Consider the following 72,089-nt stretch of genomic DNA (forward strand, 5'->3'; position numbering starts at 1 on the left):
AGCCTATTTATTTTGTTGCTTGATTTGGGTTCTAAAATCTACCTGAAAAAAAATCACTACATCAATCAGTGGGAGAAAAATATTGGCCTCAGGGCTTATGTGCCACTCCTGACTCCTGTGTGTGCCATCTCTCACTCAGTGGGCCATAGAAAGCCTATTTATTTTTTTGCTTGATTTGGGTTCTAAAATCTACCTGAAAAAAAATCACTACATCAATCAGTGGGAGAAAAATATTGGCCTCAGGGCTTGTGTGCCACTCCTTACTCCTGTGTGTGCCATCTCTCACTCAGTGGGCCATAGAAAGCCTTTTTTTATTATTTGGCTTCTAAAGTCTCCCTGAAAAAGAAAAAAAAAGAAAACAATGGGAGATTAATATTGCCCTTTTTGCTTGTGTGCCAGTCTTGACTCCTGGGTGTGCCATCTCTCTCTCTCAAATTGTGGGCCATAGAAAGCCTATTTATTTTGTTGCTTGATTTGGGTTCTAAAATCTACCTGAAAAAAAATCACTACATCAATCAGTGGGAGAAAAATATTGGCCTCAGGGCTTGTGTGCCACTCCTGACTCCTGTGTGTGCCATCTCTCACTCAGTGGGCCATAGAAAGCCTATTTATTTTTTTGCTTGATTTGGGTTCTAAAATCTACATGAAAAAAATCACTACATCAACCAGTGGGAGAAAAATATTGGCCTCAGGGCTTGTGTGCCACTCCTGACTCCTGTGTGTGCCATCTCAAACTCAGTGGGCCATAGAAAGCCTATTTATTTTTTTGCTTGATTTGGGTTCTAAAATCTACCTGGAAAAAAATCACTACATCAATCAGTGGGAGAAAAATATTGGCCTCAGGGCTTGTGTGCCACTCCTGACTCCTGTGTGTGCCATCTCTCACTCAGTGGGCCATAGAAAGCCTTTTTTTATTATTATTATTTGGTTTCTAAATTGTCCCTGAAAAAAATCATGTTATCTTATTTGGTTTCTAAAGTCTCCCTGAGAAAAAAAAAATAATTAAAACAGTGGGAGATTAATATTGCCCTTTCTGCTTGTGTGCCAGTCTTGACTCCTGGGTGTGCCCTCTCTCTCTCTCAAATTGTGGGCCATAGAAAGCCTATTTTTTTTTTTGCTTGATTTGGGTTCTAAAATCTACCTGAAAAAAAATCACTACATCAATCAGTGGGAGAAAAATATTGGCCTCAGGGCTTGTGTGCCACTCCTGACTCCTGTGTGTGCCATCTCTCACTCAGTGGGCCATAGAAAGCCTATTTATTTTTTTGCTTGATTTGGGTTCTAAAATCTACCTGAAAAAAAATCACTACATCAAACAGTGGGAGAAAAATATTGGCCTCAGGGCTTGTGTGCCACTCCTGACTCCTGTGTGTGCCATCTCTCACTCAGTGGGCCATAGAAAGCCTATTTATTTTTTTGCTTGATTTGGGTTCTAAAATCTACCTGAAAAAAAATCACTACATCAATCAGTGGGAGAAAAATATTGGCCTCAGGGCTTGTGTGCCACTCCTGACTCCTGTGTGTGCCATCTCTCACTCAGTGGGCCATAGAAAGCCTTTTTTTTATTATTTGGTTTCTAAAGTATCCCTGAAAAAGAAAAAAAAAAGAAAACAGTTGGAGATTAATATTGCCCTTTCTGCTTGTGTGCCAGTCTTCACTCCTGGGTGTGCCATCTCTCTCTCAAATTGTGGGCCATAGAAAGCCTATTTATTTTGTTGCTTGATTTGGGTTCTAAAATCTACCTGAAAAAAAATCACTACATCAATCAGTGGGAGAAAAATATTGGCCTCAGGGCTTGTGTGCCACTCCTGACTCCTGTGTGTGCCATCTCTCACTCAGTGGGCCATAGAAAGCCTATTTATTTTTTTGCTTGATTTGGGTTCTAAAATCTACATGAAAAAAATTCACTACATCAACCAGTGGGAGAAAAATATTGGCCTCAGGGCTTGTGTGCCACTCCTGACTCCTGTGTGTGCCATCTCAAACTCAGTGGGCCATAGAAAGCCTATTTATTTTTTTGCTTGATTTGGGTTCTAAAATCTACCTGGAAAAAAATCACTACATCAATCAGTGGGAGAAAAATATTGGCCTCAGGGCTTGTGTGCCACTCCTGACTCCTGTGTGTGCCATCTCTCACTCAGTGGGCCATAGAAAGCCTATTTATTTTGTTGCTTGATTTGGGTTCTAAAATCTACCTGAAAAAAAATCACTACATCAATCAGTGGGAGAAAAATATTGGCCTCAGGGCTTATGTGCCACTCCTGACTCCTGTGTGTGCCATCTCTCACTCAGTGGGCCATAGAAAGCCTATTTATTTTTTTGCTTGATTTGGGTTCTAAAATCTACCTGAAAAAAAATCACTACATCAATCAGTGGGAGAAAAATATTGGCCTCAGGGCTTGTGTGCCACTCCTTACTCCTGTGTGTGCCATCTCTCACTCAGTGGGCCATAGAAAGCCTTTTTTTATTATTTGGCTTCTAAAGTCTCCCTGAAAAAGAAAAAAAAAAAAAAACAATGGGAGATTAATATTGCCCTTTTTGCTTGTGTGCCAGTCTTGACTCCTGGGTGTGCCATCTCTCTCTCTCAAATTGTGGGCCATAGAAAGCCTATTTATTTTGTTGCTTGATTTGGGTTCTAAAATCTACCTGAAAAAAAATCACTACATCAATCAGTGGGAGAAAAATATTGGCCTCAGGGCTTGTGTGCCACTCCTGACTCCTGTGTGTGCCATCTCTCACTCAGTGGGCCATAGAAAGCCTATTTATTTTTTTGCTTGATTTGGGTTCTAAAATCTACATGAAAAAAATTCACTACATCAACCAGTGGGAGAAAAATATTGGCCTCAGGGCTTGTGTGCCACTCCTGACTCCTGTGTGTGCCATCTCAAACTCAGTGGGCCATAGAAAGCCTATTTATTTTTTTGCTTGATTTGGGTTCTAAAATCTACCTGGAAAAAAATCACTACATCAATCAGTGGGAGAAAAATATTGGCCTCAGGGCTTGTGTGCCACTCCTGACTCCTGTGTGTGCCATCTCTCACTCAGTGGGCCATAGAAAGCCTTTTTTTATTATTATTATTTGGTTTCTAAATTGTCCCTGAAAAAAATCATGTTATCTTATTTGGTTTCTAAAGTCTCCCTGAGAAAAAAAAAATAATTAAAACAGTGGGAGATTAATATTGCCCTTTCTGCTTGTGTGCCAGTCTTGACTCCTGGGTGTGCCCTCTCTCTCTCTCAAATTGTGGGCCATAGAAAGCCTTTTTTTTTTTTTGCTTGATTTGGGTTCTAAAATCTACCTGAAAAAAAATCACTACATCAATCAGTGGGAGAAAAATATTGGCCTCAGGGCTTGTGTGCCACTCCTGACTCCTGTGTGTGCCATCTCTCACTCAGTGGGCCATAGAAAGCCTATTTATTTTTTTGCTTGATTTGGGTTCTAAAATCTACCTGAAAAAAAATCACTACATCAAACAGTGGGAGAAAAATATTGGCCTCAGGGCTTGTGTGCCACTCCTGACTCCTGTGTGTGCCATCTCTCACTCAGTGGGCCATAGAAAGCCTATTTATTTTTTTGCTTGATTTGGGTTCTAAAATCTACCTGAAAAAAAATCACTACATCAATCAGTGGGAGAAAAATATTGGCCTCAGGGCTTGTGTGCCACTCCTGACTCCTGTGTGTGCCATCTCTCACTCAGTGGGCCATAGAAAGCCTTTTTTTTATTATTTGGTTTCTAAAGTCTCCCTGAAAAAGAAAAAAAAAAGAAAACAGTTGGAGATTAATATTGCCCTTTCTGCTTGTGTGCCAGTCTTCACTCCTGGGTGTGCCATCTCTCTCTCAAATTGTGGGCCATAGAAAGCCTATTTATTTTGTTGCTTGATTTGGGTTCTAAAATCTACCTGAAAAAAAATCACTACATCAATCAGTGGGAGAAAAATATTGGCCTCAGGGCTTGTGTGCCACTCCTGACTCCTGTGTGTGCCATCTCTCACTCAGTGGGCCATAGAAAGCCTATTTATTTTTTTGCTTGATTTGGGTTCTAAAATCTACATGAAAAAAATTCACTACATCAACCAGTGGGAGAAAAATATTGGCCTCAGGGCTTGTGTGCCACTCCTGACTCCTGTGTGTGCCATCTCAAACTCAGTGGGCCATAGAAAGCCTATTTATTTTTTTGCTTGATTTGGGTTCTAAAATCTACCTGGAAAAAAATCACTACATCAATCAGTGGGAGAAAAATATTGGCCTCAGGGCTTGTGTGCCACTCCTGACTCCTGTGTGTGCCATCTCTCACTCAGTGGGCCATAGAAAGCCTATTTATTTTGTTGCTTGATTTGGGTTCTAAAATCTACCTGAAAAAAAATCACTACATCAATCAGTGGGAGAAAAATATTGGCCTCAGGGCTTATGTGCCACTCCTGACTCCTGTGTGTGCCATCTCTCACTCAGTGGGCCATAGAAAGCCTATTTATTTTTTTGCTTGATTTGGGTTCTAAAATCTACCTGAAAAAAAATCACTACATCAATCAGTGGGAGAAAAATATTGGCCTCAGGGCTTGTGTGCCACTCCTTACTCCTGTGTGTGCCATCTCTCACTCAGTGGGCCATAGAAAGCCTTTTTTTATTATTTGGCTTCTAAAGTCTCCCTGAAAAAGAAAAAAAAAGAAAACAATGGGAGATTAATATTGCCCTTTTTGCTTGTGTGCCAGTCTTGACTCCTGGGTGTGCCATCTCTCTCTCTCAAATTGTGGGCCATAGAAAGCCTATTTATTTTGTTGCTTGATTTGGGTTCTAAAATCTACCTGAAAAAAAATCACTACATCAATCAGTGGGAGAAAAATATTGGCCTCAGGGCTTGTGTGCCACTCCTGACTCCTGTGTGTGCCATCTCTCACTCAGTGGGCCATAGAAAGCCTATTTATTTTTTTGCTTGATTTGGGTTCTAAAATCTACCTGAAAAAAAATCACTACATCAATCAGTGGGAGAAAAATATTGGCCTCAGGGCTTGTGTGCCACTCCTGACTCCTGTGTGTGCCATCTCTCACTCAGTGGGCCATAGAAAGCCTTTTTTTTATTATTTGGTTTCTAAATTGTCCCTGAAAAAAATCATGTTATCTTATTTGGTTTCTAAAGTCTCCCTGAGAAAAAAAAAAAATTAAAACACTGGGAGATTAATATTGCCCTTTCTGCTTGTGTGCCAGTCTTGACTCCTGGGTGTGCCCTCTCTCTCTCTCAAATTGTGGGCCATAGAAAGCCTATTTATTTTTTTGCTTGATTTGGGTTCTAAAATCTACCTGAAAAAAAATCACTACATCAATCAGTGGGAGAAAAATATTGGCCTCAGGGCTTGTGTGCCACTCCTGACTCCTGTGTGTGCCATCTCTCACTCAGTGGGCCATAGAAAGCCTATTTATTTTTTTGCTTGATTTGGGTTCTAAAATCTACCTGAAAAAAAATCACTACATCAATCAGTGGGAGAAAAATATTGGCCTCAGGGCTTGTGTGCCACTCCTGACTCCTGTGTGTGCCATCTCTCACTCAGTGGGCCATAGAAAGCCTATTTATTTTTTTGCTTGATTTGGGTTCTAAAATCTACCTGAAAAAAAATCACTACATCAATCAGTGGGAGAAAAATATTGGCCTCAGGGCTTGTGTGCCACTCCTTACTCCTGTGTGTGCCATCTCTCACTCAGTGGGCCATAGAAAGCCTTTTTTTATTATTTGGCTTCTAAAGTCTCCCTGAAAAAGAAAAAAAAAGAAAACAATGGGAGATTAATATTGCCCTTTTTGCTTGTGTGCCAGTCTTGACTCCTGGGTGTGCCATCTCTCTCTCTCAAATTGTGGGCCATAGAAAGCCTATTTATTTTGTTGCTTGATTTGGGTTCTAAAATCTACCTGAAAAAAAATCACTACATCAATCAGTGGGAGAAAAATATTGGCCTCAGGGCTTGTGTGCCACTCCTGACTCCTGTGTGTGCCATCTCTCACTCAGTGGGCCATAGAAAGCCTATTTATTTTTTTGCTTGATTTGGGTTCTAAAATCTACATGAAAAAAAATCACTACATCAACCAGTGGGAGAAAAATATTGGCCTCAGGGCTTGTGTGCCACTCCTGACTCCTGTGTGTGCCATCTCAAACTCAGTGGGCCATAGAAAGCCTATTTATTTTTTTGCTTGATTTGGGTTCTAAAATCTACCTGGAAAAAAATCACTACATCAATCAGTGGGAGAAAAATATTGGCCTCAGGGCTTGTGTGCCACTCCTGACTCCTGTGTGTGCCATCTCTCACTCAGTGGGCCATAGAAAGCCTTTTTTTATTATTATTATTTGGTTTCTAAATTGTCCCTGAAAAAAATCATGTTATCTTATTTGGTTTCTAAAGTCTCCCTGAGAAAAAAAAAATAATTAAAACAGTGGGAGATTAATATTGCCCTTTCTGCTTGTGTGCCAGTCTTGACTCCTGGGTGTGCCCTCTCTCTCTCTCAAATTGTGGGCCATAGAAAGCCTATTTTTTTTTTGCTTGATTTGGGTTCTAAAATCTACCTGAAAAAAAATCACTACATCAATCAGTGGGAGAAAAATATTGGCCTCAGGGCTTGTGTGCCACTCCTGACTCCTGTGTGTGCCATCTCTCACTCAGTGGGCCATAGAAAGCCTATTTATTTTTTTGCTTGATTTGGGTTCTAAAATCTACCTGAAAAAAAATCACTACATCAAACAGTGGGAGAAAAATATTGGCCTCAGGGCTTGTGTGCCACTCCTGACTCCTGTGTGTGCCATCTCTCACTCAGTGGGCCATAGAAAGCCTATTTATTTTTTTGCTTGATTTGGGTTCTAAAATCTACCTGAAAAAAAATCACTACATCAATCAGTGGGAGAAAAATATTGGCCTCAGGGCTTGTGTGCCACTCCTGACTCCTGTGTGTGCCATCTCTCACTCAGTGGGCCATAGAAAGCCTTTTTTTTATTATTTGGTTTCTAAAGTATCCCTGAAAAAGAAAAAAAAAAGAAAACAGTTGGAGATTAATATTGCCCTTTCTGCTTGTGTGCCAGTCTTCACTCCTGGGTGTGCCATCTCTCTCTCAAATTGTGGGCCATAGAAAGCCTATTTATTTTGTTGCTTGATTTGGGTTCTAAAATCTACCTGAAAAAAAATCACTACATCAATCAGTGGGAGAAAAATATTGGCCTCAGGGCTTGTGTGCCACTCCTGACTCCTGTGTGTGCCATCTCTCACTCAGTGGGCCATAGAAAGCCTATTTATTTTTTTGCTTGATTTGGGTTCTAAAATCTACATGAAAAAAATTCACTACATCAACCAGTGGGAGAAAAATATTGGCCTCAGGGCTTGTGTGCCACTCCTGACTCCTGTGTGTGCCATCTCAAACTCAGTGGGCCATAGAAAGCCTATTTATTTTTTTGCTTGATTTGGGTTCTAAAATCTACCTGGAAAAAAATCACTACATCAATCAGTGGGAGAAAAATATTGGCCTCAGGGCTTGTGTGCCACTCCTGACTCCTGTGTGTGCCATCTCTCACTCAGTGGGCCATAGAAAGCCTATTTATTTTGTTGCTTGATTTGGGTTCTAAAATCTACCTGAAAAAAAATCACTACATCAATCAGTGGGAGAAAAATATTGGCCTCAGGGCTTATGTGCCACTCCTGACTCCTGTGTGTGCCATCTCTCACTCAGTGGGCCATAGAAAGCCTATTTATTTTTTTGCTTGATTTGGGTTCTAAAATCTACCTGAAAAAAAATCACTACATCAATCAGTGGGAGAAAAATATTGGCCTCAGGGCTTGTGTGCCACTCCTTACTCCTGTGTGTGCCATCTCTCACTCAGTGGGCCATAGAAAGCCTTTTTTTATTATTTGGCTTCTAAAGTCTCCCTGAAAAAGAAAAAAAAAAAAAAACAATGGGAGATTAATATTGCCCTTTTTGCTTGTGTGCCAGTCTTGACTCCTGGGTGTGCCATCTCTCTCTCTCAAATTGTGGGCCATAGAAAGCCTATTTATTTTGTTGCTTGATTTGGGTTCTAAAATCTACCTGAAAAAAAATCACTACATCAATCAGTGGGAGAAAAATATTGGCCTCAGGGCTTGTGTGCCACTCCTGACTCCTGTGTGTGCCATCTCTCACTCAGTGGGCCATAGAAAGCCTATTTATTTTTTTGCTTGATTTGGGTTCTAAAATCTACATGAAAAAAATTCACTACATCAACCAGTGGGAGAAAAATATTGGCCTCAGGGCTTGTGTGCCACTCCTGACTCCTGTGTGTGCCATCTCAAACTCAGTGGGCCATAGAAAGCCTATTTATTTTTTTGCTTGATTTGGGTTCTAAAATCTACCTGGAAAAAAATCACTACATCAATCAGTGGGAGAAAAATATTGGCCTCAGGGCTTGTGTGCCACTCCTGACTCCTGTGTGTGCCATCTCTCACTCAGTGGGCCATAGAAAGCCTTTTTTTATTATTATTATTTGGTTTCTAAATTGTCCCTGAAAAAAATCATGTTATCTTATTTGGTTTCTAAAGTCTCCCTGAGAAAAAAAAAATAATTAAAACAGTGGGAGATTAATATTGCCCTTTCTGCTTGTGTGCCAGTCTTGACTCCTGGGTGTGCCCTCTCTCTCTCTCAAATTGTGGGCCATAGAAAGCCTTTTTTTTTTTTTGCTTGATTTGGGTTCTAAAATCTACCTGAAAAAAAATCACTACATCAATCAGTGGGAGAAAAATATTGGCCTCAGGGCTTGTGTGCCACTCCTGACTCCTGTGTGTGCCATCTCTCACTCAGTGGGCCATAGAAAGCCTATTTATTTTTTTGCTTGATTTGGGTTCTAAAATCTACCTGAAAAAAAATCACTACATCAAACAGTGGGAGAAAAATATTGGCCTCAGGGCTTGTGTGCCACTCCTGACTCCTGTGTGTGCCATCTCTCACTCAGTGGGCCATAGAAAGCCTATTTATTTTTTTGCTTGATTTGGGTTCTAAAATCTACCTGAAAAAAAATCACTACATCAATCAGTGGGAGAAAAATATTGGCCTCAGGGCTTGTGTGCCACTCCTGACTCCTGTGTGTGCCATCTCTCACTCAGTGGGCCATAGAAAGCCTTTTTTTTATTATTTGGTTTCTAAAGTCTCCCTGAAAAAGAAAAAAAAAAGAAAACAGTTGGAGATTAATATTGCCCTTTCTGCTTGTGTGCCAGTCTTCACTCCTGGGTGTGCCATCTCTCTCTCAAATTGTGGGCCATAGAAAGCCTATTTATTTTGTTGCTTGATTTGGGTTCTAAAATCTACCTGAAAAAAAATCACTACATCAATCAGTGGGAGAAAAATATTGGCCTCAGGGCTTGTGTGCCACTCCTGACTCCTGTGTGTGCCATCTCTCACTCAGTGGGCCATAGAAAGCCTATTTATTTTTTTGCTTGATTTGGGTTCTAAAATCTACATGAAAAAAATTCACTACATCAACCAGTGGGAGAAAAATATTGGCCTCAGGGCTTGTGTGCCACTCCTGACTCCTGTGTGTGCCATCTCAAACTCAGTGGGCCATAGAAAGCCTATTTATTTTTTTGCTTGATTTGGGTTCTAAAATCTACCTGGAAAAAAATCACTACATCAATCAGTGGGAGAAAAATATTGGCCTCAGGGCTTGTGTGCCACTCCTGACTCCTGTGTGTGCCATCTCTCACTCAGTGGGCCATAGAAAGCCTATTTATTTTGTTGCTTGATTTGGGTTCTAAAATCTACCTGAAAAAAAATCACTACATCAATCAGTGGGAGAAAAATATTGGCCTCAGGGCTTATGTGCCACTCCTGACTCCTGTGTGTGCCATCTCTCACTCAGTGGGCCATAGAAAGCCTATTTATTTTTTTGCTTGATTTGGGTTCTAAAATCTACCTGAAAAAAAATCACTACATCAATCAGTGGGAGAAAAATATTGGCCTCAGGGCTTGTGTGCCACTCCTTACTCCTGTGTGTGCCATCTCTCACTCAGTGGGCCATAGAAAGCCTTTTTTTATTATTTGGCTTCTAAAGTCTCCCTGAAAAAGAAAAAAAAAGAAAACAATGGGAGATTAATATTGCCCTTTTTGCTTGTGTGCCAGTCTTGACTCCTGGGTGTGCCATCTCTCTCTCTCAAATTGTGGGCCATAGAAAGCCTATTTATTTTGTTGCTTGATTTGGGTTCTAAAATCTACCTGAAAAAAAATCACTACATCAATCAGTGGGAGAAAAATATTGGCCTCAGGGCTTGTGTGCCACTCCTGACTCCTGTGTGTGCCATCTCTCACTCAGTGGGCCATAGAAAGCCTATTTATTTTTTTGCTTGATTTGGGTTCTAAAATCTACCTGAAAAAAAATCACTACATCAATCAGTGGGAGAAAAATATTGGCCTCAGGGCTTGTGTGCCACTCCTGACTCCTGTGTGTGCCATCTCTCACTCAGTGGGCCATAGAAAGCCTTTTTTTTATTATTTGGTTTCTAAATTGTCCCTGAAAAAAATCATGTTATCTTATTTGGTTTCTAAAGTCTCCCTGAGAAAAAAAAAAAATTAAAACACTGGGAGATTAATATTGCCCTTTCTGCTTGTGTGCCAGTCTTGACTCCTGGGTGTGCCCTCTCTCTCTCTCAAATTGTGGGCCATAGAAAGCCTATTTATTTTTTTGCTTGATTTGGGTTCTAAAATCTACCTGAAAAAAAATCACTACATCAATCAGTGGGAGAAAAATATTGGCCTCAGGGCTTGTGTGCCACTCCTGACTCCTGTGTGTGCCATCTCTCACTCAGTGGGCCATAGAAAGCCTATTTATTTTTTTGCTTGATTTGGGTTCTAAAATCTACCTGAAAAAAAATCACTACATCAATCAGTGGGAGAAAAATATTGGCCTCAGGGCTTGTGTGCCACTCCTGACTCCTGTGTGTGCCATCTCTCACTCAGTGGGCCATAGAAAGCCTATTTATTTTTTTGCTTGATTTGGGTTCTAAAATCTACCTGAAAAAAAATCACTACATCAGTGGGAGAAAAATATTGGCCTCAGGGCTTGTGTGCCACTCCTGACTCCTGAGTGTGCCATCTCTCACTCAGTGGGCCATAGAAAGCCTTTTTTTTTATTATTTGGTTTCTAAAGTCTCCCTGAAAAAGAAAAAAAAAAGAAAACAGTGGGAGATTAATATTGCCCTTTTTGCTTGTGTGCCAGTCTTGACTCCTGGGTGTGCCATCTCTCTCTCTCAAATTGTGGGCCATAGAAAGCCTATTTATTTTGTTGCTTGATTTGGGTTCTAAAATCTACCTGAAAAAAAATCACTACATCAATCAGTGGGAGAAAAATATTGGCCTCAGGGCTTGTGTGCCACTCCTGACTCCTGTGTGTGCCATCTCTCACTCAGTGGGCCATAGAAAGCCTTTTTTTTTTTTATTAATTGGTTTCTAAATTGTCCCTGAAAAAATCATTTTATCTTATTCGGTTTCTAAAGTCTCCCTGAGAAAAAAAAAAAAAATTGGTGGGAGATTAATATTGACATTTGTGCTTGAGTGACAGTCCTGCGTGTGTGGCATCTCTGTGATTTGGTGCCACAGAAAACAGAGTGTGTAACATTGGGCCTGATTTTCCTTGTGGTCTCACCAACCTGTAAAGGGATATTGAAATCATACTGAAGTTATAGCTCACCGTGTAAGTTGTTTTACAGCAACAAATAAAGTTACTTTGGTTAAGTTTTTAAAACAATGAGGAAGTCTGGTGCAAGAGGTCGGAAAACCGCTTTTAAAGCCGGAGCAGCAACAGCAAGTTTTGGCTTACATTGCAGACTCAGCCTCTAGCTCTTTTGCCTCCTCTTCTGAAACTGGTAAATGTAAAAGCAGCGCGTCGCTTGTGGATGTTCACGGTCAGGGACAAGTCGCTTCCTTGTCCTCTTCAGCAAAAACTACAACAAGAGAGAAGGATGCAGCAGGCGACACAACGGGTTACTCCATGGAGCTCTTTACACATACCGTCCCTGGCTTAGAAAGTGAAACACTTAACAGGCCATGCCCATTACAAGTAGATTCTGACATGGAGTACACTGATGCACAGCCACAGCCAGAGTACTATGCTGCTCCTTTGACTCAGACCACAACATTGCCCTCTCAGGGTACTGATCCACAATCAGACCCTGATGAGACTATGTTGCCCCGCCACGAACGCTATACCACCGACCGACACGGTGACACAGACGAAGTTGCACACAAGCTCGAAGAGGAGGTAATAGATGACCCAGTTGTTGACCCCGATTGGCAGCCATTGGGGGAACAGGGTGCAGGCGGCAGTAGTTCAGAAGTGGAGGTGGAGGAGGGGCCGCAGCAGTCATCAACATCGCAACAGGTTCCATCTGCCGGGCCCGTATCTGGGCCAAAACGCGTGTCAAAGCCAAAACCTGTTGGAGGACAGCGTGGCCATCCGGTTAAAGCTCAGTCTGAAATCCCTGAAAAGGGATCCGATGCTAGGAAGAGTGCAGTCTGGCATTTTTTTAAACAACATCCAATTGATCAGCGCAAAGTCATCTGTCAAAAATGTTCAACTAGCTTAAGCAGAGGTCAGAATCTGAAAAGTCTCAATACTAGTTGCATGCATAGACACTTAACCACCATGCATTTTCAAGTCTGGACTAACTACCAAACGTCCCTTAAGGTTGTAGCACCCTCGGCCAATGAAGCTAGTCAGCAACGCAACATCCCTTCCGTCACTGTAAGGCCACCATTTTCTGCACCACCGGCAGTATCTGTGCAGGTTTCTTTGCCAGCCAAAAGCAGTCAGGGTCAGGGAATCACCAGTTTTGTAGGAGGAAATATTGCATCTAGGGCACCGGCGGAAACAATACCGTCTCCAACCGTCTCTCAGTCTGCCATGTCCACCGGCACACCCGAAAGTTCCACGATCTCCAGCTCTCCAGTCCAGCTCACCCTACATGAGACTCTGGTTAGAAAAAGGAAGTACTTATCCTCGCATCCGCGTACACAGCGTTTTAACGCCCACATAGCTAGACTAATCTCGTTAGAGATGATGCCCTACCGGTTAGTTGAAAGCGAAGCTTTCAAAGCCCTGATGGAGTACGCTGAACCACGATACGAGCTACCCAGTCGACACTTTTTTTCCAGAAAAGCCATCCCAGCCCTGCACCAGCATGTTAAACAGCGCATCGTCCATGCACTCAGGCAATCTGTGAGTACAAAGGTGCACCTGACTACAGATGCATGGACCAGTAGGCATGGCCAGGGACGTTATGTGTCCATCACGGCACACTGGGTGAATGTGGTGGATGCAGGGTCCACAGGGGACATCAATTTCAGGACAGTTGTGCCTAGCCCACGGTCTAGGAAACAGTTGGCTGTAGGCGTTCGCACCCCCTCCTCCTCGTCCTCCTGCAGAAGCTACAGCTCTTCCACAGACCGCAGTCGGCCAACCACTCCATCGGCAGATGACACTGTTGCACACCAGTTGTCCCATTATGGGACAGCTACTGGCAAGCGTCAGCAGGCTGTATTGGCTATGAAGTGTTTGGGCGACAACAGACACACCGCGGAAGTTCTGTCCGAGTTCTTGCAACAAGAAACGCAGTCGTGGCTGGGCACAGTAGATCTTGAGGCAGGCAAGGTAGTGAGTGATAACGGAAGGAATTTCATGGCTGCCATCTCCCTTTCCCAACTGAAACACATTCCTTGCCTGGCTCACACCTTAAACCTGGTGGTGCAGTGCTTATTGAAAACTTATCCTGGGTTCTCCGACCTGCTCCTCAAAGTGCGTGGACTTTGCTCACATATCCGACGTTCATCTGTACACTCCAGCCGTATGCAGACCTATCAGCGGTCTTTGAACCTTCCCCAGCATCGCCTAATCATAGACGTTGCAACAAGGTGGAACTCAACACTGCACATGCTTCAGAGACTGTGCCAACAGAGGCGGGCTGTTATGTTTTTGTGGGAGGATACACATACACGGGCAAGCAGTAGGATGGCAGACATGGAGTTGTCAGGTGTGCAGTGGTCGAAGATACAAGACATGTGTCAAGTCCGTCAGTGTTTTGAGGAATGCACACGGCTGGTTAGTGCAGACAACGCCATAATATGCATGAGCATCCCCCTAATGTGTCTGCTGATGCAAAGTTTGACGCACATAAAGGATCAGGCGTCTGCACCAGAGGAAGAGGAAAGCCTTGATGACAGTCAGCCATTGTCTGGTCAGGGCAGTGTACAGGACGAGGTAGCGGGCGAAGAGGAGGTGGAGGACGAGGAGGATGATGGGGATGAGTATATTTTTAATGCGGAAGCTTTCCCGGGGGCACTGGAAATTGGTTGCGTGGCAAGGCCGGGTTCTGGTTTTTTGAGGGACACAAGTGACGTAGATTTGCCTGAAACTGCCCCTCAAGCAATCACAACCGGAGATTTGACAACTGGAACTTTGGCCCACATGGCGGATTATGCCTTACTTATCCTAAAAAGGGACACACGCATTACAAAAATGATGAACGATGACGATTACTGGTTGGCCGGCCTCCTTGATCCACGCTATAAAGGCAAATTGCAAAATATTATGCCACATGAGAACTTGGAACTAATATTAGCAACCAAACAATCAACTCTTGTTGACCGTTTGCTTCAGGCATTCCCAGCACACAGCGCACGTGATCGTTCTCACACGAGCTCCAGGGGGCAGCAGACTAGGAGTGTTAGGGGTGCACACATCAGAAGTGGCGTTGGACAGAGGGGTTTTCTGACCAGGTTGTGGAGTGATTTTGCTATGACCGCAGACAGGACAGGTACTGCTGCATCAATTGAAAGTGACAGGAGACAACATTTGTCCAGTATGGTTACTAACTATTTTTCATCCCTTATCGATGTTCTCCCTCAACCGTCATTCCCATTTGATTACTGGGCATCAAAATTAGACACCTGGCCAGAATTGGCAGAATATGCATTGCAGGAGCTTGCTTGCCTGGCAGCTAGTGTCCTATCAGAAAGAGTATTCAGTGCTGCAGGTTCAATATTAACTGAAAAAAGGACTCGTCTGGCTACCCAAAATGTTGATGATCTAACATTCATTAAAATGAACCACAACTGGATTTCGAAATCTTTTTCCCCACCTTGCCCGGCCGACACCTAGCTTTCCTATGAAAAGCTCTTGCCTGTGGACTACTGTGAATTACTTTTCTAATGTCTAATTTGCTGCAGCTGATTGTCCAGCATACGACATGTTTACACCTCCCTAAATGGCCAAACTCCCACACGGGGCCGTGGTATCGCGACTTGGCGCAAGCACCCGTGAGACTGCTGTTTGTCTGAAGAGGTGGGTGTGCTCGCTTTTGGTCGACGGCATTGCTACTGGGTCCCTCATAGTACAATAAAGTGTCTCTGGCGGTGGTGGTGCGCACCCAACGTCAGACGCACTGTTGTAACATGAGGGGCCCTGGGCCTGTACCGCCGGCCACAAGAGAGTTCACCCACCCCCAGGTCAAACATTGCTCTACCACTTCCACAGTTATCTCTCACACTTCCACCAATGTTTAGTCTATGCGCTGACATCCTTCCATACCTGCCACTGACAATACCATTGTGTTGACATGTATGATGGTACTTAACATAGTCAGGGGCAGTGTCCTCTATTTACCACAGTAAATACTTTGCGCTAAATTAGTAGGTCTGAAACAACGCAGAGGATCCCACCCCTGAACCTAATGATTGCACCCTTTAGTGTTTTTGTTTTGTTTTAATGCGAGACATTCACATTTATTTGTTGTTTTGGACTACTAACTGGCAGACACTCATTACAATCGGCCTCCGTTGACCAGACCACTGCTGCCCGTGTACCCCTGGAACCTATTTTACAGTGCCTACAGCCAGCCCATTTTATTATGTTAGGCCTTCGAAGCCTGTCTGTGGTCCCTCCTTCCACTAGGACTCCACTGACCTGATCACTGCTGCCCGTGTACACCTGGAACCTATTTTACAGTGCCTACAGCCAGCCCATTTTATTATGTTAGGCCTTGGAAGCCTGTCTGCGGTCCCTCCTTCTACTAGGCCTCCACTGACCAGACCACTGCTGCCCGTGTACCCCTGGAACCTATTTTACAGTGCCTACAGCCAGCCCATTTTATTATGTTAGGCCTTCGAAGCCTGTCTGCGGTCCCTCGTTCCACTAGGCCTCCACTGACCAGACCACTGCTGCCCGTGTACCCCTGGAACCTATTTTACAGTGCCTACAGCCAGACCATTTTATTATGTTAGGCCTTCGAAACCTGCGGTCCCTCCTTCCACTAGGCCTCCACTGACCAGACCACTGCTGCCCGTGTACCCCTGGAACCTATTTTACAGTGCCTACAGCCAGCCCATTTTATTATGTTAGGCCTTGGAAGCCTGTCTGCGGTCCCTCCTTCCACTAGGCCTCCACTGAACAGACCACTGCTGCCCGTGTACCCCTGGAACCTATTTTACAGTGCCTACAGCCAGTCCATTTTATTATGTTAGGCCTTCGAAGACTGTCTGCGGTCCCTCCTTCCACTAGGCCTCCACTGACCAGACCACTGCTGCCTGTGTACCCCTGGAACCTATTTTACAGTGCCTACAGCCAGCCCATTTTATTATGTTAGGCCTTCGAAGCCTGTCTGCGGTCCCTCCTTCCACTAGGCCTCCACTGACCAGACCACTGCTGCCCGTGTACCCTTGGAACCTATTTTACAGTGCCTACAGCCAGACCATTTTATTATGTTAGGCCTTGGAAGCCTGTCTGCGGTCCCTCCTTCCACTAGGCCTCCACTGACCAGACCACTGCTGCCCGTGTACCCCTGGAACCTATTTTACAGTGCCTACAGCCAGTCCATTTTATTATGTTAGGCCTTCGAAGCCTGTCTGCGGTCCCTCCTTCCACTAGGCCTCCACTGACCAGACCACTGCTGCCCGTGTACCCCTGGAACCTATTTTACAGTGCCTACAGCCAGCCCATTTTATTATGTTAGGCCTTCGAAGCCTGTCTGCGGTCCCTCCTTCCACTAGGCCTCCACTGACCAGACCACTGCTGCCCGTGTACCCCTGGAACCTATTTTACAGTGCCTACAGCCAGCCCATTTTATTATGTTAGGCCTTGGAAGCCTGTCTGCGGTCCCTCCTTCCACTAGGCCTCCACTGACCAGACCACTGCTGCCCGTGTACCCCTGGAACCTATTTTACAGTGCCTACAGCCAGCCCATTTTATTATGTTAGGCCTTCGAAGCCTGTCTGCGGTCCCTCCTTCCACTAGGCCTCCACTGACCAGACCACTGCTGCCCGTGTACCCCTGGAACCTATTTTACAGTGCCTACAGCCAGCCCATTTTATTATGTTAGGCCTTCGAAGCATGTCTGCGGTCCCTCCTTCCACTAGGCCTCCACTGACCTGACCACTGCTGCCCGTGTACCCCTGGAACCTATTTTACAGTGCCTACAGCCAGCCCATTTTATTATGTTAGGCCTTGGAAGCCTGTCTGCGGTCCCTCCTTCCACTAGGCCTCCACTGACCAGACCACTGCTGCCCGTGTACCCCTGGAACCTATTTTACAGTGCCTACAGCCAGCCCATTTTATTATGTTAGGCCTTCGAAGCCTGTCTGCGGTCCCTCCTTCCACTAGGCCTCCAATGACCAGACCACTGCTGCCCGTGTACCCCTGGAACCTATTTTACAGTGCCTACAGCCAGCCCATTTTATTATGTTAGGCCTTCGAAGCCTGTCTGCGGTCCTTCCTTCCACTAGGCCTCCACTGACCTGACCACTGCTGCCCGTGTACCCCTGGAACCTATTTTACAGTGCATAGAGCCTATTTTTTTATTTTATTTAATATTAATAAAGCCATGATGGACTACGCTGTACCACGCTATGAGCTACCCAGTTGACAATTCTTTTGCGAGAAAAGCCATCCCACCCCTCCACCAGCATGTTAAAGACCACATTGTCCTTTCATTCTGTCAATCTGTGAGTCCAAAGGTACACCTGACAACAGACACATGGAGCGGTAGGCATGGCCACGGAAGGTTACGTGTCCTTTGTGGCGCAATGGGTTAATGTATTGGATGCATGGTCCACACAGCGGACAGCCTGGTAAGTCTCTCTGCAGTCCCTAATTCAAGTTGTCCTCAAATGAATAAATCTGAGCTTCCACCTTCTGGCTCTTATTAAGTGCTGTTTTTTAAAAGATTATTGGTTCCGGCCTACTAACGGTGTCTGCCCCTGCCTGGTGTTGTCCTCAACTGAATAAAGCTGAGCTTCTACCTTCTGGCTCTGATTAATTTTTTTTTTTTTTTTATTTAATTGCTGGATGGGGCCTAATACCTCTGTTTGCTGCTCCCTGGTGTTTGTCCTCAACTGAATAAAGCTGAGCTTCTACCTTCTGGCTCTCATTAAGTGCTGTTTTTTAAAAGATTGGTGGTTCCGGCCTACTAACGGTGTCTGCCCCTGCCTGGTGTTGTCCTCAACTGAATAAAGCTGAGCTTCTACCTTCTGGCTCTCATTAAGTGCTGTTTTTTAAAAGATTGGTGGTTCCGGCCTACTAACGGTGTCTGCCCCTGCCTGGTGTTGTCCTCAACTGAATAAAGCTGAGCTTCTACCTTCTGGCTCTCATTACATAGTTACATAGTTATTAAGGTTGAAGGAAGACTGTAAGTCCATCTAGTTCAACCCATAGCCTAACCTAACATGCCCTAACATGTTGATCCAGAGGAAGCCAAAAAAAACCCATGTGGCAAAGAGTAACTCCACCATGGGGAAAAAAATTCCTTCCCGACTCCACATACGGCAATCAGACTAGTTCCCTGGATCAACGCCTTATCAAGGAATCTAGTGTATATACCCTGTAACATTATACTTTTCCAGAAAGGTATCCAGTCCCCTCTTAAATTTAATTAATGAATCACTCATTACAACATCATACGGCAGAGAGTTCCATAGTCTCACTGCTCTTACAGTAAAGAATCCGCGTCTGTTATTATGCTTAAACCTTCTTTCCTCCAGACGTAGAGGATGCCCCCTTGTCCCTGTCTCAGGTCTATGATTAAAAAGATCATCAGAAAGGTCTTTGTACTGTCCCCTCATATATTTATACATTAAAATAAGATCACCCCTTAGTCTTCGTTTTTCCAAACTAAATAGCCCCAAGTGTAATAACCTATCTTGGTGTTGCAGACCCCCCAGTCCTCTAATAACCTTGGTCGCTCTTCTCTGCACCCGCTCCAGTTCAGCTATGTCTTTCTTATACACCGGAGACCAGAACTGTGCACAGTATTCTAAGTGTGGTCGAACTAGTGACTTGTATAGAGGTAAAATTATGTTTTCCTCATGAGCATCTATGCCTCTTTTAATACATCCCATTATTTTATTTGCCTTTGTAGCAGCTGCCTGACACTGGCCACTGAATATGAGTTTGTCATCCACCCATATACCCAGGTCTTTTTCATTGACGGTTTTGCCCAGAGTTTTAGAATTAAGCACATAGTTATACATCTTATTACTTCTACCCGAGTGCATGACCTTACATTTATCCCCATTAAAGCTCATTTGCCATTTATCAGCCCAAGCTTCTAGTTTACATAAATCATCCTGTAATATAAAATTGTCCTCCCCTGTATTGATTACCCTGCAGAGTTTAGTGTCATCTGCAAATATTGAAATTCTACTCTGAATGCCCCCTACAAGGTCATTAATAAATATGTTAAAAAGAAGAGGGCCCAATACTGACCCCTGTGGTACCCCACTGCTAACCGCAACCCAGTCCGAGTGTGCTCCATTAATAACCACCCTTTGTTTCCTATCCCTGAGCCAGCTCTCAACCCACTTACACATATTTTCCCCTATCCCCATTACTCTCATTTTATGTAACAACCTTTTGTGTGGCACCGTATCAAAAGCTTTGGAAAAGTCCATATACACTACGTCCACTGGGTTCCCTTGGTCCAGTCCGGAACTTACCTCTTCATAGAAGCTGATCAAATTAGTCTGACATGAACGGTCCCTAGTAAACCCGTGCTGATACTGGGTCATAAGGTTATTCCTCTTCAGATACTCCAGTATAGTATCCCTTAGAATGCCCTCCAGGATTTTACCCACAGTAGAGGTTAAGCTTACTGGCCTATAATTACCGAGTTCAGTTTTTGCCCCTTTTTTGAATATTGGCACCACATTTGCTATACGCCAGTCCTGTGGTACAGACCCTGTTATTATGGAGTCTTTAAAGATTAAAAATAATGGTCTATCAATGACTGTACTTAGTTCCTGCAGTACTCGGGGGTGTATCCCATCCGGGCCCGGAGATTTGTCAATTTTAGTTATTTTTAGACGCCGCTGTACTTCCTGCTGGGTTAAGCAGGTGACATTTAATGGGGAATTTTTATCACTAGTCATTTTGTCTGCCATGGGATTTTCTTTTTGTAAATACTGATGAAAAAAAGTCATTTAGCATATTGGCTTTTTCCTCATCCTCATCCACCATTTCCTCCAGATTATTTTTAAGGGGGCCAACACCGTAATTTTTTAGTTTCTTACTATTTATATAGTTAAAGAATATTTTGGGATTATTTTTACTCTCTCTGGCAATGAGTCTCTCTGTCTCAATCTTTGCTGCCTTGATTTGCTTTTTACAGAATTTATTTAATTTTCTGTATTTATTTAATGCCTCCTCACTACCTACTTCCTTTAATTCTCTAAATGCTTTCTTTTTGTCCCTTATTGCGCCCCTTACAGCTCTATTTAGCCATATTGGTTTCCTCCTATTTCTAGTATGTTTATTCCCATACGGTATATACTGTGCACAGGTCCTATCCAGGATGCTAATAAACGTCTCCCATTTTCTTTGTGTATTTTTGTGTCTCAGGATATCGTCCCAGTTAGTTGCACCAAGATCCTCTCTCATCCGTTGGAAATTTGCCCTCCTGAAGTTTAGTGTCCTTGTCACCCCCCTACTACCCATCTTATTAAAGGTTACATTAAAGGTTATTTTGTGATCACTATTCCCCAAGTGACCCCCAACCCTTATATTTGATATGCGGTCTGGCCTGTTGGTTAATATTAGGTCTAGCAGTGCCCCCCTCCTTGTTGGGTCCTGAACCAGTTGTGAAAGGTAATTGTCTCTCATAGTTGTCAAAAACTGATTACCTTTGCTGGAACTGCAGGTTTCTGTTCCCCAATCTATTTCAGGGTAGTTGAAGTCCCCCATAATAATGACTTCTCCTTGAGTCGCAGCTTCATCTATTTGCTTTACGAGGATATTCTCCATTGCTTCCATTATTTTTGGAGATTTATAACAAATCCCTATCAGTAATTTATTATTTTTTCCCCCTCCCCTTATCTCCACCCACAGGGACTCTACATTTTCATTAAATTCACCTATATTATCACGCAGGATGGGTTTTAAGGAAGATTTTACATATAGACACACCCCTCCCCCTCGCTTATCTGTACGGTCATTTCTGAACAGGCTATAGCCCTGCAAGTTAACAGCCCAGTCATGGCTCTCATCCAGCCACGTCTCAGATATCCCCACCATGTCATAATTATGCTCCAACAACATTAGTTCTAATTCATCCATTTTGTTGGCGAGGCTTCTGGCATTAGTATACATGCACTTGATGTTACTCTCTGTACCTCTATTCTTTCTTAAATTACTAACTGTTCTAACCCCACCCCCCATGCCACCGCCACCCCCAACTTCCTTATTTGTGCCCAGGTCTCTATCTGCACTATCTTCCCCTCCTATAAAATGAATACCCTCCCCCCCAATCGCTAGTTTAAGCACTCCTCCAACCTTCTAACCATTTTCTCCCCCAGCACAGCTGCCCCTTCCCCATTGAGGTGCAGCCCGTCCCTAGCGTAGAGCCTGTAGCCAACTGAGAAGTCGGCCCAGCTCAGTGGGCCATTAAGTGCTGTTTTTTAAAAGATTGGTGGTTCCGGCCTACTAACGGTGTCTGCCCCTGCCTGGTGTTGTCCTCAACTGAATAAAGCTGAGCTTCTACCTTCTGGCTCTCATTAAGTGCTGTTTTTTTAAAAATTGGTGGTTCCGGCCCACTAACGGTGTCTGCCCCTCCCTGGTGTTGTCCTCAACTGAACAAAGCTGAGCTTCCACCTTCTGGCTCTCTTTAAGTGCTGTGTTTTTAAAAATAGGTGGTTATGGGCATACTAACGGTGTCTGCCCCTGCCTGGTGTTGTCCTCAACTGAATAAAGCTGAGCTTCTACCTTCTGGCTCTGATTAAGCTTTTTTTTTTTTTTTTAATTGCTGAATGGGGCCTAATACCTCTGTTTGCTGCTCCCTGGTGTTTGTCCTCAACTGAATAAAGCTGAGCTTCTACCTTCTGGCTCTCATTAAGTGCTGTTTTTTAAAAGATTGGTGGTTCCGGCCTACTAACGGTGTCTGCCCCTGCCTGGTGTTGTCCTCAACTGAATAAAGCTGAGCTTCTACCTTCTGGCTCTCATTAAGTGCTGTTTTTTAAAAGATTGGTGGTTCCGGCCTACTAACGGTGTCTGCCCCTGCCTGGTGTTGTCCTCAACTGAATAAAGCTGAGCTTCTACCTTCTGGCTCTCATTAAGTGCTGTTTTTTAAAAGATTGGTGGTTCCGGCCTACTAACGGTGTCTGCCCCTGCCTGGTGTTGTCCTCAACTGAATAAAGCTGAGCTTCTACCTTCTGGCTCTCATTAAGTGCTGTTTTTTAAAAGATTGGTGGTTCCGGCCTACTAACGGTGTCTGCCCCTCCCTGGTGTTGTCCTCAACAGAATAAAGCTGAGCTTCTACCTTCTGGCTCTCATTAAGTGCTGTTTTTTAAAAGATTGGTGGTTCCGGCCTACTAACGGTGTCTGCCCCTGCCTGGTGTTGTCCTCAACTGAATAAAGCTGAGCTTCTACCTTCTGGCTCTGATTAATTTTTTTTTTTTTTTTTTTTAATTGCTGGATGGGGCCTAATACCTCTGTTTGCTGCTCCCTGGTGTTTGTCCTCAACTGAATAAAGCTGAGCTTCTACCTTCTGGCTCTCATTAAGTGCTGTTTTTTAAAAGATTGGTGGTTCCGGCCTACTAACGGTGTCTGCCCCTGCCTGGTGTTGTCCTCAACTGAATAAAGCTGAGCTTCTACCTTCTGGCTCTCATTAAGTGCTGTTTTTTAAAAGATTGGTGGTTCCGGCCTACTAACGGTGTCTGCCCCTGCCTGGTGTTGTCCTCAACTGAATAAAGCTGAGCTTCTACCTTCTGGCTCTCATTAAGTGCTGTTTTTTAAAAGATTGGTGGTTCCGGCCTACTAACGGTGTCTGCCCCTCCCTGGTGTTGTCCTCAACTGAACAAAGCTGAGCTTCCACCTTCTGGCTCTCTTTAAGTGCTGTGTTTTTAAAAATAGGTGGTTATGGGCCTACTAATGGTGTCTGCCCCTGCCTGGTGTTGTCCTCAACTGAATAAAGCTGAGCTTCTACCTTCTGGCTTTTGGCCTACAGTAGCAAATATTTAACTGCATTTGGCCTATTAGTGTGTTTGGGCACTTAAAACAGTGTCTGCTGCTCCTGGGTTTGCTACTCCACTCAACAAAGCAATGCCGCCTGTTTAGTCCTGTTACCAATTTTGAACTGCATTTAGCCTACTTTATTCTTTGGCCCTATATCTGTTTCCTCCTCATCCTGCCCATTCCCCAGCCACTGCTAGATGAGTCTGCTGGTACATTGACCTAGACCACTACATTCCCCTTGCACTCTACACAGCCAGAATCTGACCCTGCTGAAAGTAAGGTTCCCCTTCCCGCATGTTATACCACCTTACACAGGGACAAAGAGGAAGGTGCAGATGAAAGTGCAGGTTCCTATATCAGGTGGGGGGGGCATACTCGTTGGCGACATCACTGGCACAGGGCCCCTAAGAGTACGCAAAAGTGTCGCTGCTGGTGGGAGGTGCCCCCACCGTGCAAACACACCGCTGTACTTTGAGGGGCCCTGTGCCAGTGCCAATGCCAACGAGGGGGCCTCCCTGCTTGCTTAGGATCACAGCACTTGCAAACTTGACATACTTACCTCTCACTGCTCCACCGCCGTGACGTAGTCCACGTTTCCTGGGCCCACTAAAAGCTTGAACCAGCCCTACCCTCCACAACTTTTGCAAAATGACCCCCAAGTTCCAATGCCCAACTATTATTATAAAGTTAATTAAGATTGACAAGCTTCAGAAACAAGAGTGGATGTTTTTGGCATTAAAATGGGCACTGTAGGTGTTTTCCTGGCCTCCACTCACTGCCGACTATGCTTCTCCATTGACTTGCATTGGGTTTCGTGTTTCGGTCGATCCCCGACTTTTAGCGATAATCGGCCGACTGCACTCGACTCAACTCTGGACAAAGTCGGGTTTCACAAAACTCGACTCGACCTTAAAAAAATGAAAGTCGCTCAACCCTAGTCAGAATGGGTTGTGCTTTTACTGTGGTGATTCTGCTCATGTTATCTCAGAGTGTTCTAAGCGCACAAAAAGTTTCGCCAAGTCTGTCACCATTGATACTGTACAACCTAAATTTATTTTGTCTGTTACTTTGATTTGCTCTCTGTCATCCTACTCAGTTATGGCTTTTGTGGATTCAGGTGCCGCCCTGAATTTGATGGATTTGTCATTTGCCAGGCGCTGTGGTTTTATCTTGGAGCCTTTACAGTTCCCTATTCCACTAAAGGGAATTGATGCTACGCCATTGGCCAAGAATAAACCTCAGTATTGGACTCAAGTGACCATGTGCATGGCTCCTGCATATCAGGAGGTGATTCGCTTTCTTGTGCTACATAATTTGCATGATGTTGTCGTGTTGGGTCTGCCATGGCTGCAGGCTCATAATCCAGTCCTGGATTGGAAAGAAATGTCTGTGTCAAGTTGGGGTTGCCAGGGAATTCATGGCGATGCCCCTTTGGTGTCAATTGCTTCTTCTACTCCTTCTGAAGTCCCTGAATTTTTGTCAGACTACCAGGATGTATTTGATGAGCCCAAATCCAGTGCCCTACCTCCTCATAGGGATTGTGATTGTGCTATAAATCTGATTCCTGGTAGTAAGTTCCCTAAGGGACGACTTTTTAATTTATCTGTACCAGAACATGCCGCTATGCGAAGTTATATAAAGGAGTCCTTGGAGAAGGGGCATATTCGCCCGTCCTCGTCCCCTTTGGGTGCGGGGTTCTTTTTTGTGGCCAAGAAGGATGGTTCTCTGAGACCCTGTAAAGATTATCGCCTTCTAAATAACATCACGGTCAAATTTCAGTACCCCTTGCCACTGTTGTCCGATCTGTTTGCCTGTATTAGGGGGGCCAGTTGGTTCACCAAGATAGATCTTCGAGGAGCGTATAATCTTGTGCGCATAAAGCAGGGCGATGAATGGAAAACAGCATTTAATACGCCCGAAGGCCATTTTGAGTACTTGGTGATGCCTTTTGGGCTTTCTAATGCCCCCTCTGTGTTTTAGTCCTTCATGCATGACATCTTCCGAGAGTATCTGGATAAATTTATGATTGTGTACCTGGATGATGTTTTGGTCTTTTCTGATGATTGGGAGTCTCATGTGAAGCAGGTCAGGATGGTATTTCAGGTCCTGCGTGCCAATGCCTTGTTTGTGAAGGGCTCTAAATGTCTCTTCGGAGTCCAGAAAATTTCCTTTTTGAGCTTTATTTTTCTCCTTCTACTATTGAGTTGGATCCAGTCAAGGTCCAGGCTATTCATGACTGGACTCAACCTACATCTGTGAAGAGTCTTCAGAAGTTCTTGGGTTTTGCTAATTTTTACCGTCGCTTCATCAATAATTTTTCTGGCGTGGTTAAGCCTTTGACGGATTTGACCAAGAAGGGTTCTGATGTGACGAATTGGTCTCCTGCGGCCATGGAGGCCTTTCAGGAGCTGAAACGTCGGTTTTCTTCGGCTCCTGTCTTGCACCAGCCCGATGTCTCTCTTCCCTTTCAGGTCGAGGTTGATGCTTCTGAGATTGGAGCAGGGGCTGTCTTGTCACAGAGAAGCTCTGATGGCTCTGTGATGAGACCATGTGCTTTCTTTTCAAGAAAGTTTTCGCCTGCCGAGAGGAATTATGATGTCGGTAATCGTGAGTTGTTAGCAAGTGGGCATTTGAGGAGTGGCAACATTGGCTTGAGGGAGCCAAGCATCGTGTGGTGGTCTTGACTGATCACAAGAATTTGACTTATCTCGAGTCTGCCAAACGGTTGAATCCGAGACAGGCTCGATGGTTGCTGTTTTTCTCTCGTTTCGATTTCGTGGTTTCATATCTTCCGGGTTCGAAAAACGTGAAGGCTGATGCCCTTTCTAGGAGTTTTGTACCTGACTCCCTGGAAGTTTCTGAACCGACTGGTGTCCTCAAAGAGGGGGTGATTTTGTCTGCCATCTCTCCTGTCTGCGATGGGTATTGCGGAGATACGTGGTGCCTGTGGTCCCTTCTGTTGATCCTCCTGCTCCGGTCTTGGTCGAGGGGGAGTTGGAGTATGTGGTGGAGAAGATCTTGGATTCTCGTATTTCGAGACGGAAGCTTCAGTACTTAGTTAAATGGAAGGGCTATGGTCAGGAGGATAATTCCTGGGTTGTCGCCTCCGATGTCCATGCGGCCGATTTGGTTCGTGTCTTTCATTCGGCTCGTCCTGATCGGCCTGGGAGCTCTGGTGAGGGTTTGGTGACCCCTTCTCAAGGGGGGGTTAGGCTAGTTTCACACTTGCGTTTTTGTCTGCATGCGTTTTTAAAAAAAACGCATGTGTGAAAAACGCATGTAAACGCGGTAAAACGCATGCGTTTTTTAGACGCATGCGTTTTTATAGAAAAACACAAGAAAACACAAGAAAACACAAGAAAAAACAAGAAAAAACAAGAAAACCCTAACCCTAACCCTACCCCTAACCCTAACCCTAAACGTGACTGAAATACGTGGCACTGAAATACGTGCAACTGAAATACGTGGTACTTAAATACGTGGCACTTTAATACGTGGCACGTGGCACTTAAATACGTGGCACGTGGCACTTAAATACGTGGCACGTGGCACTTTAATACGTGGCACGTGGCACTTATATATGTGGCACGTGGCACTTATATATGTGGCACGTGGCACTTATATATGTGGCACGTGGCACTTATATATGTGGCACGTGGCACTTAAATACGTGGCACGTGGCATACGTGGCACTGAAATACGTGGCACGTGGCACTTAAATACGTGGCACGTGGCACTTAAATACGTGGCACGTGGCACTTAAATACGTGGCACGTGGCACTTAAATACGTGGCACGTGGCACTTAAATACGTGGCACGTGGCACTTAAATACGTGGCACGTGGCACTTAAATACGTGGCACTTAAATACGTGGCACGTGGCACTTATATATGTGGCACGTGGCACTTATATATGTGGCACGTGGCACTTATATATGTGGCACGTGGCACTTAAATACGTGGCACGTGGCATACGTGGCACTGAAATACGTGGCACGTGGCACTTAAATACGTGGCACGTGGCACTTAAATACGTGGCACGTGGCACTTAAATACGTGGCACGTGGCACTTAAATACGTGGCACGTGGCACTTAAATACGTGGCACGTGGCACTTAAATACGTGGCACTTAAATACGTGGCACGTGGCACTTATATATGTGGCACGTGGCACTTATATATGTGGCACGTGGCACTTATATATGTGGCACGTGGCACTTAAATACGTGGCACGTGGCATACGTGGCACTGAAATACGTGATACGTGGCACTTAAATACGTGGCAATATGACTGTCAGAAAATGTTCATTAAACGGTTAGGGGTGAGGTTAGGGGTAGAGTTAGGGTTAGGGTTTGGATCCCTTTATCACCTTGATGGTGGTGGGTGACTTTTTAGTGTGTTTTCTGGTTTTTTTCTATAAAAACGCATGCGTTTTTAGCGCAAACAAACGCATGTGCTTAAAAACGCATGCGTTTACATAGACAGCAATGCATTTTTTTGCCGCGAAAAAACGCATGCGTTTTTTCGCGGCAAAAAAACGCGCAAGAAAATACTGCAGGTAGCATTTTTGAAAATGAACGCATGCAGTCAAAAAACGCATGCGTTTGAAAACGCGACCAAACGCATGTGCAAAAAAACGCATGCGTTTTCAATGTTAAATATAGGAAAAAAAAACGCATGCGTTTTTTGTGCAAAAAACGCTGCAGACAAAAACGCAAGTGTGAAAGCAGCCTTACTGTTGTGAATTCCGTTCTCGGGCTCCCTCCTTTGGTCATGAGCGGTACTGTGTGAGTTTGTTCTGGGGCTCCCTCTGGTGGCCTTTAGCGATATGGCTGGGCTCAGCTGCTTCATTTCCTGCTATGCTGGGCCTATTTAATTCACCTGGCCCTTCATTTGTTGCCTGCTGTCGGTGTATTCAGTCCTGTTTCTGAGAGCTCCTGAATATTCCTTGTGATCAGTCTCCTGCTGGAGAAGTTAAGTTTGTTTGTTCATTTTGCTCATTATTTCCTTGAAATCGTTTCTCTGTATATGATGAGTTCAGCCCAGCTTGCTTATATATGCTTATATTGCTTATATGTGATTTTTCGCTTGCTGGTTAGTTCTGGGGTGCAGAGTGCGCCCCTCACATCGTGAGTCGGTGTGGGGGTTCTTGTATTCTCTGCGTGGTTTATTTTTGATAGTTTTTGTACTGACCGCACAGACTCCTATCTATTTTCAGTCTATCTAGTGTTAGCGGGCCTCATTTGCTAAACCTATTTCATTTCTAAGTTTGTCTTTTCCCCTTAACTCACCATTATTATTTGTGGGGGGCTGACTAAAACTTTGGGGTTATTTCTCTGAGGCAAGTGAGGTCTTTGCTTTCTCTCTAGGGGTAGTCAGTTTCTCAGGCTGTGAACGAGGCGTCTAGGATTTTAGGAATGCTCCACGGCTGCCTTTAGTGTGTGTGGATAGGATCAGGATTGCGGTCAGTATAGCTTCCACCTCCCCAGAACTTGTCCTATATTCTGGTCATATGTGTCAGGTCTGTTTTGAGATCCTACCACCGGATCATAGCAGGTCCATTCAAAAGCGGCAGGCTAGACATACATTACAGTAGCCGCAGGGGGCCAGAGCCTGCTGATATTTACTGTGGGAATTACAAAGGTGGGGGAGGTCAGAAGGGGGATATCTTGTCTCCTCTGCCCAGGGGCGCAGCCTGTGGCCTGATGCATTAGGGACATACTGTATATCTTACATAGAACCTATTATATATACAAATAACTGCATAACATATTCTGGGTGCTGGGGGGTTCTGTAACAGTTATCTGTGGATGTTCCTGGAGTATGGGTACTGAAGGATTCACCAGTAGAAAATCATTGAGGTATGGAACTATGCATATATGTTGACATCTGATGTATGCCATGACTTCGGACATGATCTTTGTGATGATCCATGGTGCAGAAGATATCCCGAATCAGAGGACATGGAATTGGTAATGTACTGTCTGTTCTACCTGGACAATTGCAAACCTTAGGAATTTCCAATAAGATGGATGAATTGGGATGTGGTAGTACATATACTGTAGGTCGATTGTTGCCATGATGAAATCTTGCCCAATCAGATGTACCGTTGACCTGACAGATTCCATCTTGAATCTTCTGTATACTATGTATCGGTTCAGGGGTTTCATGTTGATTATAACCTGATGAGACCCATTTCTTTGTTGTTGTTTTTTTTTTTATCAAGAACAGATTGGAATAGTGTTGTCTGTTTCTTTCTCTTTTTAGGACTATGCAGATTACTTTTGTGGATAATAGATCTCTCACTCCTGCTATCAAGGTGGACTGTAGCTCCAGAGAGGAGAGTCAAGTTGTTTTGCCTTTTCCCCCCTTTGAGTAGCTCCAGCAACCAGACTTGCCCTTACCCTTGTATTGAGGCGTAGGTTCCTGTGGGGGACTAAAGGGTTTCTTCCTAGTATTCCTAGATTCTGGCAGGGTCTTTTTCTTATCCAAAGTCTTATCTAGCAGATCGTCAAGGGCATGCTCAAACATGTACTTTCCTTTAAAAGGGATAGAGCATAACTTCATCTTTGAAGTCATGTCCCCACTCCAGGATCTTAGCCAGAGTGCTCATCTTACAGAGTTTGACAATCCTGATGATCTTGCTGCTACTCTTATGGATTATGCAAATGCATCTAGTAGGAACCCTGTTCTGTTGCCTTTTGGAGGAGAGGAATATAAGCCAAAATGTCTTCCCTAAGAGTACCTGTAGACAGGTGTTCTTTCAGCTGTCCTAGCCAATGGTTCATAGAACAGGCCACACATGTAGATACTGCGTTGGTGTTCAATAAGGCCGCTGAAGTTTACCATGACTTACTTAACAGACCATCTATTTTGCATCCTAGAGGGTCCATCAATTGTGAGGCACCCTCAAATGGTAGTGTAGTTTTCTTGGCTACCCATGCAATCTTGACATCGATCTTCAGAATCTCTGACCAGAATGCCGCTGTTTCGTCATCCACGGGAAACCTGTCCTTCATTTCTGCCAGAGTGGTCAGCCTTTTTTCTGGGGACTCCCATTCCTCTAGCACTAGGTCCCAAATGTTCTTATGAATGGGAAACAGCCCTTTCCTTCTTGACTGAAGACCACCAAACATCTCTTCCTGCACAGTAGGGCAGTTCTCTCTTCGTCAACCTCCATAGTCCTCCTTACTGCCATAAGGATTTCTTCTATATTCCCTGACAAGAGATCTCTCCTGCTGGGATGCCTCTAGGTCTAGAGTTAATTTGCTTTCTTCCATATGTTCCAGGACATTCCATCCTGAGAGTCATCATTCACTTCCTCCTCCAGGTTAAGCTTTCGCTTTTTAGCTTCTGGATGGATACTGGGAGAGGGTGTAGGCTGGGAAAAGGCAGTCAGGGAGGTTTTTATTTCCTGGATGATTAGGCCTTTAATCTCTTCCATTAAGGATGGTTGTTCTTCCCTGATGACCTTCTCAGTGCACTTTTTACATAATGTTTTTATGTGAAGAAGCCATTTTTTTTGTACAGACTGCACATTTCCGTGAAGTCTGGGACTTGCTTCCTGGTGCAGGTTCCTTGTCCCCTTAAATGAAAGGGGAGAAGGAATAAAGAAAATTTGAACGCAAGGAACGCACACCCAGTGCCTGAGTACTTACTGGGGCCAGGAGGGTGCTGGGATCTGAAGATGCAGAGCGAGAGGAACTTGACATCTCCATGCTACCACACCAAAGTTGGTCCTACCTTAAGATGTCTTCCTCATCCAGTGCTCTTATGAAGGTGACCGGATCAGCACCTGTCCTCTTATTAGAGGACCTCCTCCCCCTGATGTCCAGGTGTGGGGACAGGTCCGACACCTATTCGAGCTGTAATCCCACCAATGCGTTCCAGCGTGGAATGCAACAGCTTCCACATCTGGTGCAGTGAAACCGGCATTTGACGTCACTTCCGCTGCCAGCCTCAGACCCAGAAGTTAACGTGCGCGCTCCAGCGTGACACGCTGAGGTTTCCAACAACTGCCAGAGGAGGAGAGGAGGCTGGAGAGCTCAGAGAGGTCTCCATCCAAAGAACCACCCTCTAGACCTTGTCCGAAGGTAGCAGCATTTGGGGAGGAGAGGTAAGACTGCTCGGTCGCTTGCTGCCTGGCTGTGTCTCTATTCACCAGGTGACTGTGGCCGGCACAGCACACCACCTGGATGACCTCTTCATCCCTAGTAGGGACAGGACAGAATACTGAGGGGAGGATGTGGGAGGGATTTTTTTAACCTCTTTGGTATTTCCTGTTCTTTTTAGGAAAGGGGTAACATCCTCCAGTGTGCTGTCGAGGGGGCTTACTAGAGAAAATTTCATAACAAACTATGAGGTTTTCTCCTTCGTGGAAATTGTACTTTTAGAGATTAAACAGTATTTTAGTGTTGAAAATGTTATTTTTTCTTTTCACATCTAAATGTGATGGCATTTTGTGAATCAACAGTAAGTTAAAATGTTTAGTACAACCCTAGATGAATTCCTTGAGGGGTATCGTTTCCAAAATGTGGTCACGTGGGGGTTTCTGCTGTTTTGGCATGCCAAGGGCTCTGCAAATGAAAAATGGAGCTTGTAATCTATTCCAGACATATTTGCGCTCCAAACATCAAATAGGTCTCTTTCCTTTTCAAGCCCGGACATGTGCCCAAACAGCAGATTTTCACCACATGTGGGGTATCATTGCATTTAGGAGAAAATGCGTAACAAATCATGCTGTCTGTTTTCTTTAATTATTCATTGGGAAAATTATTTTTTTTTTTTCACACCCACATTTAAAAAAGTTATTTGAATCACTTGTGAGGGTGTGCCAGGGCGGTAGACATGGCTGAGATCAATCCCTGTATCACACCCTGGCCTCTCCTCACAGTACAATAGTGCCTTTCCTTCCGCATACCTGCGTTCTGGGTCTCTGCGCCATCAGGTTCCTCTCTGGGCTGCTGAAGGCTCCTTGTCATTGGTATCACACAAAGAGAGACACAGTCCAGCTCAACTTTAACAACTGCTTTACTTGGTTCTTTACACAGCACATCCGAGTTATTTCCAGCATTCAAATCAAGTTTCACAATGTGCAACTCCTCTTCTGTCCCTGTCCTTTTCTCTGTCACTAAGCCCACTTCCGGGACGGACCGTACCTTTCGATCCCTCAGCGTCCTCTCTGTTCAGCCCTACTCTATTTGGGGACTCCATCAGCTGTTTCGCCAGCCAGTTGAGGGCAACAGCCCATGTAATAAGCCACCACATGATGAGCGACCTGCCCGTACTGCTTAGCCCTTCCTAGCAACTGCAGTCCCACTAATACTGCACCGCTAGCACTGTTGCTTCTCCTGATGAGGGCCAGATCAGGGATGCTATATGGCTGGGCCCTATTCTTCTTTAATTTTGCATGGCATGGTGTACCCTGGGGCTTGCCAGCCCAAGTGAACTGCACGGGTGTCCTAGCTCCAACTGAGATCTGACAGGAAGTCCCTCCTGCCTTATCTACCATGCCCCTCCTATGTTAACTAATAACAGTGCTACAATATATTTGAAATTATGCGATTTGAAACTATGCGATTCTGCAGCGGGAAAATTGGGAAAATCTGCAGCTTGGGCACAGCAACTGTGGAATCCCATAGGATTGCATGGGAATGCTTTTTTTAAGTATTTTTTAAGCGTTTCCTCTGCTGCAAAAGCGTGGCAGAAATGCATAAAAAATGCAACCTAGGCAGGCACACAGCCTAACGCTTTAATTTTTCTGTGCACATTGACATATGAGTCCTTACTTTTGAATGACACCATTCATTTTAATATGTGTATGGTAAAAAAAAGACAAAAATTCTAAGTGCAGTAAAATTGTGAAAAAACACACAATTCTGACATGGTTTTTCGGTAATTGTTTTTAAGGTATACATTTTGTGGTAAAAATTACTTCACAATGTGATTCTTCTCATCATTACGATGGCAGCAATACCAAACATGCTTAGTTTTTTTATTATTACAATGAAGACAAAAAAAAAATTAGGATTTTGAGAAAATAAATTTAGGGCTTTTGTCACCATTTTCCAAGACCTGTAGCATTTTCATATTTAGGTCAATAGAGACTTATTTCTTGGTGGGGCAAGACAACGTTTTTTATTGATACCATTTGAGGGTAAATATAAATTCTTGATTGCTTGTTACCGCATTTTTGTGGTATTGCAGAAACCATAAAACTTTAATTTTGGCATTCCTGATTTGTTTCCGCTTTTGAGTTTTACCAGTTGGGTTGATTATTTTTTACATTTTGATAGATCGGACTTTTCTGAATGCAGTGATACGACATCTGTGTTGATTTTAATAGTTTTTATTAACTATTTTTTATGGGGAAATGGAAGGATTATTTGAGCTTATGGTTTTTTATTTTTTCATATTTTTAAAACTTTTGCTTTACTTTTCACTGTACTTATTAATCCCCTTAGCGGACTTGAAGGTTCGATTGTCCGACCGCTTGTACTACAGTGGGTTCATAAAGTATTCAGACCCCTTTAAATTTTTCACTCTTTGTTTCATTGCAGCCATTTGATAAATTTAATAAAGATCATTTTTTCTCTCATTAATGTACACTCTGCACCAGATCTTGACTGAAAAATATCAAATGTAGAAATTTTTGGTAATTTATTAAAAAAGAAAAACTGAAATATCACATGGTCATAAGTATTCAGACCCTTTGCTCAGTATTGAGTAGAAGCATCCTTTTGAACTAGTACAGCCATGAGTTTTCTTGGGAATGATGCAACAAGTTTTTCACACCTGGATTTGGGGATCCTCTGACATTCTTCCTTCCAGATCCTCTCTAGTTCCATCAGGTTGGATGGTGAATGTTGGTGGACAGCCATTTTCAGGTCTGTCTAGAGATGCTCAATTGAGTTTAGGTCAGGGCTCTGGCTGAGCCAGTCAGGAAAGGTCAGAGAGTTGTTCTGAAGCCTCACCTTTGTTATTTTAGCTGTGTGCTTAGGGTCATTGTCTTAGTAGAAGGTGAACATTCGGCCAAGTCTGAGAACCAGAGCACTCTGGAAGAGGTTTTCATCCAGGATATCTCTGTACTTCGCTGCATTCATGTTTCCTTCAATGTCAACCATTCGTCCACCAACATGTTTCAATGTTGGAATTGTATTGGGCAGGTGATGAGCAGTGCCTGGTTTCCTCCACACATACCGCTAAGAATTATCACCAAAAAGGTCTATCTTCTTCTTATCACACCAGATAATCTTATTTCTTATAGTCTGAGAGTCCTTCATGTGTTTTTTAGCAAACTCTATGCTGGCTTTCATATGTCTTGCACTAAGGAGAGGCTTCCGTTTGGTCACTCTGCCATAAAGGCCCGACTGGTGGAGGGCTGCAGTGATAGTTGACCTTGTGGAACTTTCCCCATCTCCCTACTGCATCTTTGGAGCTCAGCCATAGTGATCTTGGGGTTCTTCTTTACCTCTCTCACCAAGGCTCTTCTCTCACGATTGCTCAGTTTGGCTGGATGGCCAGGTCTAGGAAGACTTCTGGCGGTCCCAAAATTCTTCCATTTAAGAATTATGGAGGCCACTGTGCTCTTAGGAACCTTGAGTACTGCAGAAATTCTTTTGTAACCTTGGCCAGATCTGTGCCTTGCCACAATTCTGTCTCTGAGCTCCTTGGCCAGTTCCTTTGACCTTATGATTCTCATTTGGTCTGACGTACTGTGAGTTGTGAGGTTTATACAGACAGGTGTGTGCCTTTCCAAATCAAGTCCTATAAGTTTAATTAAACACAGCTGGACTCCACTGAAGGAGTAGAACCATCTCAAGCAGGATCACAAGGAAATGGACAGCATGTGACTTAAATATGAGTGTCTGAGCAAAGGGTCTGAATACTTATGACCATGTGATATTTTAGTTTTTCTTTTTTTAATATATTTGCAAGAATTTCTACATTTCAGTTTTTTTCAGTCAAGATGTGGTGCAGAGTTTATATTAATGAGAAAAATAAATGAACTTCTTTTAATTTACCAAATGGATGCAATGAAACAAAGAGTGAAAAATTTAAAGGGGTCTGAATACTTTCCATAACCACTGTATATACAGCAGTACCAGAGTATACAGTAAAAATCACCATCTCCTCTGAAGCCCGACCACAGGTGGGTTCAAGGGAGCTCCATGACAGGCATTGGGGTCTTCAACACACTGAAAAGTAAAACCTTAAAAAGAGGAATAAAAATCCTCCAAAAATTCAAGAATACAACAAAAAAAGGGCAGCAATGTACCACCTGCTGTGGTGTCAGAACTAATGCACACCCAAGATTCAGCTAACCCATGTAGTAAAGATGCGGTAACACGGGTGCAAAACACTGGTGAGACAATCACTCACAGCCTACCAATCATGAAGGGGGTGATTGCTAAGGCTACTTTCACACTTGCATTTTTAGCAATCCGTCGCAATCCGTCATTTTGGGCAAAAAACAGATCCTGCAAATGTGCTCGCAGGATGCGTTTTTTGCACATAGACTTGTATTAGCGACGGATCGCGACGGATGGCCACACGTCGCGTCCGTCGTGCGACGGATCCGTCGTGTTTTGGCGGACCATCGTTACAAAAAAAGTTCAATGTAACTTTTTTTGTCAATCGCATCCGCCATTTTCTACCACGCATGCGCGGCCAAAACTCTGCCCCCTCCTCCCCGGACTTCAGAATGGGCAGTGGATGCATTGAAAAACTGCATCCGCTGCCCACGTCGTGCACAAATTTCACAACGTGCGTCAGTACGTGGGCCCGACGAATAGCGACGGACCCGTACTGACGCAAGTGTGAAAGTAGCCTTAGTATTCAGGGGTGGAATAAGGGTAGCCAGGGCCCCAGGCTGTTCAGACTCTGTGGGCCCCCCGGTCATGTGACGGGTCATCATATACCTGAACCAGATTATTCCCAAAAAATAGTTGCTGAGTGAAACTCCACTTCTCACATATCACATATTAACAGTTCCCATCACCAGATCACACATATAACCGGCAGCTTTTGTTTTGGCCAAAAGATTTTTCAAGCTGCCACCATAACACGGTAGACACTTTTGGCCGGGCCCTACTCTATTGTAACCTATTAAATATTTGCTAAAATATGCAATACAATTTAGGTATATTTTTATTTATTTTTCAATTTTTAAAATGACCAATAATATCACATACAAGGAACAAATACAACACCATGACCAGACCACATATTACCACCACTGACCGAATAATATTACATACAAAGAATAAATACCACCGCACCATGACCAGACCATATATTACCACCACAAAGTGACCAAATAGCGCATGCAAGGAACAAATACCACAACACCATGTCCAGACCACATATTACCACCACATAATGACCTAATACTCCAATACTGATCAGTAATAAAAAAACCCTCACAATACTATCACATAAGTGCCATTATACACATGAGATTTGTACTTAGTATGCAGTGTCTGTGTAGAGGTTATACAGTGATCACTGGTAACATTATACACAGGAGCTCTGTATATAGTATACAGTGTATAGTGTCAGTGTATAGGTATAGGTATAGTCCGCATTTGGCATTGCAGACTTTTTATTTATATTTTCCCCCTCATAGAGCGTGGACCACTGGATTACCTAACGGCGCAATACGCCACCTACTCTGGGTCCATATACTCGCACATGATTTTTGGGGACAGCCTTTTACAAATAACAAAGGGAGTCCCCGCCTGGCCATCCGTATTTACATAATAATCCAGATAACATTGAACTGTTCTGAGGAAGGTCTATTCTTGACCGAAAACGTTTATCTACAACGGGTTCTATGTCTGGACGCAAAATAAATTGATTCTTTCATTTTCATAAATACTTGAGTGCCGAGTTATTCTGAATATTCATTCCAGGCTTCAGCCATATGTTCTCCCATCCTGCCCTCGTGAGTGTCCACTCTGTCCCATATGATCTCCCCATCTGTCTCCATCGTATCCATCCTGCCCCATGATCCTGCACGATCTGTCTCCAATCCTGCCCCAGTGTCTCCAATCCTGCCCGTATCTCCATTCTGCCCCGTATCTCCATTCTGCCCCCTATGTCTCCAGCATTATGCAACGTGTCTCCAACATTTCTGCTCCCAGTGTCTCCAGCATTTCTGCCCAGTGTCTCCAGCATTTCTGCCCCCAGAGTGTCCAGCATTTCTGCCCCCAGAGTGTCCAGCATTTCTGCCCCCAGTGTGTCCAGCATTTCTACCCCCAGAGTGTCCAGCATTTCTGCCCCATCTGTGTCCAGCATCTTTGCCCCATCTATGTCCAGCATCTCTGCCCTCATCTGTGTCCAGCATCTCTGCCCCATCTGTGTCCAGCATCTCTGCCCCATCTGTGTCCAGCATCTCTGCCCCCATCTGTGTCCAGCATCTCTGCCCCCATCTGTGTCCAGCATCTCTGCCCCATCTCTGTCTAGCATCTCTACCCCATCTGTGTCCAGCATCTCTGCCCCCAGTGTCCAGCATCTCTGTCCCTAGTCTCTCCAGCATTCTGCCCTGGGCCCCCGGATGTCGCTGCTCTCAATTAAAAAAAAAAGTTCTTCTCACCTGGCCACGCTCCTGCGGCGAAGCTCCCTCCATGCAGCTGAAGCGTGCACTCGCCGGCAACTGACAATCACGTCAGACGCCGGCGACGTGCGCGCTGCGGCTGACGTCAGCTGCCAGCCTCCAATTGGCTGGCGGCTGTTAACTATTGACGTGCGGGCAATAGCGATAAACTGCCGCAGCGCCGGTAGGGGCCTGGTGAGCAGATGAGACAGGGCCCGATGCGGGCCCCCTCTGCCCACCATGCCCCATACGCCAGACAGGGCAGTAATGTCCTGATGGCGGCCGATGTCAATCTCAGCAGTAGCCCAGGGCCCCCCCACACCACTGGGCCCTGGGCTACCGCCCAGATTGACCTCATTATAATCCGCTCCTGTTAGTATTAGATTGCATAGATCGCCTTGTATAGGGCACTAGTCACACACAGGTAATGCACAGTGTCCGGCTTACATCCTATTAGTGACGCCCATACTATAAGATCAGGCGGCTGCCCAGCACTACGTGCACCCCATAAAAGGCTAAGAATGGTGGGCCTGGCTGCACCCTGAAAAATAGCATGCAAAAAAAAATACATAATATAAAACGCATATTTTGGACATGATCTGCAAGCTGGTATCCTACATCAAGGATCCGCTCACTTGCAAGTCCTTCAAAAGACCCCCATTTGTCTTAGCAACTTATTGGTGAGCCACAATTAAATGATGTGCTGATGAAGTGACGCACCGCCATCTCATTCCATGTCATGTGGCTTTGGTAAAACTCCTTTGATATAATCACGTGTGGATTATATGTCTTTTTAATGGGTTTCCACACTAAATGCACGTGCATTTTTTGCTTGAGAATTTTCTCTAATCTAATGCAAGTCTATGGGGAAATTTGCACATAGAACTCAGCATACCTGCAAGAGAGATATTGAAGTCAGGGGTTAATAATGCCAGTGCTTATTCACACTGTGTGAACTTTCTTTGTATTTTTACACGCAGCTATGAAGGCGCTGTTAATGAAGCATATCACAGATGCAGATATACAACTTCACAGATGCAGATATACAACTTCCCTATGTATCTCACGAGTATTCACAGACTGAGACTATCACTCCCATTTTCACTCTGGTCCATCAGCACTGGAGTAGTCCGCCACAATCACCTTGGGCTTGTTTCTATCCCCATGTTTTGTACTCTGTGCTCCTATCCCTTGCCTGGCCCCTATATTTTATACTGGCACTAATAGCACACTTGACTGGCTCTGATAGATCATGTGATCTGATTGCTGCAGGGCATTCTGGGGAAGACTGCATCACCTGATGCCGTTAACCCACTCTCTGAGTATTCACCTGTCTGTTAGATGACACCAATCATTTTTTATCTGTATCTTGCATTGAATAGCAAAGTTTTCAAATTCACTTTGAACCGAACATTTCAGAAAAATTCCACTTTAAGATATGGATGATCTAGAGTGATAAAATACAGTGGAAAAAGATACCCTGTATCAGCTATATCTGATGTATACTGTATCTTATTACCTTGCATCAGCATCAGCTATATCTGCTGTATAATGTACCTTATTACCCTGTATCAACTATATCTGCTGTATACTGTACCTTATTACCTTGTATCAGCAATATCTGCTGTATACTGTAATAAGGTACAGTATACAGCAGATATGGCTGACATTAATATTATTATTAGTATTGTTTATATAGCACCATTGATTCCATGGTGCTGTACATGAGAAGGGGTTACATCAAAATACAAATATTACTTACAGTAAACAAAACTAACAATGACAGACTGGTACAGAGGGAAGAGGACCCTGCCCTTGCGGGCTTACATTCTACAAGATTATGGGGAAGGAGACAGTAGGTTGGAGGGATGCAGTAGCTCCAATTGGGGTTGAGGTGGCCGTGTGGTACTCCTCCCATCATTGGTTTCTGTATGACCAAATTCTTCATGCAGCCCCTCTTCCCCCTCTGTGAATTTCAACTCCCCCTCCCTTCAGGCAGATAGTCAGCTCTGGAATGTGAGTTTTATCACCTGCTAGTACTGGTAGAGCTGAATGTGTTCTTTCCCTCCAAAAACCTCTTTGTCATAAGCCAAATGCTCAAAGTCCAATTCAATAGTACACATGAATCCCAGAAATATTAAAATTAGATTAGATTTCCAAGATCTAGGCATTTGGGGTTACGCAAGGCAGCATTTTGCGGCACTTATGGGAAGCAGAAACCTGGGAAATGAATTTATTCACACCAGCAAATCACAGACATATCGTGTTTGGACTCTATAGAACGGTGAAATCACAGGGGAAAAAATAATGCCAATCTCATTGGCCTGAGCTTCCATGGAAAAAAGGAGTTTTTGATAACTTTCCAAAATAGGTGTACCTACCAGAAAACAGCCCACATGTTAGGTCAGCAAGGTAGCAGTCCCTAAGTTTATGGACAAACCATAAAACAGGAACGTCCATTTTGGGAGGCATTCAGAGCCGGAGAGACAGCAGCTAAAACCATGCTGGGGTGCTGAATCATTCCTCTGGGAACTCTCCTCCCCTTTATTGACACGTCATTAGTGTTGAGCGATACCGTCCGATACTTGAAAGTATCGGTATCGGAAAGTATCGGCCGATACCGGCAAAGTATCGGATCTAATCCGATACCGATAACAGATACCAATAAAAGTCAATGGGACTCAAGTATCGGACGGTATTCCTGATGGTTCCCAGGGAAAACAGGCATTCAGGACCTGAAATTACGTCACGGCTTGCTGTGATTGGTCGCGTCGCGGCCACATGGGCGGCACGCAACCAATCACAAGCCGTGACGTAATTTTAAAATGCGCGCGTGTCCTGCCTCCCGTGACGTCACGGCTTGTGATTGGTCGTGTCGCCCATGTGACCGCGACGCGACCAATCACAAGCCGGAACGTAATTTTAAAATCCTGAATGCCTAGAATTAAGCTTCCAGGACCTCAAAATTACGTCACGGCTTGCTGTGATTGGTCGCGTCGCGGCCACATGGGCGGCACGCGACCAATCAGAAGCCGTGACGTCGCGGGAGGCAGGAAACGCGCGCATTTTAAGCAAACAACGCTGCCGGTTCCCTCGGTGAGGTCCAGGCTGCGTCGGAGAGGTGAGTATAGCAATATTTTTTATTTTAATTCTTTATTTTACACATTAATGTTGTATTTTACACATTAATGTTGTTTCGATACCGATACCCGATACCACAAAAGTATCGGATCTCGGTATCGGAATTCCGATACCCGCAAGTATCGGCCGATACCCGATACTTGCGGTATCGGAATGCTCAACACTACACGTCATACCTGTGACTGAGGTTTATTAAGTTTCGTACCTTTATCCCTTTTATTTTATAACTATACATATTTGTATTTTGTCTCTTTTGTAATATCTTTTGTAATTTTGTAAACACTGCCGATTTTTTCTGGAATAAACTTATAAATTTGCTTGCTTCGTTCTTTTTGTTCTATGATCGAACCGACACGTACTCTTTGCAAATAAACGCTACCTGACCCGATATAGGCTTGGCAATGGACTGGTTTATATCTAACGAGGAACTGGTGGCATCATAGATTTCTGGTGTTATTGTGGATCCTGGCAGTGACGGACCAGAGTTTTATATAGGCACTCCTGGCAGATATGGCTGATAAATGGGTAATAGGATACAGTATACAGCAGATATGGATGATACAGAGTAATAAGATACAGTATGCAACAGATATGGCTGATAAAAAGGTAATAGAATATACAGTAGTATACAGCAGATATTACTGATACAGAGCTAATAGAATACAATATACAGCAGATATGGCTGATACAGGTGTAATAGGATACAGTATACAGCAGATATGGCTGATACAGGGGTAATAGGATACAGTCCACAGCATATATGGCTGATACAGGGGTAATAGTATACTGTATACAGCAGATATGGTTAATGCAGAGGTAATAGAATACAGTATACAGCAGATATGGCTGAAATGGTAATATAATACAGTATATAGTAGATATGTCTGACACAGAGGTAACAGGATACAGTATACAGCAGATATGGCTGATGTATGACAATAGAATGCAGTATTCGGTAGACATGGCTGATGCAGACGTAATATGATACAGTATACAGCAGATATAGCTTATACAGAAGTAATAGCATACAGTATACAGCAAATATGGCTGATACAGGTGTAATAAAATAAAGTACACAGCACATATGGCTGATACGGGGCAACAGGATACAGTATACAACAGATATGGCTGAAACGGGTGATAGGATACATTATACAACAGATATGGCTGATACAGGGGAAATAGGATATCGGACACAGAAGATATGGCTGACACAGAGGTTATATAATGTTAGTCCTCCCCCGTCCATAATAAAGAATTATAGGGGGGGTCTCATGGACACACAGGAACTGAATATTGGTGGTTTTTACCTCATGACAGGGTTTATGAGGTAAATTAATAAATTGAGGTTAGCTATGGCAAAAGGGCCATGAGCAGTTTTAACCGGTTTTTCCAGCTGTTTTTGCGCCCTTATTTAACATTTCTTATTGGTGGGCTGTGGTTGCCAGGCTGTTTCTGGGCTATAAATAGCCCTGTCTGAGTGGATTTACCTCATTCACCGGTTACCTGAAGAAACCGAAGATCCCCTGACAAGAATGGAGAGCCTGTTACAGCAGATTCTGGCCAGGGCAGGCCGTGAAGATGGGGCAGAATGGCTTAAGCATTGCCTCACTATTAATCCCATACCTGCAGCTTCGGTCGCTGCCTCCTCTAGTCAGGCGCCGGGGCCTGCGGTCCGGTCAGCGAGTCAGGAGGCTGACACAGCAGTGAACCTTTCCAGCCGGGGTAGGAAGAAGACACCACGGAGGGCGTACTCGCCGCCATCTCAGCCGGCGAGATCCTGCAGCCACGCACCGGACGTGCGCAAGAGGTCTCGCCGCCCTTCTCCCATGCAGTACGGCAGCCCGGCGCGAGGTCCTCGGCGCGGCCACCAGGTGGCGCCATCGGAGCCTGAGTACAGGTTGCCTGCCGCTTGCGGCCGTAAAAGCGCTGCGGCGGCGGCAGCGACCTGTCAGGCCGAAGTTGCCGCCTCACCCCTGGTTCCCAGCAGCCAGAAGTGATCATCAGCAGCTGTCCCTCAGGATGAAGATTCGGACGTCGGGCCAAGCTCTCCGCCGCAGAATATCCCACAGCTGTACTCGCCCTCCCCTCAGGGCTTGAGTACTGGCTGCCCAGATGACCGGACCTCCGGAGGACACTCTTCAGGAAGGGGTGAGATTTTTAATGTGCCCCTGTCAGTGCCTCATCACCAACTAAAAGATATTATTAGAAGTGTTTTATCTGAATCTTTAGGAGAATTAGTTACCCCTACTCCATCCCCCTGTATTAGTCCTTTAGCAGTATGCGAGCCCCCTCAAAACCCCTTTAAGGAAGCTTTAACTTGCGATCTGTCGCCCCTGGGCTTCCACTTGAGCTCAGTCATTAAGGAGCACATTTGGAATAACAATTATATTGATTTATTTTCACTTCTCCCCCGTAAGGGCTACATGAGTAAACCGGAAAAGAAAGATGACAAATCTGATGTGGATGATTCTAGAAGAGGTTCTCTTAAAACATTTAACAATTGGTTGCAGGCTTTTTCGATTTACTCTGCAGTCTTGGGTGAGAAGTCCCCTAATTTATGCAGTAAATTATTTCAACACATTGATATCATCTTGGAGGCCTACCATAACTTTGGTGGCCTAGCCTGGCTTCATTATGATGAGGCCTTTAGACAGAAATTGGCGGTCCACCCTGACGTTCATTGGGGGGCTAAGGATGTGGGGCTATGGATCAACCTCATGTTGCCGCAGAGGCATTACACGAGTAGACAACCAGCTCCAATTCAGACAAAAAAGGGATTATGCTTTGCATTCAATGAGTCGGTATGCAAATGGGGTAACTCATGCAGATTTCGCCACGAATGCTCCTGATGCGGTAACCTTCACCCAATGTCAAAATGCTTCCGTAAGCAAGCCTCTCAGCCAACAACCAGAGAGCTTGCTTCAAAGGGCTCGGACCCCAGTGAGAATAACAGAGATGCTTTGGTGGCTAAGCATATATCCAAAGCAAGAGAGCAGTAAGCTCTTACTTAATGGCTTTTCTGTTGGTTTTGAAATCCCTCATTTTAAAGGCCCTGGTTGCGTCCGAGTTAAAAATTTGGCTTCACTAAATTATCACATGGAAGTGGCTAGAAAGAAAATAAACGAGGAGCTGCAAGCCGGCAGGATAGCAGGCCCTTTTTCTTCTCCCCCCTTTTTAAATTTCTGTATTTCCCCATTGGGTATTGTTCCTAAGAAAGAGCCCGGTAGCTTCCGTATGATTCACCATTTATCTTATCCCTTTGGCTCCTCCCTCAATGATGAGGTTGACAAGTCCCTATGTTCAGTTACTTATGCTTCCTTTGATATAGCTGTAGATCTCCTCCGTACCTTTGGCAGAAACGCATTGATGGCGAAATCTGACATCAAGTCGGCATTCAGACTCCTACCTGTTAATCCATCAGGTTTTAACTCTTTAGGCTTCCATTTTGAGAATCAATTTTACTTTGACAAATGTTTAACCATGGGGTTTGCTTTATCTTGCTTTTATTTCGAAACCTTTTCGTCCTTTCTACACTGGGTTTTAGAGTACAGCGTTCAGGGTGCAGGTGTGTTACATTACCTGGACGACTTCCTTTTCATCGGCCCCCCCTCTTCGGGTGATTGTCTCAAATCACTTAATAGCTTCATTGCGATGTGCGACACTTTTGGCGTACCGCTAGCACATGAGAAAACCTGCTTCCCCACAGAAGTCATCGATTTTTTGGGGCATTACTTTAGATTCCATCAAAATGGAATGTAGATTACCCGAGGAAAAAATTTTTAAATTACGTGAATCTTTGGAAAAAATTTTATCAAAAAAGAAAGTGACCTTGAAGGAGATGCAGTCTCTTCTCGGTCTTTTAAATTTTGCCTTACGTGTCATCCCCATGGTTTTTTCAAGACGGCTCTACGATGCCACAATCGTTTTTTCTTCACCCGAGTCTCACATTAGGGTATCGTCGGATTTGAGAGAAGACGTGAAAACCTGGTTATCTTTCTTATCGGGTTTCAATGGCAAATCCTGTTTGCAGTCCTCTTTTGTCTCTGCTGATGAATTGAATTTTGCTTTTTCAGCCATTAGTGATTGCGGCTGTGGAGTTCTGTTTTCTTCACACTGGTTTGCTCACCCATGGCATGAAGCCTGGAGGTCCGAACAGTTGGCATTAAACCCGATGGTTTTGGAGATTTTTGCTATTCTCATAGGCCTACAGCTATGGGGTCATCTTATGCAGAATGCCAGGTTAATGATTTTTTCGGTTAATAAAGGGGTTGTCTTTTCCATCAACACCCTGTCTTCCAAGAATCCTAGGGCGGCGAAGATTTTGAGGAAGGTAGTTCTGACTTGCCTGAATTTTAACATATGGCTAAAAGCCAGACTCGGCTCTAGTAGATTGACGTCGATTACGGACCTTCTGTGTTGTCAACAATGGGAAATGTTTCGCCAACAGGTGCCCAACGCAGACGTAGACGCGACGCCCTGCCCTCAGGAAATTTGGGACATGATTTTGACCTGATACCTCACTGTATTTAAAAATTCCCTGTCTGCACGAACTTGGGCTGACTACTCAACCGCTTAGCAACAGTGGATCGCCTTTTGTAATGCGAATAATTTTGATTTTAATTTATCTAGCCCGATTGCTGGTTTGAGATTTGTCGAGTTTTTATGTCACAAGGGTCTTTCCTATTCGGCAGTGGCCAAGTCACTTGCCGGAGTTTCTTTCTTTTTAAAGTTGTTTGGCAAGACCCCTTTGAAGGGTTTATTCTCGATTAAACAATTTTTAAAGGGGTTTAAAAGATCCAGTTTCAAACCGGATTCTAGACGCCCTGTGTCGCTTCCCCTTTTGAAAGACTTATGCTTATCTCTGCAGTCGGTTTGTAACAATTCCTTCGAGACTCTTTTGTTTTTATCCGCGTTTTCATTAGCCTTTTTTGGAGCATTGAGGGTGGGTGAACTAGTTTCCTTAAAAAAATCGGATCCATCAGGCCTTATGGCATCGGATGTGTCCATCTGCGATTCCCATTTATTTTTATTCATCAGACGATCAAAAACCGATCAGCTAGGCAGAGGTATTAGACTAAAAATCAACGCCATGCCTGATCAAAACTTTTGTCCAGTGCTCAATACCAAGAATTGGTTATGCAGAAGACCGTGTGTCCCCAGTCCGCTATTTGTACATGAGGATGGCTCCCATGCAACGGTCTTTCAATTCAATTCGGTTTTCAAAAAGTGTCTGCAATTGCTAGGTAAAGGGCATTTAAGGTTTACATCTCATTCTTTTAGAATAGGAGCAGCAACCGAGGCAGCAAGGTCTGGCCTTCATGATTCGGAAATAATGAAATTGGGCCGCTGGGACTCGGGAAGATTTAAGCTTTATGTCCGTCATGATTTATATGAGCATTAACTGTCGAATTTACTTTCAGGCCCCAGAGTGGTTTGGATTTTAGGACATTCCTTTATATTCTGGGCACAGAAGAGAGCCTTTCATCGTTCCTATTCTGAAAATCTTTCATTCAGCCAGGAGTCAGTGCAATTTTTTTGGCATAGCGTTCGCGGCATGTCCTGGAACAGGCTAGTGGCGGAATTTAACAAGTGTTATGCTAAACTTCCTCACCCGGACTTAGTCATCATACATTTAGCCGGCAACGATCTCGGAAAAGTCAAAACACTAGATTTATTAGCTACCTTGAGAGCTGATATTATTTTTCTGAAGCAAAGTTTTCCTTTCACGTCCTTTGCCTTTTCAGAGATCGTTCCTAGATTGCTTTGGAATAGAAGAACTCTTTCCTTTTTGGAGAAGATAAGGAAGAGAGTAAACAGAGAGATGTCTAAGTTCTTTCCTATGATTAATGGTTTCTCTTATAGGCATGAAGATCTAGAGGGTTTTTTACCCGGTCTTTACAGTAATGATTTAATTCATCTTTCTGATATAGGCCTGGATATATTTAATTTGAATCTCCAGACAATGGTGGAAGATTGGCTGTGGCGCGGTGGGGTGGCCAGGTCTCACTGAGCCCTGGCGTTTGGGAAATTGCCCTTGCTGGGTGGATTGGTCATTTTACGGTGGTTAACATCTGGTGGTTAACTTAGAGAGTTAAGTTTAAAGTTAAACTGTTGGAGTTTGGTTTTTCAAGTAACTCAAAAATAAATGACACGGCCATTTACTTCCAAACATTGTCTGGAGTCTTTATTTATTTTGTATGAATGGGCCTTGTGTGGCCATGTTAGTCCTCCCCCGTCCATAATAAAGAATTATAGGGGGGGTCTCATGGACACACAGGAACTGAATATTGGTGGTTTTTACCTCATGACAGGGTTTATGAGGTAAATTAATAAATTGAGGTTAGCTATGGCAAAAGGGCCATGAGCTGTTTTAACCGGTTTTTCCAGCTGTTTTTGCGCCCTTATTTAACATTTCTTATTGGTGGGCTGTGGTTGCCGGGCTGTTTCTGGGCTATAAATAGCCCTGTCTGAGTGGATTTACCTCATTCACCGGTTACCTGAAGAAAACGAAGATCCCACCCTCCCTCCCTTAATTTATGTATTTCCTGTCGTGCTCATTTGTTTTGTGGGGAAATCGCCCTTGCTGGGTGGATTGGTCATTTTATGGTGGTTAACATCTGGTGGTTAACTTAAAGAGTTAAGTTTAAAGTTAAACTGTTTGGAGTTTGGTTTTTCAAGTAACTCAAAAATAAATGACACGGCCATTTACTTCCAAACATTGTCTGGAGTCTTTATTTATTTTGTATGAATGGGCCTTGTGTGGCCATGCAGTGCAGCAGATATGGTTGATACAGGAGGAATAGGATACAGTTCACAGCAGATACGGCCGATATAGGAGTAATAGAATAAATTATACAGCATATATGGCTGATACAGGCGTAATAGGATATACTACATATCAGATATGGAGGATTCAGATGTATTAGTATACAGTGCACAGCAAATATGGCTGATACATAGGTAATAGAATAAATTACACATCAGATATGGCTGATACAGGGGTAATATAATACAGTATACAGCAGATATGGCTGATGCAGAGGTAATAGAATACATTATACAGCATATATTGATGATTTAGACCTAATAGTATACAGTATGCAGCAGATATGGATGATAATGGAGTAATAGAATACAGTGCACAGCAGATATTGCTGATACAGGGGTAATAGGATACAATATACAGCAGATGGCTGATACAGAGGTAATAGGATACAGTATACAGCAGACATGGCTGATTCAGACGTAATATAATACAGTATACAACAGATATGGCTGATAATGGGGTAATAGGATACAATAAACAGCAGATATGGCTGATACAGGGAAATAGGATACAGTATACAGCAGACGGCTAATACAGAGGTATTAGGATACAGTATACAACAGATATGGCTGATACAGAGGTAATAGGATACAGTAATGGCTGATACAGAGGTAATAGGACACAGATACAACAGATATGGCTGATACAGGGGCAGTAGTATACAGTTTACAGCAGATATGGCTGATACTGGGGTAAAAGGCTACAGTATACAGCAGATATGGCTGATACTGGGGTAATAGGATACAGTATACAGCAGATATGGCTGATACAGGGGCAGTAGTATACAGTATACAGCAGATATGGCTGATACTGGGGTAATAGGATACAGTATACAGCAGATATGGCTGCTACAGGGATAATATGATATAGTGCAAAGCAGATATGGCTGATACATAGGCAATAGGATGCAGTATACAGTAGATATGGCTAATACAGGGGTAATAGGATACATTATTCAGCAGTTATGGCTCATTCAGACATGATAGAATGCAATATATAAAAGATATTGCTGATACAGAGGTACTACGATACAGCATACAGCAGATATGGCTGATACAAGGGTAATATGATACATTATACAGTAGATATGTCTGATTCAGGGGTAATATAATACAGTATACACCAGATATTGGTAATAGGACACAGTACACATCAAATATGGCTGATACAGTGAAAGTAGGATACAGTATACAGCAGATGGCTGATACAGAGGTAATAGAATAAGGCTGGTCTCACACTTGCGTTTTGATCTGCAGCGTTTGTAAAAAAACCGCAGGTGGTGAAAAAACGCATGTAAACGCGTGCAAACGCTGCGTTTTATAGACGCATGCATTTTTGCGTTTTTTCCTGCGTTTGCGTTTTTGAAACGCATGCTGAGAGGTGTGTGACAGCTGCCAATCATCAAAATCAACTAGAAAACCCACTATTAATAGAATTAGCTAGGGTTAGGGTTAGGGTTGGGGTTAGGATCCCTAGGGTTAGAGTTAGGGTTAGGGGTAGCTTTTTAGTAGAAGAATGTCCTGGTCACCAGGTCACTGATAAGCCACCCCCCACTATCAAGGTGATAAAGGGATCCAAACCCTAACCCTAACCCTAACCCTAGGGATCCAAACCCTAACCCTAACCCTACCCCTAACCCTAACCCTACCCCTAACCCTAACCATAACCCTAGGGATCCAAACCCTAACCCTACCCCTAACCCTAACCATAACCCTAGGGATCCAAACCCTAACCCTACCCCTAACCCTACCCCTAACCCTAACCCAAGAGATCCTAGGGATCCATAGGGATTGGCTATTATGTTGACCTGGAGACCAGGACATTCTTCTAATAAAAAGCTTTGTTCAATGTGGACACCCCAAGATATATGGTATTGCTATAGAGTACTAAAAATATAAACTCAGAGAGTATTCACTGTCATATTGTTAGGGTTAGGGGTAGGGTTAGGGTTAGGGGTAGGGTTAAGGTTAGGGTTAGGGTTTGGATCCCTAGGGTTAGGGTTAGGGTTAGGGGTAGGGTTAGGGGTAGGGTTAGGATCCCTTTATCACCCTGATGGTGGGGGGTGGCTTTTCAGGGTGTATTCTTGTTTTTTTCTATAAAAACACATGCGTTTAAAACGCAAGCAAACGCATGTACGCAAAAACGCATGCGTTTCCATAGACATCAATGTATTTTTGACACAAATCAAACGCAAATGAACGCATGCGTTTTTTTGCAGCAAAACAGCCTCTGAAAATTACTACATGTTGCATTTCTCACAACGGTCAGATCATAGTGAAAAGAAAGACCATGACCATGGTACTATCTTAAAACAAATATTTTATTAGACAATTCTAAAAAATACATATAGTATGTCTATTTGAATGAAAGGTACCGGACCAAAGATAGAGACGCCAGCAATTTTATGAAAGGTTACTTCCACATTAATGGCCGTAGCTTAATGATAGTAAAATGCCAGTCCCTTCGGACATGCATTTCAATTTTAATCAACCGTTCTATCACAGTGGCTATACAGGGGGGGTTTTTTGATGAACAAAAATACCTAATGCTGATGTAATGTATTACGTTCTTGAGTAGATGAGACCTCCGTCCCTTATTCTTACATGCAAGTACCCCTGCAACGGTTAGACTTGGTATGTGTTTAAGAAATAGCTATATTACCGTATTTTCCGGCGTATAAGACGACTGGGCGTATAAGACGACCCCCTAACTTTACCAGTTAAAATATAAAATCTTCTTAAAAGTCGGGGGTCTTCTTATACACCCTATGTCGTCTTATAGGGCCGGTGAATATGTGCCTTTTGGGGGGGGGGGGGGAGTGATCCTGATGACGAGGGGGCGTCTCACAGGAAAGTGAGTATCCCCCATTACCTTATCGTAGCGGTGCAGCGTGGGGGTCTCAGTGCTGGGAGTGGCGGCGGCGGCTGCTGTGCTCTGGTGCGGCGGCTGCTGTGCTCTGGTGCGGCGGCTCCTCTTCTGTGTGGGGCCTCTGTGCTGTGAGGTGGCGGTGGCGGCGGCATATCTTTATCCAGTTGGGGCTCCTCCGGCATCTCCTTAGCCCTGGAGGCCCCGCCGCAACTCCATGAGTGCAATGCAGCGGCCATTTTCCCGGAGGCAGCTCAATAGGTGCGATGCGGTGGCCTCCGGGAAAATGGCCGCTGCTCAGATTCAGATCTCGTCCCGAAATCTCGGGACACGAGATCTGAATCTGAGCAGCGGCCATTTTCCCGGAGGCCACCACATTGCACCGATGGAGTTGCGGCGGGGCCTCCAGGGCTAAGGAGATGCCGGAGGAGCCCCAACTGGATAAAGATACGCCGCTGCCGCCGCCACCTCACAGCACAGAGGCCCCACACAGAAGAGGAGCCGCCGCACCAGAACACAGCAGCCGCCGCCGCTCCCAGCACTGACACCCCCACGCTGCACCGCTAGGATAAGGTAATGGGGATTACTCACTTTCCTGTGAGACGCCCCCTCGTCATCAGGATCACTCCCCCTCCCCACCCACCATATACACCGGCGTACAAGTCGATTCCCGGCGTATAAGACGACCCCCGACTTTTAAGAAGATTTTCGGGGGTTAAAAAGTCGTCTTATACGCCGGAAAATACGGTACCTTGTGGTTGGCCAGATGGGAAATGTGGAAAGAGTACCTCGGCGTCCCTTTGCCCCGATGCGCGTTTCGCACTGCTGCTTCTTCGGGAGGCGTGTCAGGGCAGGGGGCTAGCCGGTTTAAATATCATGAGCTAAGCAGTTGATTGGGTACTGATTTACAATTAATCGCTATACGGTGGATTGTTTTGTGTGTCATATGTTGCGCCGATGTCTGGTTTAAACGTAACTACCTCCGGTGTACGGAAACCGGAAGTTCCTCTTAAGAGGCTTCAGTGTCGCTGTAGTATACGGACTACGGAAGTATCGTGAGTCTCTCAGACTCAAATGTACGGAAACCGGAAGTACGTAACTACCTCCGGTGTACGGAAACCGGAAGTTCCTCTCAAGAGGCTTCAGTGTCGCTGTAGTGTACGGACTACGGAAGTATCGTGAGTCTCTCAGACTCAAATGTACGGAAACCGGAAGTACATAACTACACTGGCCGGAATGCGGGTTTGTACATAGGTCCCTTTATATTACCCGGGATGAAATGTATTACAGTCCGGACTCAGTGGTAGCTATGTCTTCCAATATATGGATAGTGGAGCTAGTATGTTTGCACTTGTGCCGATTCACGAAAATCCTGGGGGAACTGTATCACAGCTCCGGGATTGGAAGCAAAGGATCGTCCGGCCGTATGATCCCGCTACTTCGTTTCCACGGCAACTGTTCATCAGTCCTCCAGGATTCAAAATTTACACAAGTGCGTCGCTAAAAAAGGAAAATTAAAATTGAAACAGGAAAATAAACATGAAAATGGCCATAATTATTAATGTACATTTTTATAAAAATCAAAATACTCTATATGAGCCCAATTAGGGTTAGTGTGAATGAGCTAAATGGAATAAATAAATGGAGAAAAAAAAGGGTAATATAGTGCATGTGTTTTTAAAACTAAATGTAAATATATGTGCCTACTGTACATAAAAAATGTATATTTATGTGCAATGTATTAGGGAAATGGATCTATCCTCACCAATAGATATTAAGTGCTCAACAATAATAAAGGAAGATTATATAGATAAAATTAGTGAGATGTAACTATAAATGTGCACATCCATTAAGCTATATTAGTGTGTAATATCCACAGATATATGGCTGTGCAGTTTTAAAGTGTCGAGTGCTAAAGACGTGACTTAAAAAGGAGGGGAAATGTTGTCCTAAAATAATAAAAAAATAAAATAAATAGCATAATCATAAGTTGGCCTGACGTCCAATTACTATACATGTGCAAATCCTTTTTGTTTAATGTTATAATGGTCTAATTTCTTTCAACGTGAGTATACGTGTAGATAAAATATTAAAACTTAGTTGTGATAAACAGGGGGTTGTGATAAAATTTATAATACATATAAGTGTTATATTAATGTAATTTAGTGTTCAAAAATTAACATAAAAATATTTTATTATATATACGTATTATATTAATGTTATTATTTTCCAATGATACACTTGTGTACTTGGGATACCTTATGTTATCCCTACCTGACTGCTTCCTCATATAGCAGTTTTAACAGTAACCAACAATTCCATATATATGGTCCTGAATAGGGTGACATAGATAAACGATAAAGGGTAAATAAAGGTAGCTTATCATGTTCTCCTTTTGGTAACTCCATACTGGCATCCGTTCAACCACACATGATGGTCCGGGATCCAAGTTCCACCAGGATCTTCAAAGAGTCCGTTTTTCAATATTTTTCATACTTCATATTTCTTCCTTTTATTTTTATTATTAAACGATACCATTTCTTTTCTCAGTCACCGCATGATACAACCGTAGAACGATCTCCACTTCACGCAACACCGAATCAGTGCTCAGCTGTCACTCAGAGTTGGTAAGTAGACTGTGTAAAGAAGTTAAAAAAATATAAATATTAATATTTAAAAACCGACATACAAACATAAAAATGAGAGAGCTATCTTAGATATCTTCGAAATCTTAAGGTGAACCCCCTGCCATACTATTACCTATTGAATAAATTATTTTTTCCTACAGAAATGCACTGAAACCAAAACTTTAATTTAGGCCCTGTGGAACTGTTGTGCCGAGCCTATATATCCACTGACATTCTCTTTTAGCCAGTCTTTTACCCATATCTCCCCCTCTGCTACCGAGATCCAATATGTCTATACCTTTCACAGAAAGGACTCCTGAGTTGCACTGATGGTAACGTCTGAAATGCCTGGGGAGGGTTTTCAATGTGGACTCATCCAGGGCTGTTTTTGCTTTATCTATATCAAGACAGTGTTCCCGAACCCTGATTTTGAGTTCACGACTGGTCATTCCTATGTAAATTTTACTGCAAGGGCATGTTGCATAGTAAATTATGCCTTTTGATGAACATGTGATATTTTCTCTAATATCATAGGTTCTTGTACCGTCGTGATTTTTGAAAGTTGTACTTTTCTTCATATTGGCACAGCCCTTGCACAGTCCACATGGAAAAAATCCCTTCCTGGTAGGATTTCTTTTTTTCTTAAGATGTTTACTAGGGTCATATGTACTGTGCACCAAGATATCACGCAGGCTAGGGGCTCTTTTTGCCACCATAGATGGACATTCAGGAAGGATTTTTTTGAGGATGGGGTCTGTAAATAATATTTTCCAATGTTTTTGGACAACATCCCTCAATTTATTCCATTCATTACTATAGTTGGTGATGAATCTTACCTGATTATCCTGTTCCTTTTTAGTTGGTATAGGTTGATTTTTGTGTAATAGCTGTTGTCTAGGCGTGTTTTTTGCTCTCCAATATCCTTTTTGCATGATTCGGTGACTGTATCCTCTGTCTTGAAATCGTTCCCTTAGAGCTCTGGATTGCATTTCAAATTGTGCTTCCTCCGAACAAATACGTTTAACCCTCAAAAACTGCCCAATGGGTATGCTGTTGGTAGTGGATTTTGGATGTAGGGAGGACGCATGCAGTAATGAGTTTGTTGCCGTAGGTTTGCGGTAAACAGTTGTAGATAGGTATCCATTAGGTAATGCTGTAATGAATAGATCTAGAAAGTCAATTTCCCGTCCACACTTGAATGTTAATTTGATATTTTTATCATTTTGATTTAGCCTTTTCATTAGGGTGTTGAGCTCTTCCACTGGACCATCCCAGATGAACATAATGTCATCGATAAATCGAATCCAATTATGGATTCGCTCCATTCCCGAAATTTCTTGCTCCTGAAAAATCGACCACTCCCATGCTCCCATAAATAAATTGGCGTACGAGGGGGCGCATGACGCCCCCATTGCCATACCCTGTAATTGTAAGTAGGTCTTCCCCGCAAATGTGAACACGTTATGTGTAAGGATGAATTTGAGCAGTGTAAGAACAAATTCTGATGTACCCCTTTCCATATTACTATGTAATAGATATTTTTCCACTGCTTGCAAGCCATCCGAGTGTCTAATACATGAATACAATGTTTCAACATCTGCTGTGACTAAGATCATGTTTTCTGTGAGTTGGATGTTTTCCAGGTGTCCAAGGGCAGCTGTTGTATCCTTGATATATGACGGAAGTTGTGTTACTATAGGTTTAAGATAATGCTCCACTATGTCACATATTATCTCACATAGTCCCTCATTTGCTGCCACAATGGGCCTTCCCGGGGGATTGGTTGGACTTTTGTGGACCTTAGATACCAAATACAGAGTGGCTAATCTAGGATGTAATTTGATGTATGTGTCCAATAGTTTCTTTGGGATGATGTTGTTTTCATATGCCGTTGTTAAGATGCTAATCAATTCTTCTTTAAATTTGGTGAGTGGGTTACACGTGAGTGGCCTATACTCTTGAGTATTATGCAGCAGTTTTTCCGCTTGTTGTTCGTACATGTAATTAGGCCAAATTACCACATTCCCCCCTTTGTCGGCATTTTTGAAAACAACATCATCCCAACTGCTCAACTCCCTAAGTGCCATCCTCTCTTTTTTTGTAAGGTTGTGCCTATAGGTGTTTCTAGTCATGTCTTCAATGTCCATTGCCACCATTTTTGTAAACATATCTATGGCTGGGACCAATGTGAGTGAAGGAAATTTTGTTGATTTGTTTATCAAAGCCATGGGGAACTTACTTGTATTGGTGGTATTTTCCTCGAGAAGTGATACAAGTGCTTCCAAGGCCTCTTGTTCTCCAATATCTGTAAGTGTTTCTTCCGAATCCTTGTGATGTAATTTTTTAAGGATTAATTTTCTAGAGAATAGATGTAAGTCCTTTATTGTGGTAAACGTATCTATAGTGGAAGATGGAGAAAAACTTAAACCTTTTTGTAAGACATTTTCCTGGTCTTGTGTTAATATATGTGTTGAAAGGTTAATTACCTTGACGGAGTCCCCTCTACGGTTGTAGTTTCCATAGGTGGATCCTTTTTTGGTGTATTGTCGCGTCCTCGGTCCATTGTATCCACTCTGAGTTGATTCCCCACTTTCGCTCAATGATGAGTTAGAAATAGTGGATATACTTCTCGTCATGTTTTTACGGGTTGGACTTTTTGTTATTTGCCATTTGAATATTTTCTTAGTTTCAAAGTCGGTCCTATCCCTTTCGTATTTTTTCTGTTTGTATTGGGAGACCATACCTTCCCATTTTTCAACGTCTTTATCCAATTTAATCATCATTTCCTGTAAACTATCAGCTTTCAGTTCTTCTTGTAGAGTTTTCTGCAGGGAGTCAATTTCCATTTCTATATTTTTTAGAGCCGCCATGTTACTATCAATTATGATGTTTATAAATTCAAATGAACAGGTATTTGCTGCTTTTATCCATCTCTCTTTAAGAGATTCATTGTTAAGATCGAATGTGGGATACAGATTAATTCTAAGGCCTCTAGGGATGATTTGTTGGACGATATAATTTTCCAAAGTAACTTTCGTCCACCATATTTTAATTTTTTTATGTAGTGCATTTTTGTATTTTTGAATATTCTCTTGTTGATTATTAGTTGAGGTAATAGATGAAGGACCAGCACCCTTCTTAAAAATGTTCAGCGCTTTCGCTTGCCAAGAAGTTTCTTTGGCTCTGTGATCCATGTCAATGAGCTCTGTTTAAACAACAGTCATCAATATTATATATTCACAATATATGCTCAATTTAATTCATAATTTTTCCTCTACTTCCGGGAACTCTGTACCACTTTAACATAAATCTCACAACGGTCAGATCATAGTGAAAAGAAAGACCATGACCATGGTACTATCTTAAAACGCAAACATGGTACTATCTTTCTGCAAAAGAATGCATGCAGCAAAAAAACGCATGCGACGCAAAACGCGGCAAAACGCGTACGAAAAAAACGCATGCGTTTTTAATGTTAAACATAGGGAAAAAAACGCATCCGTTTTTTTCGGTAAAAACGCTGCAGATCAAAACGCAAGTGTGAAACCAGCCTAAAACATACATAATATATTTCTGATACAGGGGTAATAGTATACAGTATACAGTGGATATGGCTGATACAAGAGTAATAGGATATAGTACACAGCAGATATGGCTGATATAGAGGTAATACGATACAGTATACAGCAGATATGGATGATACAGGGGTAATAAAATGCAGTATACCGCAGATATGGCATATACAGGGGTAATAGAATAAAGTATACAGCATATATGGCTTATACAGTGGTAACTGGATACAGTATGCAACAGATATGTCAGATACAGGGGTAATAGAATTCACGGTATAGCAGATATGGCTGATTGTTGTGGATTCTGTTTGTGGGCTCCCTCTGGTGGTTACTGCTGGTACTGGGTGACTTTGGTGGGTTGCGGCCTTTGGTTTCCACCTGTCCATCAGTGGCTGGGTGTTTCCTATTTTACCTGGTCTTTCTGTCATTCCCTTGCCGGCTATCAATGTATTCAGATGTGCTCTGTTTGGTTCCTGCCTACCTGCTCCCAGATCTTTCAGGATAAGCTAAGTGATGATTTTCAGTTGTTTGGTTTTTTGTCCAGCTTGCTTATTATGTCTCTATGCTAGCTGGTAGCTCTAGTGGACTGAGGTTCTCCCCATGTGCCATGAGTTGGCACATGGGTTCTTGTAATCTCAGGATGGTTTTTTTTTGATTAGGGTTTTTTGCTGACCGCTCAGTCCCCTTTTGTATCGTTCTGCTTTCTAGTTTACAGCGGGCCTCAATTTGCTAAAACTATATATATCATCTCTATGTGTGTGCCTTCCTCTCATTTCACCGTCAATACATGTGGGGGGCAACTATATCTTTTGGGGTTCATTCCTCTGGAGGCAAGTGAGGTCTTTATTTTCTCTGCAGTGCTAGTTAGCTCTTAGGCTGGTGCGTGGCGTCTAGAACCAACGTAGGCACGCTCCCTGGCTATCTCTAGTTGCGTTTGTCAGGCGTAGGGCAGCGGTCAGCCCAGGTTCCATCACCCTAGAGCTCGTCCGTTATATATTTGTACTTTGCTTGTCCTGTGCTATCCCTAGCCATTGGGATTCATGACAGCTGATACAGAGGTAATAGTATACAACAGATATGGCTGATACAAGGGTAATAGGATGTAGTATACAACAAAAATAGCTGATACAGGGATAATATTATATAGTACACAGCAGATATTGCTGATGCAGAGGCAATAGGATACAGTATACAGCAGATATGGCTGATATAGGGGTAATAGGATACATTATACAGCAGATATGGCTGATTCAGATTTAATAGAATGCAGTATATAGAAGATATGGCTGATACAGACGTAATAGGATGCAGTTTATAGCAGATATGACTGATTCAGAGGTAATATGGTACAGTATATAGCAGATATGGCTGATACAGAGGTAATATTGCTAAAACGAGGTAATAGGATACATTATACAGCAGATATGGCTGATTCAGGGGTAATCTAATACAGTATACAGCAGATATTGCTGATGCAGAGGTAATAAGATACAGTACAGAGCAGATATGGCTGATACAGGGAAAATAGGATGCAATATACAGCAGATGGCTGATACATAGGTAATAGGATACAGTACACAGCAGATATGGCTTATACAGAGGTAATAGAATACAATATACATAAGATATTTCTGATACAGGGGTAATAGTATACAGTATACAGCAGATATTTCTGATATAGGAGTAATAGCATATAGTACACAGCAGATATGGCTGAAACAGAGGTAATGTGAAACAGTATACAGCAGATATGGACTATACAGCTGTAATAGAATGCAGTATACAGCAGATATGGCAGATACAGGGGTAATAGGATACAGTATATGGCAGATATGGCTGATACAGATGTAATAAGAGCCTGAAAACCCACCACCACCAGAGCTGCCGCCTCACCACCACCAGAGTTGCCGCACCCCCGACCTTCTGTCTCTTCCCCATTATCCCATAGAATGTAAGTCCACAAGGACAGGGTCCTCTCCCCTCTGTACCACTCTGTCATTGTAAATTTGTTCACTGTAAACGATATCTATACCTCTGTACATAACCCCTTTTCTCATGTACAGAACCATGGAATTAATGGTGCTATAATAATAATAATAATAATAATGTACAGTATACAGCAGATATGGCTGATACAGATGTAATAAGGTACAGTATACAGCAGATATGGGTCCCTGGTCTTGTGTGTGCTTGGCAAGGTAATATGCTTTGATAGTCATACATATATATTTACTGTTTCTTGTTCTAATGGTGCATGTGCTGATTATGAGGGGATTTTGTACCCAGATTTGAGAGACACATCATTCTGAAGTGTAGAAATTAGCGTTATACTTACCATTCTATCGCACATAAAAATTACTGCAGTTAGTTCTCGGCAAATCTATGCACATAGACACTTAGTTATGCACATTGGCACTTTAGAAATTTAAAATTAAAACTGCTATATTCTCCTTGCAAAGATATGTTCAGATATATTTAGATCCTGCATAGCATTTGTTATTAAAATAAAATAAGTTATGCATTGACAGTTGAATTAACTGTCAGCATATCAACATGTATGTCAGGATAAGTGATTAAGCACATATAACCAGTTGTTTTCTTGTATTGGAGGTACTTGCACATTTTTGTATTATGGATGTCTTTTAAAAAATGAAGTTTTATTCATGAATGATAAATAAACTTTATATGTTTTGAACCAAACATTCTGTGCCCTGAATAATATTCTTGGGGGGCCTTTTTGTTGTATCAGAGGTAATAGGATGCAGTATACAGCAGATATGGCTGATACAGGGGTAATAGGATACATTATACAGCAGATATGGCTGATTCAGACATAATAGAATGCAGTATATACAGTAGAAGGTATGGCTGATACAGAGGTAATAGGATACAGCATACAGCGGCTATGGCTGATACAGAGGTAACAGCATACAGTATACAACAGATATGGTGGATTCAGAGGTAATAGAATACAGTATACAGTAGATATGGCTGATACAGGGGTAATATGATACAGTGTACAGCAGATATGATTGATACAGGGGTAATAAGGTACAGTATACAGCAGATATGGCTGATACTGGGGTAATAGGATACAGTATACAATAGATATGGTGGATTCAGAGGTAATAGAATACAGTATGCAGCATATATGGCTGATAGAGAGGTAATAGAATACGGTATACAACAGATATGGCTGATACAGGGGTAATATGATACAGTGTACAGCAGATATGATAGATACAGGGGTAATAAGGTACAGTATACAGCAGATATGGCTGATACAGAGGTAATAGGATACAGTATACAGCAGATATGGCTGATACAGAGGTAATAGGATACAGTATACAGCAGATATGGCTGCTACAGAGGTAATGTCAGATACAGGGGTAATAGAATTCACGGTATAGCAGATATGGCTGATTGTTGTGGATTCTGTTTGTGGGCTCCCTCTGGTGGTTACTGCTGGTACTGGGTGACTTTGGTGGGTTGCGGCCTTTGGTTTCCACCTGTCCATCAGTGGCTGGGTGTTTCCTATTTTACCTGGCCTTTCTGTCATTCCCTTGCCGGCTATCAATGTATTCAGATGTGCTCTGTTTGGTTCCTGCCTACCTGCTCCCAGATCTTTCAGGATAAGCTAAGTGATGATTTTCAGTTGTTTGGTTTTTTGTCCAGCTTGCTTATTATGTCTCTATGCTAGCTGGTAGCTCTAGTGGACTGAGGTTCTCCCCATGTGCCATGAGTTGGCACATGGGTTCTTGTAATCTCAGGATGGTTTTTTTTTATTAGGGTTTTTTGCTGACCGCTCAGTCCCCTTTTGTATCGTTCTGCTTTCTAGTTTACAGCGGGCCTCAATTTGCTAAAACTATATATATCATCTCTATGTGTGTGCCTTCCTCTCATTTCACCGTCAATACATGTGGGGGGCAACTATATCTTTTGGGGTTCATTCCTCTGGAGGCAAGTGAGGTCTTTATTTTCTCTGCAGTGCTAGTTAGCTCTTAGGCTGGTGCGTGGCGTCTAGAACCAACGTAGGCACGCTCCCTGGCTATCTCTAGTTGCATTTGTCAGGCGTAGGGCAGCGGTCAGCCCAGGTTCCATCACCCTAGAGCTCGTCCGTTATATATTTGTACTTTGCTTGTCCTGTGCTATCCCTAGCCATTGGGATTCATGACAGTATAGCCGGCCCACAAAGTGTTAATTGTTTGGGCTGAAGCAGGAGAAAATGAAGTGTTTAAGGGAAATTTTTTATTTTTTTTTCCCTTCAGAGTTTTGCTGCCTAGCCCTTAATTGCTGTCTAGCTGCTTCTTACCTCCTCTTAACCCTTGAATGGCTCTGATCTTAGCTGTTTAACATGGATGTCCAGAGTTTGGCTTCCAGCCTGAGTAATCTCGCGGCAAAAGTTCAAAACATACAGGATTTTGTTGTTCACACTCCCATGTCTGAACCTAGAATTCCTATTCCAGAGTTCTTTTCTGGAGATAGATCTACCTTCCTGAATTTCAGGAACAATTGTAAATTGTTTCTTTCTTTAAAATCTCGCTCCTCTGGAGACCCTGCTCAACAGGTCAAGATTGTAATATCTTTCCTGCGGGGCGACCCTCAGAATTGGGCATTTGCATTGGCACCAGGGGATCCTGCATTGCTCAGTGTGGATGCGTTTTTTCTGGCATTGGGATTGCTCTATGAGGAACCTAACCTGGAGATTCAGGCTGAAAAGGCTTTATTAGCCCTCTCTCAGGGGCATGATGAAGCGGAAATATATTGTCAAAAATTTCGGAAATGGTCGGTGCTTACTCAGTGGAATGAGTGCGCCCTGGCTGCAAACTTCAGAAATGGTCTTTCTGAGGCCATTAAGGATATTATGGTGGGGTTCCCTACGCCTACAGGTCTGAATGAGTCTATGGCTATGGCCATTCAGATTGATCGGCGTTTACGGGAGCGCAAACCCGTGCACCAGTTGCCGGTGTCTTCTGAACAGGCACCTGAGACTATGCAATGTGATAGAATTCAGTCCAGAAGTGAACGGCAAAATTATAGGCGGAAAAATGGATTGTGTTTTTATTGTGGTGATTCAGCTCATGTTATATCAGCATGCTCTAAACGCACAAAAAGGGTTGATAAATCTTTTGCCATTGGTACTCTGCAGCCTAAGTTCATTTTGTCTGTGACTCTGATTTTTTCACTGTCTTCCATTTCCGTCGATGCCTATGTGGATTCGGGCGCTGCCCTGAGTCTTATGGATTGGTCATTTGCTAAACGCTGCGGTTTTAGTCTGGAACCTCTGGAAGTTCCTATTCCTCTGAAGGGAATTGACTCTACACCATTGGCTATGAATAAACCGCAGTATTGGACACAAGTGACCATGCGCATGACTCCCGTTCATCAGGAGGTGATTCGCTTCCTTGTACTGTATAATTTACATGATGTACTAGTGCTTGGTCTGCCATGGCTACAAACTCATAATCCTGTCCTGGACTGGAAAACAATGTCTGTGTTAAGCTGGGGATGTCAGGGGGTTCATGATGATGCACCTCCGATTTCAATCGCTTCATCTACTCCTTCTGAGATCCCTGCGTTTTTGTATGACTATAGGGATGTTTTTGAGGAGCCTAAGCTCAATTCGCTCCCTCCTCATAGAGATTGTGACTGTGCTATAGAATTGATTCCTGGCAGTAAGTTCCCTAAGGGTCGTTTATTTAATCTGTCACTGCCAGAGCATACTGCTATGCGGAATTATATTAAGGAGTCCTTGGAAAAGGGACATATTCGTCCATCTTCGTCCCCTCTGGGAGCAGGTTTTTTTTTCGTGGCAAAAAAAGATGGTTCCCTGAGGCCTTGTATAGATTATCGCCTTCTGAATAAGATTACAGTCAAATATCAGTATCCATTGCCATTATTGACTGATTTGTTTGCTCGCATTAAGGGGGCTAGATGGTTCACTAAGATAGATCTTCGCGGTGCGTATAATCTGGTGCGGATAAAACAGGGTGATGAGTGGAAAACCGCATTTAATATGCCTGAGGGCCATTTTGAGTATTTGGTAATGCCTTTTGGACTCTCCAATGCTCCGTCAGTCTTTCAGTCCTTTATGCACAATATTTTCCGTGAATATCTGGATAAGTTTATGATTGTGTAACTATTTGGATGATATTTTGGTGTTTTCTGATGACTGGGAGTCTCATGTTCTACAGGTCAGGAAGGTGTTTCAGGTTCTGCGGGCCAATTCTCTGTTTGTGAAGGGCTCAAAGTGTCTCTTCGGAGTTCAGAAGATTTCTTTTTTGGGGTACATTTTTTCTCCTTCTACTATTGAGATGGATCCCGTCAAGGTTCAGGCGATTTGTGACTGGACACAACCTACATCTGTTAAGAGCCTTCAGAAGTTCTTGGGGTTTGCTAATTTTTATCGTCGGTTCATTGCTAATTTTTCCAGTATTGTTAAACCTTTGACTGATTTGACTAAAAAGGGTGCTGATGTTGCTGATTGGTCTCCTGCGGCCGTGGAGGCCTTTCAGGAACTTAAGCGCCGGTTTTCTTCTGCTCCTGTGTTGTGTCAGCCAGATGTTTCACTTCCTTTTCAGGTTGAGGTTGATGCTTCCGAGATTGGAGCGGGGGCGGTTTTGTCACAGAGAAGTTCTAATGGCTCGGTGATGAAGCCATGTGCATTCTTCTCTAGAAAATTCTCGCCCGCCGAGCGCAATTATGATGTGGGTAATCGGGAGCTTTTGGCCATGAAGTGGGCATTTGAGGAGTGGCGTCATTGGCTTGAGGGTGCTAAACATCGTGTGGTGGTCTTGACTGATCACAAGAATCTCATTTACCTTGAGTCTGCCAGGCGTTTGAATCCTAGACAGGCTCGTTGGTCGTTGTTTTTTTCTCGTTTCAATTTCGTGGTTTCATACCTGCCAGGTTCAAAGAATGTGAAGGCAGATGCTCTTTCCAGGAGTTTTGTGCCTGACTCTCCTGGAGACTCTGGGCCTACTGGTATCCTTAGGGATGGGGTAATATTGTCCGCCGTATCCCCAGACTTGCGACGTGCATTGCAGGAGTTTCAAGTGGATAAACCGGATCGTTGTCCACCAGAAAGACTGTTTGTTCTGGATGATTGGACCAGTAGAGTCATCTCCGAGGTCCATTCTTCTGTGTTGGCTGGTCATCCTGGAATATTTGGTACTAGAGACTTGGTGGCCAGGTCTTTTTGGTGGCCTTCCTTGTCTAGGGATGTGCGTACCTTTGTGCAGTCTTGTGAAGTGTGTGCTCGAGCTAAGCCTTGCTGTTCTCGGGCCAGTGGGTTGTTGTTATCCTTGCCCATCCCGAAGAGGCCTTGGACGCACATTTCCATGGATTTTATTTCTGATCTCCCGGTTTCACAGAAAATGTCCGTTATCTGGGTTGTGTGTGACCGCTTTTCTAAGATGGTTCATTTGGTGCCCTTGCCTAAGTTGCCTTCCTCCTCTGAGTTGGTCCCTTTATTTTTTCAGAACGTGGTTCGTTTGCATGGGATTCCGGAGAATATCGTTTCTGACAGGGGATCCCAGTTTGTGTCTAGATTTTGGCGGACGTTTTGTGCCAAGATGGGCATTGATTTGTCTTTCTCGTCTGCATTCCATCCTCAGACGAATGGCCAGACGGAGCGAACTAATCAGACCTTGGAAACTTATTTGAGGTGTTTTGTTTCTGCTGATCAAGATGACTGGGTTGCTTTTTTGCCACTGGCCGAATTTGCTCTTAATAATCGGGCTAGTTCTGCCACGTTGGTCTCTCCTTTTTTTTGTAATTCGGGGTTTCATCCTCGTTTTTCCTCTGGTCAGGTGGAGCCTTCGGATTGTCCTGGAGTGGACGTGGTGGTGGACAGGCTACATCAGATTTGGAATCAGGTGGTGGACAATTTGAAGTTATCTCAGGAGAAGACTCAGCAGTTTGCTAATCGCCGTCGCCGCGTGGGTCCCCGACTTCTTGTTGGGGATTTGGTGTGGTTGTCTTCTCGTTTTGTCCCTATGAAGGTCTCTTCTCCTAAGTTCAAGCCTCGGTTCATCGGTCCTTATAGGATCTCGGAGATTCTTAACCCTGTATCTTTTCGTTTGGATCTCCCAGCATCGTTTGCTATTCATAATGTGTTCCATCGGTCGTTGTTGCGGAGGTATGAGGTGCCCGTTGTTCCTTCGGTTGAGCCTCCTGTTCCGGTGCTGGTGGAGGGAGAATTGGAGTATGTTGTTGAGAAGATCTTGGATTCTCGTGTTTCCAGACGCAAACTCCAGTATTTGGTTAAGTGGAAGTGTTATGGTCAGGAGGATAATTCCTGGGTGGTCGCCTCCGATGTTCATGCGACTGATTTGGTCCGCGCCTTCCATAGAGCTCACCCTGATCGCCCTGGGGGTTCTCGTGAGGGTTCGGTGACCCCTCCTCAAGGGGGGGGTACTGTTGTGGATTCTGTTTGTGGGCTCCCTCTGGTGGTTACTGCTGGTACTGGGTGACTTTGGTGGGTTGCGGCCTTTGGTTTCCACCTGTCCATCAGTGGCTGGGTGTTTCCTATTTTACCTGGCCTTTCTGTCATTCCCTTGCCGGCTATCAATGTATTCAGATGTGCTCTGTTTGGTTCCTGCCTACCTGCTCCCAGATCTTTCAGGATAAGCTAAGTGCTGATTTTCAGTTGTTTGGTTTTTTGTCCAGCTTGCTTATTATGTCTCTATGCTAGCTGGTAGCTCTAGTGGACTGAGGTTCTCCCCATGTGCCATGAGTTGGCACATGGGTTCTTGTAATCTCAGGATGGTTTTTTTTTTATTAGGGTTTTTTGCTGACCGCTCAGTCCCCTTTTGTATCGTTCTGCTTTCTAGTTTACAGCGGGCCTCAATTTGCTAAAACTATATATATCATCTCTATGTGTGTGCCTTCCTCTCATTTCACCGTCAATACATGTGGGGGGCAACTATATCTTTTGGGGTTCATTCCTCTGGAGGCAAGTGAGGTCTTTATTTTCTCTGCAGTGCTAGTTAGCTCTTAGGCTGGTGCGTGGCGTCTAGAACCAACGTAGGCACGCTCCCTGGCTATCTCTAGTTGCGTTTGTCAGGCGTAGGGCAGCGGTCAGCCCAGGTTCCATCACCCTAGAGCTCGTCCGTTATATATTTGTACTTTGCTTGTCCTGTGCTATCCCTAGCCATTGGGATTCATGACAGCTGATACAGAGGTAATAGTATACAACAGATATGGCTGATACAAGGGTAATAGGATGTAGTATACAACAAAAATAGCTGATACAGGGATAATATTATATAGTACACAGCAGATATTGCTGATGCAGAGGCAATAGGATACAGTATACAGCAGATATGGCTGATATAGGGGTAATAGGATACATTATACAGCAGATATGGCTGATTCAGATTTAATAGAATGCAGTATATAGAAGATATGGCTGATACAGACGTAATAGGATGCAGTTTATAGCAGATATGACTGATTCAGAGGTAATATGGTACAGTATATAGCAGATATGGCTGATACAGAGGTAATATTGCTAAAACGAGGTAATAGGATACATTATACAGCAGATATGGCTGATTCAGGGGTAATCTAATACAGTATACAGCAGATATTGCTGATGCAGAGGTAATAAGATACAGTACAGAGCAGATATGGCTGATACAGGGAAAATAGGATGCAATATACAGCAGATGGCTGATACATAGGTAATAGGATACAGTACACAGCAGATATGGCTTATACAGAGGTAATAGAATACAATATACATAAGATATTTCTGATACAGGGGTAATAGTATACAGTATACAGCAGATATTTCTGATATAGGAGTAATAGCATATAGTACACAGCAGATATGGCTGAAACAGAGGTAATGTGAAACAGTATACAGCAGATATGGACTATACAGCTGTAATAGAATGCAGTATACAGCAGATATGGCAGATACAGGGGTAATAGGATACAGTATATGGCAGATATGGCTGATACAGATGTAATAAGAGCCTGAAAACCCACCACCACCAGAGCTGCCGCCTCACCACCACCAGAGTTGCCGCACCCCCGACCTTCTGTCTCTTCCCCATTATCCCATAGAATGTAAGTCCACAAGGACAGGGTCCTCTCCCCTCTGTACCACTCTGTCATTGTAAATTTGTTCACTGTAAACGATATCTATAACTCTGTACATAACCCCTTTTCTCATGTACAGAACCATGGAATTAATGGTGCTATAATAATAATAATAATAATAATAATAATAATGTACAGTATACAGCAGATATGGCTGATACAGATGTAATAAGGTACAGTATACAGCAGATATGGGTCCCTGGTCTTGTGTGTGCTTGGCAAGGTAATATGCTTTGATAGTCATACATATATATTTACTGTTTCTTGTTCTAATGGTGCATGTGCTGATTATGAGGGGATTTTGTACCCAGATTTGAGAGACACATCATTCTGAAGTGTAGAAATTAGCGTTATACTTACCATTCTATCGCACATAAAAATTACTGCAGTTAGTTCTCGGCAAATCTATGCACATAGACACTTAGTTATGCACATTGGCACTTTAGAAATTTAAAATTAAAACTGCTATATTCTCCTTGCAAAGATATGTTCAGATATATTTAGATCCTGCATAGCATTTGTTATTAAAATAAAATAAGTTATGCATTGACAGTTGAATTAACTGTCAGCATATCAACATGTATGTCAGGATAAGTGATTAAGCACATATAACCAGTTGTTTTCTTGGATTGGAGGTACTTGCACATTTTTGTATTATGGATGTCTTTTAAAAAATGAAGTTTTATTCATGAATGATAAATAAACTTTATATGTTTTGAACCAAACATTCTGTGCCCTGAATAATATTCTTGGGGGGCCTTTTTGTTGTATCAGAGGTAATAGGATGCAGTATACAGCAGATATGGCTGATACAGGGGTAATAGGATACATTATACAGCAGATATGGCTGATTCAGACATAATAGAATGCAGTATATACAGTAGAAGGTATGGCTGATACAGAGGTAATAGGATACAGCATACAGCGGCTATGGCTGATACAGAGGTAACAGCATACAGTATACAACAGATATGGTGGATTCAGAGGTAATAGAATACAGTATACAGTAGATATGGCTGATACAGGGGTAATATGATACAGTTTACAGCAGATATGATTGATACAGGGGTAATAAGGTACAGTATACAGCAGATATGGCTGATACTGGGGTAATAGGATACAGTATACAATAGATATGGTGGATTCAGAGGTAATAGAATACAGTATGCAGCATATATGGCTGATAGAGAGGTAATAGAATACGGTATACAACAGATATGGCTGATACAGGGGTAATATGATACAGTGTACAGCAGATATGATAGATACAGGGGTAATAAGGTACAGTATACAGCAGATATGGCTGATACAGAGGTAATAGGATACAGTATACAGCAGATATGGCTGATACAGAGGTAATAGGATACAGTATACAGCAGATATGGCTGCTACAGAGGTAATAAGGTACAGTATACAGCAGATATGGCTGATGCAGAGGTAATAGGATACAGTGTACAGCAGATATGATTGATACAGGGGTAATAGGATACAGTTTACAGCAGATATGGCTGATTCAGAAGTAATAGGATACAGTATACAGCAGATATGGGTGATACAGGGGTAATATGTTACATTATACAGCAGATATCACTGATACAGGGATAATAGGATACAGTTCACAGCAGATATAACGGATACAGGTTTCATGTCTGCAGATTCTGTCAGGTTCCACTATGTACCATATTGAAATTTTGTAAAGCTTGTGACTTCACACAATAAGGGATTATATGAGATTAGAAAGAGTGTCAGTCTTCTCCATACAGCTGCTATTCTAGTTATCGGAGATGATCTGCAATACCAGACATGGCCATATACAAGGATGGTGCTGCTTCTGAATGCAAATAAGATGCATCTTTCTAATATGAGAAAAAATATATGTGTTGGTGAAGAAGCCTTTGCTGATGTCAGCTCCATCCTGGGTAGTGAGGTCACATATCTACCAGGTTTGTGGCACCTGGTGAAGTATCAGGTGAGTTACGTGTTCAGATGAGCTGCAGTGTCCGTGTAGTGTCTGCCTGGGAGCACAGGTGACAATTGAGCAGGGAGGGCGCCTTTATATCAGACACAGGTGACACCCTTCATCTCCACACCCAACATGGACCTCAGTGCAAGCCAGGATTGCAGGTATTCCTCCCAAACAGCGCGGGGTTACACCCTCCCTGAATTATTCTGCAGTAACTCACAGTGCAGACAATGGAGAAGCTCCATCACCTGCCTCAGCCTAATGCTCAGCGAATTAGAATGCAGTGACACACAGGAGGCAGAACCTAATATAATAAACAATGGAAAAAGCAGGGGGGGTAAAATATAGATTCAAGGGTGCAGGGAAGAACAGTAAAGAGAAAACTTATCAACTTATCAGTCTCTGGGTCCTGGAAGAAGGTGGCTGGAAGATCCCTCGGTGGTGCCGCAGGCGACGCGAGATGTCTCCAATCCGGTCTCGTAGAAAAGAGATGCACTGCCTCTGCACAGTGATAAGTCCTCTGGGTACTTTGCCACGTGGTCTCCTGGTCCAGGTACGAGATGCTGTACGGGGGCAAGCGGCACAGCGGGTGAAGCAAACAGTTCAGCAGTCAAGGCCGCAGGTGAAGCACACAGTTCTGTTCAGCAGCCGCAGCTGCAGGCGTAGTCCAGCACTCAGGGTGCATTGCCTCCGCGAGGGTCAGCGGAACGGTGTTGTGAACTCTGTCTTGGTCACAGTGTGGTGTAGGGGTCTCTCTGAGGTGTACAATGCTTGTCTGGATAGGATTGCTAATCGGGTAAAGCGGCCCGGATAGATGGTGTGGGTCAGTCGAGAGGGAGTTAACCGTTTCTGTACTCACACCCTGATTCCCATCAAAAGTCCTGTCTTTTCGCGCTCAGCTCTATTTAAGTCGGACCTGCCCCCCTCTGTCAGGTGTCCTGGCCTGCTCCAGTCAGAAATCTTTTCCCCCAGGAATAATAGTGACAGCCCTGACAGTTCCAGTCCAGATACATAAAAGGGACCGTTAGCCTGGTCCACCTCCCTACACTCCCCCACTCTTTTTGCTCGCCACTCCACGGGCGAGGTTCTTTGAGGTGGGCATGGCTGCCTTTTCTCCTGTATGTTTTGCTGCCAGGAAAAAATGTTCTTGATCTTAACGATTGGGGGGCTTTTCAGCCTTGTTTGTTCAGAGCCCCCTCAGATTAGAAGAAGTAGTGGAATCCTCTTGTGGAGCAGAATCCGACCATAAGGAAGGAGTCATAGACAAGCCTGTGTTCTCTGATTCTAACCTCTCAGAGGTCCCGGGGCTTAATTCATCACCCTCTTCATCTTCCTCTTCTTCTACCAGTGTGAGAATTGTCTCAGGGGGCTGGGACCCCTCTTCTACTGGTACTGGGTTTATAGAGAGACAGGGTTGGAGCATGTTTTGGTGAAGAGTTCGAGTGGGTGCATTCTCTTTTCCCTCAAGCTGAACTTCATATTCAGGTCCCTCAGGACTATCTCGTCTCTTCACCCGGTACAGGTCTTTCTCCTAACGATTTTCTAGTTTGCACTAGGACACGATCCCCAACTTGAAACTCTGTTTCTCTGGATGGGGTCTTCTCCGCATACTCTAACTCGTGTAGTCTAGTCCGGACCAACCAGTGTAAGGTTTGCAGGCAATGTCGATGTTCCCGAACCCAAGAGGACATCTCCGTCCGTGGGTAGTCCTCTTCTGGATCCAATGCCAATTCAATGATTCCTGTTCCATCTCGACAAAACAGAAGAGAGTAAGGTGTATATACCATGGTTCGACGTACTTGATTATTATATATCCTGTTGTGAGTTCTGCTCTTGGGCTCCCTCCGGTGGTTGTAAGTGGTAGTGCTGCTTTGGATCGCAGCATGTCATCAGGTGTGTCCGCTGAGTGCAAGCCTGACTGGGCTATTTAGCCTCGCTTGATTCTCTAGTCAGTGCCAGTTGTCCATTGTGTTTGGAGGATTCATATCTCTGCCTGTTTTCTCCTGCTATGCAGTCCAAATCATCAAAGATAAGTCCTGGCTTTGTTTCTGCAGTCCACATGCTGTGGGCCTAATAGTTCAGTGCATTTCTATGTTTTTTCTTGTCCAGCTTTGTCTGTGTAAGGATTTATTCAGCCAAACTGGTATCTCTGGAGATGCAGATTTACCCCTCCATATCTTTAGTAGTGTGGAGATTTTGGTATTTTCTGTGGTGGATATTTTCTAGTATTTTAATACTGACCGCACAGTACTCTGTCCTGTCCTTTCTATTTAGCTAGAAGTGGCCTCCTTTGCTAAATCCTGTTTTCAGCCTGTGTATGTTATTTCCCTCTCCTCTCACAGTTAATATTTGTGGGGGGCTGTCTATACCTTGGGGATTTTCTCTGAGGCAAGATAGTTTTCCCGTTTCTATCTTTAGGGGAATTTAGTCCTCCGGCTGTGTCGAGATGTCTAGGCCGTGTTAGGTACATTCCACGGCTACTTCTAGTTGCGGTGTTAAGTTCAGGGTCCGCGGTCAGTACAGGTACCACCTTCTCCAGAGTACATCTCATGCTGCTCCTAGGCCACCAGATCATAACAGTACAACTGGCCTACAATGAGTTAATTGCTTCTCAAAAGAAGGGAAGGAAAGTGCTGAGCCATTTTTTTTTCTGTAGTCTGTTGTGTCTTTTTTTCCCTCTTTACCTCTGGGTGGCTCAGGAGTTTAGCGCTGGCATGGATGTTCAGGGTTTGGCTTCTCGTGTGGATCAGCTTGCTGCTAGAGTACAGGGTATTTCCGATTATATCGTTCAGACTCCAGTTTTAGAGCCTAGAATTCCAACTCCTGATTTGTTTTTTGGGGACAGGTCCAAATTTTTAAGCTTTAAAAATAACTGTAAACTATTTTTTGCTCTGAAACCACGTTCCTCTGGTGAT

This window comes from Ranitomeya variabilis, chromosome 1 (assembly GCF_051348905.1).
Source record: "Ranitomeya variabilis isolate aRanVar5 chromosome 1, aRanVar5.hap1, whole genome shotgun sequence".
NCBI lineage: Eukaryota > Metazoa > Chordata > Amphibia > Anura > Dendrobatidae > Ranitomeya > Ranitomeya variabilis.